General features: G+C 34.5%; 1 pseudogene; it reads right to left on the bottom strand.

Moving 5' to 3' along the window:
* Positions 1-24,998: 24,998 nt before the first annotated feature.
* LOC143622429 (dehydration-responsive element-binding protein 3 pseudogene) lies at positions 24,999-25,935 on the bottom strand (annotated as a pseudogene).
* Positions 25,936-72,089: the final 46,154 nt, after the last annotated feature.

Genomic DNA, 72,089 nt, shown 5'->3' with positions numbered 1-72,089 from the left:
ATAGGAGAACCAAAGCCCACCCACATGAGCATTCAATAAGCTGACCGATCTGTTAAATATCCTCGGGGCATTGTTGAAAGCATGCTTGTCAAAATTGACAGATTTGTTTTTCCAGTAGATTTTGTGATCTTAGACATGAAGAAAGACAAAAGTGTACCTCTAATTTTAGGAAGACCCTTTTTAGCCACCACAAAGGCTATTACTGATGTTTGCACCGACAAACTCACTCTCAGGTTCATTGACGAGGCAATCACTTTTGACATAGGAAAATCTATGCAATATTCGCAACATTACGATGACACATTATACTGTGTTGACATCATAGATTCCATCGTAAGTTGCTATATGCGAGATTCCTCCATTAATACACCGCTAGAAACACAAGTCTTAGACAAAACACTCAACATACCCATGTTAGAAAACGAAAATATCAATGATGATTATCAGGAAGCATCAGAAGTAGTATATGAGATCACTGAATGTAATAAAAATCAAAACCATCAATCGAAGAACCACCAGCCTTAGAGTTAAAAGAACTACCAAGCCATCTCGAATACGCCTTTCTAGAAAAAGACTCTCAACTCCCAGTAATTATTTCATCTCACATTTCTAGAGAAGAGAAATATGAACTTCTTAAGGTTCTCAAAAACCATAGGAAGGCTATCGCATGGAAGATCATGGATATCAAGGGCATCAGTCCCTCCTTTTGTACTCACAAAATTCTCATGGAGGAAGAATACAAACCCGTGGTCCAACATCAAAGACGTCTCAATCCCAACATACAAGATGTGGTGAAGAAGGAGGTAATCAAACTACTTGATGCCGGATTAATCTACCCAATCTCATATTCACCTTGGGTTAGTCCCGTTCAAGTAGTACCCAAGAAGGGAGGAATGACGGTCGTAATGAACGAGAAGGACGAGATGATACCAATGAGAACCATCACATGCTGGCGAGTTTACATTGACTACCGGAAGCTTAATGATGCCACAAGAAAAGATCATTTCCCACTTCCTTTTATCGACCAAATGCTTGAAAAATTATCTGGAAAAATGTTCTACTGTTTTCTTGATGGATTCTCCGGATATTTCCAAATTCCCATTGCTCCTGAAGATCAGGAGAAAACCACCTTTACATGTCCATACGAAACCTTCACCTACCGAAGAATGCCATTTGGATTATGTAATTCTCCAGCCACCTTCCAACGTTGCATGGTGGCCATCTTTCACGAAATGATCGAACACTCTATGGAAGTATTCATAGACGACTTGTCAGTCTTTGGAGATTCCTTCTATCATTGTTTTAAAAAACCTCGACAAAATGTTAACCAGATGTGAGGAAGTAAATCTAGTGCTCAACTGGGAAAAATGCCACTTTATGGTCAAGGAAGGCATTGTTCTCGGTCACAAGATATCCCAAGACAGACTAGAAGTTGATAGGGCCAAAATAGAAACTATCTCTAAACTTCCACCACTAACTTTAATCAGAGCCATTAGAAGTTTACTAGGTCACGCAGGCTTCTACCGTTGCTTCATAAAAGACTTCTCCAAAATGCTAGACCTATGACCAAACTTCTGGAGAAAGACGCACCATTCGTTATCTCTGAAGAATGTGTTGAATCATTCAACATATTAAAGGACAAACGTGTCAATGCACCAATCATGACTACACCTGATTGGACCCTTCCATTCGAAATCATGTTCGATGCAAGTGACTTTGCAGTTGGAGCCGTACTCGGACAACACAAGGAAAAACACTTTCACCCAATCTACTATGCCAGTAAAACTCTTCACGATGCACAAGAAAATTACACCACAACAGAAAAAGAGTTACTAGCAGTAGTTTTTGCCTTTGAAAAATTTAGATCATACCTCGTTCTTTCCAAAACCATAGTCTACACCGATCATGCTGCAATACGTTACCTGTTCAATAAGCAAGATGCCAAACCCAGACTTATCCGATGGATCCTACTACTCCAAGAATTCGGCATAGAAATCAATAACAAAAAGGGAGCAGAGAATGTCGCCGCAGACCACCTCTCACGTTTAGAATGCCCAGCTTCAGAAGAACTTCACAAGAAAATTATCAACGATAATTTCCCACATGAAATTCTCATGCGTATCCAAGCGCTAATAGAGGAGAAAGACGAAAGTCCTTGGTATTCCGACTTCGCAAACTACCTAGCTTGAAAAATCTTAAGAAAGGGGCTTACTCATCAACAGCGGAAGAAATTCTTCTCCGACCTTAAGTTCTACTTCTGGGAAGATCCATACTTGTTCAGGATAGGTGCCGATTAGGTTGTGCGTAGGTGTGTAGCAGGAAAGAAAACCCTATATATTTTCAAACACTGGCATGAAGGACCAACTGGTGGGCACCACGGTATCGCCATTACGGTCAGAAAAGTGTTTGATGCAGGATTCTTCTGGCCCACCATATACAAGGATACACATACTTTGATCCAAGCATGCGATGCTTGTCAAAGAGCCGGGAACATCTCATTAAAAAATGAGATGGCTCAAAAAGGCATTCAAATTTGTGAAATCTTTGATATATGGGGAATAGATTTCATGGGCCCATTTCCTAACTCGTTCGGAAATAAATACATCCTTGTAGCAGTCGACTACGTATCTAAATGGGTAGAAGCACAAGCTCTTCCCACTAACGATTCTCGAGTAGTTGTACGACGTCTGAAAAAGTTATTTTCACGATTCGGCACTCCAAAAGCTCTAATCAGCGACAGAGGTACCCACTTCTATAATGCTTTAATGGATAAAGTTTTAGCACGATATGGAGTTCACCACCGACTGGCAACACCATATCACCCTCAGACTAGTGGGCAGGTGGAGGTCTCGGATCGAGTAATTAAAAGAATTTTAGAAAGAACCATAGGGATGAATCACAAGAACTGGGCAGAAAAATTAGATGACGCTATGTGGACCCTCATGTCGACTTACAAAACCCCCATAGGAATGACACCCTTCAAGCTCGTTTTTGGGAAAGCATGTCATCTACCAGTAGAATTAAAACACAAAGCCTTCTAGGCTCTCAGAGCAGTAAACTTTGATTTAACGTCCGCCGGCATAAACCGGGAAGATCAAATTCACGAGCTCGAGGAACTAGCAATATTGGCCTATGAGAACTCCTGGTCTTACAAAGAAAAGACTAAACGCCTTCACGACGCTCATTTAAAGGTAAACAAAAAATTCTAAGTTGGCGATCGCGTACTGTTATACAACACACGTTCATGTCTTTTTCCAGGAAAATTGAAATCACGATGGACGGGCCATACATAGTTGAATCAGTCTTTGATTATGGGACAGTCGAGATTTCAAATTCAAATGGCCAAAAGTTCAAAGTAAATGGGCATCAGTTAAAACCACATATCGATGTACCATTTGAATAAATTTTGGAGGTAGTAACCCTCCAACTACATGAATAGGAAATTAAGGAAACAAGGTCGGGCCAAGACCTTCACAAAACTAGGCCTTGTAAATAGCTGTTTTGAAAAAAAAATAATATAAACAAAAAAAACACGGGGGCGTGCCTCCAAAAGCACGGTCCCGTGCCAAAAATTGCGGTCCGGAATCTTCGCTGCAGAAATCTCAGTCAGACTGGCTTGTAACAGAATTGTCAGAGCAAAAACACGGGCCGTGCTCCAAAAGGCATGGGGCCGTGTTTAGGAATCTGGTTGGCTATAAAAGGCACCTCTTGCCATTGCATTCCATGCACCAACCAAAAGCAAAACAATTCTCTCTGAAAATTCAACATGCCTACTGAAATGAGTCAAGCAATTCCCGTTCCTCGACCCCCGAGAAACGATGCCCGCCATGTTTCGAAAACAAAGCTTCTCTTGAAACTTCAAGAACTAGTTAAAGAACTCACCGAAATGAATCTCCTCGCTGAGATGCGCCTCGTTCAACTCACCGAATCAGTGGAAAACATGAAAATGGAACTTCGAAACGTCAATGAACAACTCCAGCTTCAAGTTCTCGGTTTCACGTCCTTTCCACCACCAGGACCATTCGGAGGAGGAGAACCTTTCGGGGACATCTAGGAAACTTAATTTTATGTTTTATGTATAAACAAGTGCATTACGCACAATGTGCTAGGAACTTCGGGCTTAACCCGGATATTTTCTTATTTCTAGGAAAGCCGGGCTTATCCCGTATTTGTTTTAGGACCTTTTAATTTTAATGAAAAGTAATTTTTAGGATGACTAAACTTCTAAAATAACATACTAAACATCATTCTAAGAAGTCCAGCTCTCGCATTTTGCTGAAAAATACAAGAAAATTATACATGACAAAAAGCACGGGCCGTGCTTCCAAAGGCACGAGGCCGTGGTCACCCTAGAATCTTCAGCATGATACGAGATGACTCCGTACAATTCTCTAACTCAGAAACATTTATCCCCCCTAGTAGCACGGGGCCGTGCTTCCAAAAGCACAAGGCCGTGTTCAACTTTCCAGTCTCTATATAATGCACGCATAAACTCACTATTCCATTCACACCAAACACAACATTACTGAAATGGAAAGCAAGAAGGTTGAAGGAGGCCAGTGAGGAAAGGCAAGCAACATGAATCTTCATCATACCTTAAGGAGGAGGTCATTAGACTATAATGCATCATGAGAGACCAAGTTGAAAGCAACATTCAAACCGAAGCTCGCGTAGTCGAGCTAATCAACAAAGTCGAACTACTTAGGTTCTAAAACTTCCATGTTGTGGATGGCCACCACAAAGATGTGGCTTCCAAGCTCAACTTTCTCAACCGAGAAATCGTTAAACTCGACAAAAAGCTTTTCGAGCTCTTGGAAGCCAAACGAGCACCACCACACATTCAAGACTTGTTCGGGAATGGTGGTCGTTGAAGTCCCGACTTTGTTTCACGTTAAAGTTGCTCCCGCTAGTGTTATGTGTTAGGATCTAGGATTGTTGTTGTACTTTTCATTTCTACTATGTTTAATTGTGCCTATATGTTTTAATGAAGTTTAGGACTTTTAATTACTATCTTAAACTAACCAGCAAAGAAAATCAGTTAAAAACGAACCAGCTCGACAAATAAACAAAAATCAATAGAAATATTGTCTGCATTATGCAGCACCGTACCGTGCTTTCAAAAGCACGGTGCCGTCCTCTTAGCCCTAGAACAGTTATCATTTTAAAATTATTAAAATAACTTTTCCCAACCATCAACCCTAACACCCACTTCTTTTTTGAACGATAAACCATCGACCAACCCCTATTACACTAATTTTTGCATCAAATCTTCAATTCCGAACCAAAGGTATGTTAATTTAACGATTATATTGTTCAAATTCATCATTCTAGGTTTAGTTTAACCCTAAAATCTCTCAAATCGACCAAATCGGGTCTAAACCCGAAAATGATATGGGTTATTCTATTAGTATAGGATGAATAGATTGTTGAATGTTTAATTGTTAAGGTTTAATTAAAAGGAACAATCCGGGTTTTGTATCTTGAGATGAATATCCAACAAATTAATAAACCCAATTGTTATAACCGGTTAGAAACGAAGGTTCGAATCTGAATAGGGTAGAATTTAGTATTAAAAACACGAGCCGTGCCATAAACAAAACGAATCGTGGTCAACCATTAGTCAACAAAAAGTCAAAATCAAAAGGAAATGAACAGCAGCAACAGCACGGTACTGTTCTTTTGAAAGAACGCCGCCGTGCTTTGCTCTCAGTTACAGCACAATAAAAATTTTTGATGAATTTTGACGAATTTGGGTATAAATTGCAGATGGCCGAATATGGAGACGATTTTCATGCATTTTTATTCTTTACCGGACGAAGGGCAAGGGACAGACAGGCTAATGCAAGACTAACCTACCTAAACAGACGTTTTCCAAAACCTAACTTCTACGCTTGCAGAGACACATTGCGCCAAGTTAATCAATGGGCCCGATACAAGACATTTGTGAAAGGGCCATGGAGAAGAGTCTTTGAGCAAATGGGAGAGGCAGTGACAGAATTGAAAAAGGAGTTCTTGGCCTCTTTCAACATAAAGAAGAAGAAATTTGACATGTGGGATGAAGATGCAATCGAGTTTAGATGTGGGGGTGAATGGCACACAACTTCTGTCACCCAACTGGGAATTGATCTGGGAATCTACACGACCGTGGAAACTAACTCAGACATTTGGTTTAATGCTAAAACAAACTTTGCAGATGAAGATGCTGATGATGAAGCCGAAGCAGGAAACACACGTTTAGAGGCTTGGGAACAACTGAGTTATGGTACTGAGGAATACAATGCAAGCGTCACGAAGAGCACAGCACTACGTGCCCCGCTCATGAGATACATTCACCGTCTGCTCAGTCACACTGCCACAGCTCGAGGTCAAAGTGAGGGGGTTGTTAACCTGAGGGATCTTTGGGCATTGTACTGCATGAAGAATGACATACATTGCAACATCACAATGTTATTCTGCAAGCTTTTCATGACAAATGCAGCTCCAAAAGGAAATACCCTGATTTTTGGTGGCCTTGGATCTATAACCTTTTTGGGGCCTATAATGTGGACAGAGAAGGGACCCGAAGCCAAGACCCGATAGCTCTCAGCCTTGTTTATTGCGAAAGCATGCAAATGGTTCAACAAATCGAACAGAACCCGGATGTGTGGAGATTTTGTGATAAGTATAACCAGGTTTGGGACCCAGAAGACCTTGCAGAGATGATGATTCATGACGTGCATGAGAGGAGAGGATCACCGCCCAGACAGTACCGACGCCGCACCTACCATCAGGAGGAGGCCCATCTTCATCAGGGGCCGGCCCCAGCTCGTCATACAACAACCGATACTCTTTAGAGGGTCTGTATGGACTCATTGATCAATTCTCAGCTAACACTACTACCACATTTGGCATGATCACAAGTCAGATCGCAGCCTCGGACGCACAGAGAGCAGCAAAGTATGAGGAGACGAGGAGAGAGATTGATCGGTTAGGCTATCGGATGGACAGGCAGTAGGGACCATTTGACCCGAACACGGGTAACTAATGACTGGCGGCACAGGTCGGGTACGGGTACGGTCATGGACATGGTTGGTAGTATCTCTATGACATTATCATTTATGTGTGTTTTTTTAAACAATTTATTTTCTGTCGTACTTGTTTATTTGTTGGTTTGGTTGGATACGTTTATGGCCGTAGGTGCCAAGACAATATGGTAGGTACTAATTTAGCCCGATAGGACAAGAGATGGATTGTTCCATACCCAATTTTCAGCAAATTATGCTTGGTTGTTTGTGGTTGTTTAAAGTTTTATATTATACAAATACAAAAACAGGAAAACGGACGATAAATAGAGGACGCTCTGTCGAAATTTCATTAACTCGAAGGGAAGTAACTCTCCATTCTAACCTACTATACTCAATTAGAATTTTTATCTTTTCATGAATCTGTTCACATTGAGGACAATGTGAGATTCAAGGGTGGGGAGGGGAATTACTTGACCAATTGTTTGCTCAAATAATTATAAAAATTCTCTAATCTACAAATATTTTTGCAGCAAACAAAGATTACTTTTATAAAACCTGAAGAGAAATCCAAGAAAAGTTTTTCGCAAATAACCAATTACTACTCCAATAACCATAGGAAAGTGAAAAAGTAAACAGAAGTTTTGTAATATTAAGAATAAATTTATGCAAAATATGGCGTTAATACCTAATTCCCCCGTTACTGTAAAATAAACCTCATGCCATATAAATAATTTTTCGGAAGCTTTGAGTGAGTCACATGTTTCGTGTGATTTAGAACTTGTCGCAAGTATTCAATTCAAGACCGCACGAAGCATTGTGTAAAGAAGAAGGTAATATTGTCACAATCCCATCAAACCATTCGCCAAATTACAAAACCCAAAAACCTTAACCAAAACCCTACCACTTTATCCATCTCACCGGTAAAATACAACACTGGTCTTTTACCGGCAGACCCTAAAGAACTGGAAATGCATTCTTTCGATTTCAATTTCCTTTGCTGCATACATTTCACAAAACCTAGGTTGCTTCCAGAACTTAGGGAGAGAATCTTTCTCTTTAGCAATGAGGTGAGGAAAAAGTGGCGCCAAGGCGAACAAAGGCCACCATTTTGTGGAATTTCCAAAAACGCAATGAAGAGAATAGCAAAAAGATACGAACGATGATTAGGTTGCGGAAACTGGTCCCACGAAGGAAGATGTAGAAAATGTCAAACTCTGTCTCAGCATGAATATACCGAACTAATGAGGGTGGGGGCTATTAGGCTCAATGCCGAACGATCCACTAGAGTTGGAAGTTATGTTCAGAACAGGATTGAGGAAGAACTAATCCACATCCTCGAAAAAACTGGTCTTGACGATCTGACCTTAAAAGAGTCATTAGGTATCTAATATATATATATATATATATATATATATAATTTTGGTGAAAGAGCTAACCATCGAAGACATCTCAAAATTTCCGACAATCAGAAAGAGTTGTATTTACCATCCTCAACCAAGAGCTCTTATCCACCACAATTCTAACTCACACAAAACCAACCCATATTACCTTCTAATTTATGCAACCCTTCACAAATGTGGAGATTTGAACTTGTTACAAGCTTATTTATCACAGGTTGCATTCTGACTAAGAGTGTTCACATACATACATCACAGGTATGATCAGATATAAAACCGAGTGTGAGTGAACATTGTGAGAACGTGACGTTTTGCATAAACGGAAGCTCATAAAAACAAAATTTCCTTTTTATTTATCACTAATATGAATTAATATTGGTTATTTTGTTTCCATTTTCTTGGAGCTCGCTTAAAGGATGGCTATAATCCAAGTTTGCTATTTTTAGAGAATATTTATAAAAAGATTGCTTGAGGACAAGCATTGTTCTAGTGCGGGGATGTTTGATGTACATAAAAATTTACATCTTTTCGGCATCAAATAACCTCTAAAAATGCAATTCCTATTAAATAACATAGCACAAAAGGCTACTTATCATAATATAATGTAATTTCAAGTGAAACCAAACCCCAAATAGAGAAATAAGTGAAAAGACGAAGAAAAACAGAAAAAAACACAAGAAAAGCAAAAAAACACGCCCCCATGCTTCTGAACACCAGAAAAGACAAAAATCTACAAAAAATGACAAAAACTGAGAACAAAAGCACGGGGATGTGCCTCTAAACCACGGGGCCGTGGTCGTCTACCAGAAAAGACAAAATTAATTCAGCACATGTCACTAAAAAGCACGGGGGCGTGCCTACGTAAGCACAGGGTTGTGCCTCTCACTCCAGATTGCCTATAAATAGTGGCTCATGTTGCACTCATTTGGTGTGCTTTGAAAAGAGTTTTATCTGGTTTTCTCTTATAAAATCACACACTAACACTCACATAGAAGACTTAGTGAAGAGTTTGAAGGCTTGGAGGTCATCACCATCAACCATCATCATCAACCATCATCATCATCATTAAGAAGGAAGATTCATGTACATTTGGTTAGATTGTTCTAGTTTAATCATATGTTTGTTATCATCATCCATCCTAATGTTAATCACCATGCTCATTATGAGCTAAACTCCATTTACCATCTAAAATCTATGAAGAAGCTTTGTTTTACTTGATGATTATTTAAAACATGTGGTGTAGTCTAGTAAAGTACATGATTATCTTACAATTATCTTTTGATGAGAAATGTTTCACTATCTTAAAATACTAATTCAAAGTTGGTGGTTGTCAATTATATTGGAAATCGTTCATGATCGATTAATGTTCTTGAAAGATAGAAATACTTTGATACATTATCGAAACATGGATCCTTATATTGTACTTAGAAATGATGAGATATAAGTTATGATGTATTTTTCTAAGTCTTGGTCATCCGAAAATAGCTTTGCTTAGGATAGCATGCTAGTTAAAGAAATCATATGTTAACAGAATGTGTAATCATAACCTACATAAATCAACCAAGGGGAGGTTGTGTGACTAAACTACAACCACCCGAAGTTTTTAGAATTGGTATTTGAGAAATCGAAGTCAATCCAAATCTTTCTACTTTACGAAACTACTTGCCAACTTAAATTAACATCATTGAGGTAGCATGACATTAGGAAAGGGTGGACTTTAAAATGCGCATGTTACCTCCTTAGTGCCAAAGATGCTCACTTAAGGCTTATGGAGCTATCTATCATATATTGCTACGACAAGTTTACCACATGTTTGAATATTAATTATCAATGCTAAAATGAAGTGGATTCTTGATCTTAGATGGTAACCTTCACATAATTGAACTACTAGTTTAGAATCTCTCGTCTTGGTCACCTATATATAATATATAAGTATTTATATTTTATAAAAAGTTCAAAAATTAACCCCAAAATGATTAAAACCTCCGATTAAAGTAAAACAACGATTTGTCATTAGAAACATTTGTGTCCACTGATCGATACTTGGTTCTTACCAATACTATTCTACATATACGATAGGTACACTTGCCTATTTTGTGTGTGTTTAGTCTTTGTAGAAATCACTTTTATAAATTTAAAACACGATCTTGTGCAAAAGCAAATTATCCCATCTATCATCCATCATATTTTATACAAGCCACTTGCACACCGCATCAGAAAGGTTAAGCAAACACAATAGGGATTGCTATGAGAAGAGCTTTGCTTGGAGAAATCGAAGGAACATGTATCACACGTGCAAATTATGAGAAAATCTCACACAAATATTCTACCATAATTGGTATCCAAGAATAAATACACGAAATTTTAATGAATTTGAAAGAAATTATATTGAGAAGTAATCTCTACGTGGCTACAACAGCCGAATTAGTATGTACTACCGGGATTCCCTAGCACCCGAACCATATTTGTAACGAGAGTTCAGGATCATGAAAGTTGGAAACGAACTAAACCATCTGTGGTGCGTGACCTGGTTGTTGTGTGTTCGGTGTAGAGTGTGACTTATCCGGTTTTTCGGTGTGTTGGTATATCAAAACTTCTCACTCGACCTTTCTATACATAGTGGGTTAGGTGATGAGTCACCATGACACGTGTTAGCTCGTGGAACACACTTCACCATGTGGTGACACCTAGCCGTTGACACATCACATGTAATGACATTTGGCACAAGATTCATGAGGACATGACATGTGTCTAGTGACTCACCCACACGCATGAGACTTGTCACAACACTAGCTACATAACAGAGACTTGTCATGGCGCTCTTTTGGTGATGACACATGTCGCGCCCAAGCCATGTTTGTGCGTGTGCGTGTTCTTCGCACCCTTGCTAATGCCACTAAGTGTGTCTACTCACATATTTTAGAGTAGCGATATCACATTCATATCTACTCTTCGGGCCCGCTAATACTTAGTTTATTAGTAACATATACTAATAGTTATTACTAGTCCAAAAATTTCCAACAATCCCCCACATGAATGGAGATCGATCTGTACACTCACGTGTCAAATAGAGTAACAGCGGTTGACCGTTGCAGGATAGGTAGAGTTAGCATCGAACCTTCCTTTGTGAAACATACTTAGTCTCCTAGTGGTTGGTAGCCACGTTGTTCTTGAAACAATCTTTTTTAACTTAGACGTTATTACATTTCAATCAACACTTTTCCTAGTATGATTATCCCTCATTGTCGTGTCCGTTCTTAGTCATGGAACACTAGCCTGGTTCTGCAAGAGCTCTAGGATTCCCCCCCCCCCTCCAATCCATCCTAAACGACCCAATTTCTTTCTCGCGTTGGTGATTTGATCCTCAAATCATTGTGGTTACCGTGATCCACATATCATTAACCATCACATAGTTGATTTGACCTTCAAATAATTAAAAGCATAATGGTTATCATTATCCCCATATCATTAACCATATGTTATGCTTAGCTTCCCCTTTGTCACTGACTGTCTTAGGAATGGACTAGGATGTTTATTTAAACACCCTTTGTAATTTAGGAGGATATATATTATATTATGTGTTAACTTGTACATAAGCTATGCCCCCTCACAGTGACCACCCTTAGTTCATCAGTTAGGTTGTCATATTGAACCTAGATCATGGGATCTCCAATCTCATAGGTTATATTTTCCTTTGAAATCACTTTCTTTATGGGCTTTAGTCTCATTCCACATCACCATCTTTCATCAAATCTCAGTTTGTTGGATCCAAATGATTATCTATGACTTTGTCAAGTCAATACTAGATAATTGCGCAATTAAGATAAGTTGTTATGACGTGTTTTTAACTTTCAAGTTTATATTCCTATTAATATATTCAAAGACCATAACCTCTAGATTCACCACAAATCTTGTTATAGTAGTTGTCTTTTGATGAACACATTTCTCATTTTTAGGTAAACAAATCTCCATTATGCAATATCAGTCATCTATCTAGATTCTGATTTCAACCAATTGGCATTCGAGTCTAATCACCAAATTAGCTGGTTATGACCATTGTGTACTTCACGAGGTCACATGTTTGCAATAATCCATATTGCCAAACATTCCAAGTTCAAATGCAAGACACCCTCACATTGAAGTGTTATTGGATAACATCATCTCACTGATGGTATAAAAAAAATATCTTTCTTTCAGTTATCATGGTAGGCTCTTTCTTTTCTTTTATCTAACTTACTAACGGGATAAAGAAAAAGCTTTCCATTCTACACAGGTTTTATATATCATGTCAATGGTATCTTCTAAATTACCATTATCATCTCACAAGTTTAAGATATCATCTCAATTACCATCCCCTACATTTCTTGCATTTTGGCATAGTTTGCTTAAATTTACTTATGACCATAAATCGACATTCATGATTTGAACTATACCACGCCATTGTATCAGTGAGTCCATCCATGTTACCAATAAAGCAACTCATGCATTATCATAAGTTTTGACCACTTTCTAGCGTCAAGGCTAATCCTTTTCATACGGCAGCTAACAAGCCATCACAAACTTAGTCACATCTAAGAGAAATTGGAAAATTGAGATCTTCTCAAGATATAGTTATATTATTTATAAAATAATTGTTTCTAACGCTCATGTTTGGGAATATGTCATTTAGTTTATAATATTTTATAACCAATTTCTTACCCGCATCTTATGAGATGAAATGTTTACAAAAACCGTATTGATTTTAAATTAAACCCGATCTAACGCACGTTAGCGTATTCACATTTGCATAAACGAATATACTAAATAATAGGGGTGTTCAAGAAATCCGAAATCCGAATAAAACCGAAATCCGAACTGAAACCGAAACCCAAATATACCGATCCGAATACTTATTCGGATTCGGATCAGATTCGGATATGGAATTTTAAAAAATTCGGATTGTTCGGATTATTCGGATATCCGTTTAATACGAATAAAAACATGTTTTTAGTAATATTTTCCGGTTTGGTATATTAATTAGACTATTATTTGAAGTTTAAACTTTAAATTTGTGTTAAGAGTAATTTTTTTTTCGGTTTGTATGTTTATTGTGATTTTAAACTATTAAATGTTATGAAAAAAAATAGGAAAACTTTTTGGACTTATTTCGGATTATTCAGATAATTTCGGATTTTTCGTATAGTATCCGAATCCGATCTGAATTGAATTCGGATAGATTCTGGTCGGATAGGAATATTCCTAATTCGGATCGGATCGGATTTCGGATAGGGTCCAAAAATTCTCAAAGCCATATAACCTGACCCGAATAATCCGTTATCCGATCCGATGAACACCCCTACTAAATACCACTTCAAATCGTTTTAAGATGTTCAATTTTTAATGAACTGTTTATATTCTATTTTAGACATAAACGATCACAAAATCGGTTTAACCATTAAACCCCACGACTTTAGAAAACCGGGTCTAAAACTATAGTTAGAGCACATATGGTTAAAAAAATCGTTTCAAATGGTTGAATCAAATTACTCATTTTGTATTACGGTATTCGGATTATATATCGTATTTCAATCACAAATCCTTACTCAATTGTACCACACAAAACTTTTTCCAAATCAAATATTTATAAAAATCCATTTAATCATTTTAAACTTTCCTGAACCCAATATCCTTTATAAGGGTTATAAGATTTGCGAAATTTTACAATTTGTTTTAAGATTGTAGGACATGAGTCAAAATTTTAATAAACAATATTAATAAAACATTTAAATAATCTCTTTATACAATTTGGAAAATTGTAGCACATATATCGTATACAAATCTAAATGAGAATAACAAATAAAACATATATATATATAGAGAGAGAGAGAGAGAGAGCAAGGTTATAATAAAAAGTAGATTTTCCCTAAAAAGTGTAGGATATGTGTTTCACCATTAGATTTAATAAAATACACCGCACAATAAACACACTTTTCATATCCACCATCTTATCAACATATCTAACCCACCAGATTACTTTTTACACTTCTTATTATAACCCCACCATATATATATATATATTGTTGGATTCATACCGAGGATATTAACTTGCTCTCCTATAGTGAATTCTTCAGCTGAGTTACACAAATAGCTGAGTCGCATTGGACTAGAACAGCGCTCACATCGTCTAGCTTGTGTTGACTGAGACTTGAGCATCACCTTTGAGCCATGTCTTTCTTCATTCGGTAAACCCGTCTTGATCGCATGAAGCCATTCGTACCTTCCTAGATGCAAGACTAAACAAACTGTGATTCCCGGTTGCCGCTAAAAATTGTTGTTAAACAGAGGTCCCTTAAAACAGATTTCAAGCCATCACCGCGAGTCCGTCTATTTCTTAGGATAAAACAGCCGAAGCATTATGTACTTCCGGGATGACCCTAGAACCCAAAACATATTTGTAACGAGAGTTCGGGATCATGAAAATTGGAACGTAATGAATCATCTGTGGTTCGTGACTTGGTTGTGTGTACGGTGTCAAGTGTGACTAATTGATCGGGTTTTTCAGTGTGTCTGTATATCAAAACTTCTCACCCAACCTTTCTATATATATAGTGAGTTAGGTGATGAGTCACCATGACACGTGTCAGCTCGTGGAACACACTTCACCAGGAAGTGACACCTAGCCGCTGACTCATCACATGTAATAATACTTGCGTAAGATTCATCAGGACATGCCATGTGTCAGGTGACTCGCCCACACGCATGACACTTTTCACAACACTAGCTACACAACCGACACTTGTCATGGGGCTCTTTTGGTGACGACACATGTCGCGCCCGAGCCGTGTACGTGCGTGTGTGTGTATTGGGTTCTCTGCACCCTTGCTAATGCCACTAAGTGTGTCTAGACACATATTTTAGAGTAGGGATATCACATTTATATCTACTCTTTGCGCCCGCTAATAATTGGTTTGTTAGTAACATATACTAATAATTATTATTAGTCCAAAAATATCCAACAATGCCAACCAACAACGATCAAAATATCATTGATCTATCACTACATACGATCCAAAATTATACGGAGGAATTATTCCAATTTCCATGCAAGCTTGAACAAGGTTCAAAGCATTAGAAACTAGGCAAGGGCCTCGTTTATGAAGGTAACATCTTCTCTTTGTAGCTTTCAACCAACAATACCTAAATGACATGTTTTAGTGTACTGCCATTTACATCAATCGGTTGTATGATTAATGGCATGGGTGTGATGGTAAAGACTTCGGATATTATTATATTGACATCTTAGGTTGAAAAACTAACTCAAGTGGGTTTTTTTAATTGGTGGGTCTCCTCTTTAATGATATTTTTTGATGAGTCAGGTCTGAAGCGTAAAAATCAGTATGAATGATTGATTGCGTCTCCGCATATGCATTTGTGGCTTCCAGGTCTCAGTCGTGGAAATTGCTGGACCACGTCCTGCGAAACGCTGGTGTTACGGGGGTAGATCCTGACTACTCTTTTGCACTTGGTAATATTGGAACAACTCTCCCGAACCTTGATATAGGCGGTTTTACCGATAAGAAGACCGCCCCCAAGAAACCTCAACAAACCTTGGCGAGTGCTCTTTATGGTAAACACGTACATGATATGGAGGAGTGATTCGATATGACCCAGAGACAAAAGGCAGTTTTAGCTTGTCTCAAGGGGGCTCATGCCCAGGATTTTTTGACTGTTGTGCCCATTGAAGGTCTTGGGCAACGGATGTCGGCAGTTGAATACAGAGCCATCTTTAAATACCGGCTTATGATTCACCTTTTCCCTCCAGATGAATTATGCCCCATTTGTAAAAAAGCTTGTTTGGATAGATTCGGTGAGCATGCCCTCCACTGTAAGGAATTGCCGGGATTCAAGTATCGTCATGACTGGGTTAGAGATGTGTTATGGGATGTGCTTAAACGTGCCGGGATCTCAGCCAAGAAAGAGGCACCTGTTAACTTTTTGACTGATCCGCGTAAGGGAAGATCTACCCTGCGTCCTGCGGATGTTCTTGTGTTTGGCTGGGCAGAGGGTAAGCATGCGTGTGTTGACCTCACTGGGTTTCCCCGTTGGTGGGGCTGAGAGACAGTGGCTTCTTACCGGGACAGGCGGTTTTGAGAGCGGAGTCTAGGAAGGTTGCTAAGCATGAGACATCGTGTTTGGAGAATCAGCAAGTGTTCATTCCATTTGCCTTCGACACTTTTGGATCCCTAGCTCCCGAGGCGGTTCCCTTCTTGGAGCGGGTGCAGAAGGTGGTCCACAGTGACTCGCAGAGCCCGAGGAACCAAGGATTTATATTTAGTAGAATAGGCTTTGCGATTCAAAAGGGGATAGCGGCGCAGCTTGTTGCTCGCTTACCCATTATCCAGATGTAGTTCGGTTTGTGTTATATATAAAAGAATCAATATTTTCTCTAAAAAAAAATTGCGTCTTATATAAACTCAAAAGTGCTAGAGGAAATTCCAAACGTTATGTTTCACCTGTTGTATCTATTCTAACAAAGAAATTTAAGAAAGTTCAGTGTTTCCAAGTACACTGTGGATATTATGATCTATCACCAGCCTTTGAACTTGATATAAATGTCTTGTTACATTAATTTTGACGTCGGGTAATGTCATTCTCGAATAATTAATGTTGTTTTGTCGTTAGGTAACTGAAGTTGATGGCAAACAAACACGTTTATTAAGTCTTGAAATTGCAATCAAAAAAGTATATTTTTATTACCTTCGCACTATCATCGTTCGAACAAGATCTTCGTAATGCTATTGTCTTGTGGCTTTCCTTGAGGTACTCCCTTAAAGGAACTCATGAAGTCATATCGTCATTACCACATTTCATACCGAGACTTTTGAACAGTTAAAATCTTTCCAACCACAATAACACATTAATTAATATTCTACACGCTAGTAGTAATATTTGGACTATTAATTCTGTTCTCAACAACACCAAGTTGTTTTCCCATCAGTAGTCTACCCAACATGTCACTTCTTGTATAAGCGACGAACCATTTATTTTTGCAAACGCATATTTTATTCCATTTAAAATAGTTTTTTTATGTTTGCAAAACTTTAAAAACGGTTTCACAATAAACTATTTTATTTCTAATACACATATTAGAAAACTAAAGGTTACGAAACGCTTTAGCAATTATGGTTTGAAACAAACCACATTTCTAACCTGCCATTTAGAATTAAGCATGTACCCAATTAAAGACAACACATGTCTAAGTTGCTCGGAAGAATAATATCGAATTCATATTACTTGGTTTATAAAATAACTCGTTTATAACACGATCGTTAGAAAGTCTACACATTTAGACACAAATGTTTATAACCTTTGGTTATATGTATAAACCATATCTATTAATATTAAACGTTCACAAAAGATTTCTTTATAGGTTTACAAATCCACATTTTCAAATGCGCTCATTAGAAAAATCAAATATCTAAAGCTTATTATTTATCAGAAAAATAATTCTAACATGGTCGTTAGAAAATTAGACAATTTCTAGCCATATTCTTATACACAATAGTAATTTATAACACCAGTGCTAGATGTTACATGGTTTCGAATAAACCCTTTTGAAACCTCTGGTTTATCCAACACACATGCTAGGTAAATTAACATTTGTGAAAACCTCTTTATATAAGAATCATTTTCGACCCGTGTGCTTGGAAACGAACCTTATTCTTTTACACAATACAGTTTCTCACATAGGCGTCATAAACCTTTGGTTATGTAATAAACCCCATCCAACACGCCGTTAGATGAATTAACATTTATAAAATAATTGTTTCTAACGCTCATGTTTGGGAATATGTCATTTAGTTTATAATATTTTATAACCAATTTCTTACCCGCATCTTATGAGATGAAATGTTTACAAAAACCGTATTGATTTTAAATTAAACCCGATCTAACGCACGTTAGCGTATTCACATTTTGCATAAACGAATATACTAAATACTAGGGGTGTTCAAGAAATCCGAAATCCGAATAAAACCGAAATCCGAACTGAAACCGAAACCCAAATATACCGATCCGAATACTTATTCGGATTCGGATCAGATTCGGATATGGAATTTTAAAAAATTCGGATTGTTCGGATTATTCGGATATCCGTTTAATACGAATAAAAACATGTTTCTAGTAATATTTTCCGGTTTGGTATATTAATTTGACTATTATTTGAAGTTTAAACTTTAAATTTGTGTTAAGAGTAATTTTTTTTTTCGGTTTGTATGTTTATTGTGATTTTAAACTATTAAATGTTATGAAAAAAAATAGGAAAACTTTTTGGACTTATTTCGGATTATTCAGATAATTTCGGATTTTTCGTATAGTATCCGAATCCGATCTGAATTGAATTCGGATAGATTCTGGTCGGATAGGAATATTCCTAATTCAGATCGGATCGGATTTCGGATAGGGTCCAAAAATTCTCAAAGCCATATAACCTGACCCGAATAATCCGTTATCCGATCCGATGAACACCCCTACTAAATACCACTTCAAATCGTTTTAAGATGTTCAATTTTTAATGAACTGTTTATATTCTATTTTAGACATAAACGATCACAAAATCGGTTTAACCATTAAACCCCACGACTTTAGAAAACCGGGTCTAAAACTATAGTTAGAGCACATATGGTTAAAAAAATCGTTTCAAATGGTTGAATCAAATTACTCATTTTGTATTACGGTATTCGGATTATATATTGTATTTCAATCACAAATCCTTACTCAATTGTACCACACAAAACTTTTTCCAAATCAAATATTTATAAAAATCCATTTAATCATTTTAAACTTTCCTGAACCCAATATCCTTTATAAGGGTTATAAGATTTGCGAAATTTTACAATTTGTTTTAAGATTGTAGGACATGAGTCAAAATTTTAATAAACAATATTAATAAAACATTTAAATAATCTCTTTATACAATTTGGAAAATTGTAGCACATATATCGTATACAAATCTAAATGAGAATAACAACAAATATAACATATATATATATATATAGAGAGAGAGAGAGCAAGGTTATAATAAAAAGTAGATTTTCCCTAAGAAGTGTAGGAAATGTGTTTCACCATTAGATTTAATAAAATACACCGCACAATAAACACACTTTTCATATCCACCATCTTATCAACATATCTAACCCACCAGATTACTTTTTACACTTCTTATTATAACCCCACCATATATATATATATATATATTGTTGGATTCATACCGAGGATATTAACTTGCTCTCCTATAGTGAATTCTTCAGCTGAGTTACACAAATAGCTGAGTCGCATTGGACTAGAACAGCGCTCACATCGTCTAGCTTGTGTTGACTGAGACTTGAGCATCACCTTTGAGCCATGTCTTTCTTCATTCGGTAAACCCGTCTTGATCGCATGAAGCCATTCGTACCTTCCTAGATGCAAGACTAAACAAACTGTGATTCCCGGTTGCCGCTAAAAATTGTTGTTAAACAGAGGTCCCTTAAAACAGATTTCAAGCCATCACCGTGAGTCCGTCTATTTCTTAGGATAAAACAGCCGAAGCATTATGTACTTCCGGGATGACCCTAGAACCCAAAACATATTTGTAACGAGAGTTCGGGATCATGAAAATTGGAACGTAATGAATCATCTGTGGTTCGTGACTTGGTTGTGTGTACGGTGTCAAGTGTGACTAATTGATCGGGTTTTTCAGTGTGTCTGTATATCAAAACTTCTCACCCGACCTTTCTATATATATAGTGAGTTAGGTGATGAGTCACCATGACACGTGTCAGCTCGTGGAACACACTTCACCAGGAAGTGACACCTAGCCGCTGACTCATCACATGTAATAATACTTGCGTAAGATTCATCAGGACATGCCATGTGTCAGGTGACTCGCCCACACGCATGACACTTTTCACAACACTAGCTACACAACCGACACTTGTCATAGGGCTCTTTTGGTGACGACACATGTCGCGCCCGAGCCGTGTACGTGCGTGTGTGTGTATTGGATTCTCTGCACCCTTGCTAATGCCACTAAGTGTGTCTAGACACATATTTTAGAGTAGGGATATCACATTTATATCTACTCTTTGCGCCCGCTAATAATTGGTTTGTTAGTAACATATACTAATAATTATTATTAGTCCAAAAATATCCAACAATGCCAACCAACAACGATCAAAATATCATTGATCTATCACTACATACGATCCAAAATTATACGGAGGAATTATTCCAATTTCCATGCAAGCTTGAACAAGGTTCAAAGCATTAGAAACTAGGCAGGGGCCTCGTTTATGAAGGTAACATCTTCTCTTTGTAGCTTTCAACCAACAATACCTAAATGACATGTTTTAGTGTACTGCCATTTACATCAATCGGTTGTATGATTAATGGCATGGGTGTGATGGTAAAGACTTCGGATATTATTATATTGACATCTTAGGTTGAAAAACTAACTCAAGTGGGTTTTTTTAAATGGTGGGTCTCCTCTTTAATGATATTTTTTGATGAGTCAGGTCTGAAGCGTAAAAATCAGTATGAATGATTGATTGCGTCTCCGCATATGCATTTGTGGCTTCCAGGTCTCAGTCGTGGAAATTGCAGGACCACGTCCTGCGAAACGCTGGTGTTACGGGGGTAGATCCTGACTACTCTTTTGCACTTGGTAATATTGGAACAACTCTCCCGAACCTTGATATAGGCGGTTTTACCGATAAGGAGACCGCCCCCAAGAAACCTCAACAAACCTTGGCGAGTGCTCTTTATGGTAAACACGTACATGATTTGGAGGAGTGATTCGATATGACCCCGAGACAAAAGGCAGTTTTAGATTGTCTCAAGGGGGCTCATGCACAGGATTTTTTGACTGTTATGCCCATTGAAGGTCTTGGGCAACGGATGTCGGCAGTTGAATACAGAGCCATCTTTAAATACCGGCTTATGATTCACCTTTTCCCTCCGGATGAATTATGCCCCATTTGTAAAAAAGCTTGTTTGGATAGATTCGGTGAGCATGCCCTCCACTATAAGGAATTGCCGGGATTCAAGTATCGTCATGACTGGGTTAGAGATGTGTTATGGGATGTGCTTAAACGTGCCGGGATCTCAGCCAAGAAAGAGGCACCTGTTAACTTTTTGACTGATCCGCGTAAGGGAAGATCTACCCTGCGTCCTGCGGATGTTCTTGTGTTTGGCTGGGCAGGGGGTAAGCATGCGTGTGTTGACCTCACTGGGTGTCCCCGTTAGTGGGGCTGAGAGACAGTGGCTTCTTACCGGGACAGGCGGTTTTGAGAGCGGAGTCTAGGAAGGTTGCTAAGCATGAGACATCGTGTTTGGAGAATCAGCACGTGTTTATTCCATTTGCCTTCGACACTTTTGGATCCCTAGCTCCCGAGGCGGTTCCCTTCTTGGAGCGGGTGCAGAAGGTGGTCCACAGTGACTCGCAGAGCCCGAGGAACCAAGGATTTATATTTAGTAGAATAGGCTTTGCGATTCAAAAGGGGATAGCGGCGCAGCTTGTTGCTCGCTTACCCATTATCTAGATGTAGTTCGGTTTGTGTTATATATAAAAGAATCAATATTTTCTCTAAAAAAAAATTGCGTCTTATATAAACTCAAAAGTGCTAGAGGAAATTCCAAACGTTATGTTTCACCTGTTGTATCTATTCTAACAAAGAAATTTAAGAAAGTTCAGTGTTTTCAAGTACACTGTGGATATTATGATCTATCACCAGCCTTTGAACTTGATATAAATGTCTTGTTACATTAATTTTGACTTCGGGTAATGTCATTCTCGAATAATTAATGTTGTTTTGTCGTTAGGTAACTGAAGTTGATGGCAAACAAACACGTTTATTAAGTCTTGAAATTGCAATCAAAAAAGTATATTTTTATTACCTTCGCACTATCATCGTTCGAACAAGATCTTCGTAATGCTATTGTCCTGTGGCTTTCCTTGAGGTACTCCCTTAAAGGAACTCATGAAGTCATATCGTCATTACCACATTTCATACCGAGACTTTTGAACAGTTAAAATCTTTCCAACAACAATAACACATTAATTAATATTCTACACGCTAGTAGTAATATTTGGACTAATAATTATGTTCTCAACAACACCAAGTTGTTTTCCCATCAGTAGTCTACCAAACATGTCACTTCTTGTATAAGCGACGAACCATTTATTTTTGCAAACGCATATTTTATTCCATTTAAAATAGTTTTTTTATGTTTGCAAAACTTTATAAACGGTTTCACAATAAACTATTTTATTTCTAATACACATATTAGAAAACTAAAGGTTACGAAACGCTTTAGCAATTATGGTTTGAAACAAACCACATTTCTAACCTGCCATTTAGAATTAAGCATGTACCCAATTAAAGACAACACATGTCTAAGTTGCTCGGAAGAATAATATCGAATTCATATTACTTGGTTTATAAAATAACTCGTTTATAACACGATCGTTAGAAAGTCTACACATTTAGACACAAATGTTTATAACCTTTGGTTATATGTATAAACCATATCTATTAATATTAAACGTTCACAAAAGATTTCTTTATAGGTTTACAAATCCACATTTTCAAATGCGCTCATTAGAAAAATCAAATATCTAAAGCTTATTATTTATCAGAAAAATAATTCTAACATGGTCGTTAGAAAATTAGACAATTTCTAGCCATATTCTTATACACAATAGTAATTTATAACACCAGTGCTAGAAGTTACATGTTTCGAATAAACCCTTTTGAAACCTTTGGTTTATCCAACACACATGCTAGGTAAATTAACATTTGTGAAAACCTCTTTATATAAGAATCATTTTCGACCCGTGTGCTTGGAAACGAACCTTATTCTTTTACACAATACAGTTTCTCACATAGGCATCATAAACCTTTGGTTATGTAATAAACCCCATCCAACACGCCGTTAGATGAATTAACATTTATAAAATAATTGTTTCTAACGCTCATGTTTGGGAATATGTCATTTAGTTTATAATATTTTATAACCAATTTCTTACCCGCATCTTATGAGATGAAATGTTTACAAAAACCGTATTGATTTTAAATTAAACCCGATCTAACGCACGTTAGCGTATTCACATTTGCATAAACGAATATACTAAATACTAGGGGTGTTCAAGAAATCCGAAATCCGAATAAAACCGAAATCCGAACTGAAACCGAAACCCAAATATACCGATCCGAATACTTATTCGGATTCGGATCAGATTCGGATATGGAATTTTAAAAAATTCGGATTGTTCGGACTTGGTTGTGTGTACGGTGTCAAGTGTGACTAATTGATCGAGTTTTTCAGTGTGTCTGTATATCAAAACTTCTCACCCGACCTTTCTATATATATAGTGAGTTAGGTGATGAGTCACCATGACACGTGTCAGCTCGTGGAACACACTTCACCAGGAAGTGACACCTAGCCGCTGACTCATCACATGTAATAATACTTGCGTAAGATTCATCAGAACATGCCATGTGTCAGGTGACTCGCCCAAGTGGGTTTTTTTAAATGGTGGGTCTCCTCTTTAATGATATTTTTTATGAGTCATGTCTGAAGCGTAAAATCAGCATGAATGATTGATTGCGTCTTATATAAACTCAAAAGTGCTAGAGGAAATTCAAAACGTTATGTTTCACCTGTTGTATCTATTCTAACAAAGAAATTTAAGAAAGTTCAGTGTTTCCAAGTACACTGTGGATATTATGATCTATCACCAGCCTTTGAACTTGATATAAATGTCTTGTTACATTAATTTTGACGTAGGGTAATGTCATTCTCGAATAATTAATGTTGTTTTGTCGTTAGGTAACTGAAGTTGATGGCAAAGAAACACGTTTATTAAGTCTTGAAATTGCAATCAAAAAAGTATATTTTTATTTACCGGATGGCTATTTAGAAAACTGACTAACCACAAATTTATCTTATTACGGAGTATTTTCATTTCATTATTAGTAAAAAACTCATTATATATGAGAAAACCTCATACTTTCTTCATTATAAGTGTAACTTAAACTCAAAACCTTTATTTTTTATTTACTGCACATGAAAAAGTATTTTGAACTTGTATTCTGGTTAAATAAATATTCGAAGACTAAAGAGTTTCAAATAATCAATTTTTAAATATCAAAGAAATATGAAATTATATAAAGTTATTGAATTAGCGGAACTAATATGTTTTCATAACCACAGTGGTTATTGAAACTGGTTACTTGTTACGCTGGATTCAACCCCTGAGAATAATCTTCAAACATTTTAATTTTTTTTTATTAATTTAAACTTCCAAATTAATTAGACACAATTATAGAAATTGTTCTTTATGTTTGCATCAAATTTCAGTGGTTGTTATTTATCTTTAAAATTAACATAATTTGTAGTACAAATTATGTTAATTTTAAAGATAAATAACAACCACTGAAATTTGATGCAAACATAAAGAATAATTTATGTAATTCTTTCGATTAATTATAATTAAATGAATTGCACAAAATGAACTTGAAATACATGCACGATTAAAACTACGACCGATTACATATATCATCTTCCTATAAATATATTAGCTCATTTTTATTGAAATAAAAAGTTTCCAATAATGCAAAAGGGCCACAAACCAATTTAAAAAAAAAATTAACTAAAAAAACTAAAAAAAATATTACAAAAAAAATACGCAGAAATTCACTTATGAGTGTCATTTAATAATGTTGCCATGAGTAGTCATCTGTAAAAAAACTGCCTGACTCTCCGGCGAAATACCCACCGTCGCAATCCGCCGCCCATTCCGCGGCCGACGAGTAATATTCCCAACCCGAGTCGACAAACACGTAATCATTTCTCGACTCGGCCGAGTCGTAACTCTCTCCTAGACTCGGTAACTCAAGTATCTCATCCAAGTCATCCACTGACGGTGTCTCAGTGGACACCTCATCCAACATGGATGCTGACGTGGACGCTACAGAATATGCTGATGAAGATGACGTGGAAGTTGTTGTACTTGTAGTGTCCAATGCGGTGAGGTTAATGTGGCACATGGCAGCAGCTTTAGTGGCTGCTGCTTGGATGTCACGTGGAGTGCACGTGTCGGGTCGGGGTAAAATATGGGCGAGTTCGGGGAAATTAAGGATCGCTGAGGATCCTTTTATAGTAAGTGCCGCCACATCGTGTGCACGTGCGGCCATTTCTGGGTCGGAAAATGTACCGAGCCATATTCGGGATTTTTTTTTGGGGTCTCGGATCTCGGATACCCATTTGCCCCATGCCCGCATCCGAACCCCTCTATAATCCGGGTGTTTACCGTTACTTTTGGTATCCGGTTTTCGGGTCCGTTGGCCCGTTTTCGAATTTGGGTCATTGGTGAACATGATGAGAAGTGAAGTTTAGGGGGGAGGAAGTAAATGAAGGAATGTGAGGTTTAGGTGAAAAGGAGAAATAGAGTGGTTGGCATATGTTGGAGACTAAATGCACCTACATATGTTGATGTGAGTCCATATATATACACACTTTTACATACATGTGCATAGCGAGAGAATATATAGAATGAGAAATAAAAGAACCTTTTATGTCCTACTAGGAAATGTGATTCCAATTTTCAGATAATATTATATTGTATGATTATCTATCATTTTAAATTTTTTTTATAAGCAAATATTTCAACCAATAATTACCAAGTATCTTATATGTTCTATAAAAAGAGCGATTTTGTTTTTTCTAACTAAAGATACAAATTCAATATTTTTTTTCATGAGAAGTTGTTTTAATGGTTAGAGGTATGTTCTTTTTAAGTGGAGATATATGTTCAATTTACACTTTATTCGAAGGACATCTGGTTGAAAGAACGAATTGGGACTTAATCTCAGATATAATCCTCACAGGGGGCGAGGGTTTACATATTCTATTCATTTCCCGCGCATCAGGGGATACGGCCGAGGAGTCGATCTTGAACATGACCGCTAAAGGGTAAGTTTACACGTGCGATTCTCTGTCATTCTTAAAAAAGGTTTAATATTTTTCATTATTATAAAAATCATTTATAAATATTCGTTTTTGAAATTAATAAACTAGAAAAACAAATATAAACTAGATTATAATATAATAACTGGTGTTGGCATCCTCGCGCTGCCGGCGGGGATGTAAAATTGCTTATTAGACTTCAATTCACTTGAATACATGAAGTCACCACCGCCACCATCGCTTTAGGTCACCACCTTTCTTCCACGACGAGTAACTTTCATATACAATAAAAAAAACCCTTGCGTTACAGCAAGGCGTACATCGTGCCAAGTAGCACCAATGTCAAATCACCGCCATCGACCACCAACACTGGAAAAGCTCATACAAAAAAGGATATAATAAACGGAGGAAAAAAAATATAACCGAACGAAAGGTAGACGTAAAAACGTTGAACAATACACATGAAACTTAAAACATAGAAAACATTAACTAAGTTAATTTAGGACCCCACACATTGCGGCATGGCCGTTAAACGGGAAAATATGCATAAAAACGCTAAACCACACAGGCCGAAAATTTAGACCAAACGAATAAACGCATACCGAAAATTTTGTAATAGATGAAAAGAATGTGGCCCCAAAGTTAAAAGTGAAAAACTATTAAAGTTATATTATAAAATATGCGAAAGTATGAGAGCTAAAAGTAAAAAAGAAAAAAATATGTAAGTCCAAAATCAGGATCTTGCAATGTGATATCAAAAAAACTCGTTGTTAGGCGAAAACTAACAACAAGGTGATTCAAGAGTAAAGAAGAACAAACACAAATCAACACACTATATGTTACAAAACACACGTTATATTAACGTCGGGTGCTTAAGCCCTTAATAAACGTTTACAATATGATTGGAATCCAAATCATGTAACCTACTAACCACAACCAGCTTCGTTAATCATTGACCCCCGCTAATGACCTAACACAATGTATATATATAGCCTAGCAAACTACGGCCCAAGCCCTAAACATAAGCTCACCGAAAACATAGTGTTTTCGGTGTTACATGCATATTAAGCCCAATAAGATCAAGTGTAAACCATCTAATAAGCCTAGCCCAACAAAAGCCGAAGAAACAAGTAATAAAGAAAACAACTAAAGAGTGCAACCCTTGAAGCCAAAATTACAACTACCTTTATAATATATATATATACATATATATATATAGGGGATGGATCTTGCGAGAAGTGATATTACAGCGAGAAGTGAGAGAAGTGAAGGTATAACTCCATTAATCCCTAATTTCACTCCCTTTCATATGATGTTACATACATATATGTAGGTTGATTGTATTTATGTCTTAATTACACATTCAAACCTACCTACAAATATATAGATGTACCTAGCCACATTCAAACATACGTACCTACACACATACAAACATACATACACATATACAAACATACGTACACATATACAAACATACGTACCTACACACATACATATGCACCTACACATAAGAAATGGCGTGAAATTAGGGATTAATGGAGTTACACCTTCACTTCTCGCACTTCTCGTTGTAAAAAAACTTCTGAAATGATCCAATACCTATATATATATATATATAAATTGTTTTTATAAGGTTAATCTAAAGTTAAAGATAGTTATGAATTGCAGAGTTAGAGATTGTGTTATGTAGGATGACAATCATTTCTTGGAACTGGAATTAGAATCGTAACCTGGCCTCGAAAGAGGAAATTCTTGATAGGTAAAATTGCTTCAAAACGATTATTGCGACGTCAGAATGGTCGCGTGGATTCTTGGAAGTGGTTGAGCTTGAACAGTTTGCAAGAAGGTTGTTTGGTGGAAATATGTCCGGTAAACTTGAGCTTGCGATTGCGGGGTTTGGTAGTGTTGGGTTAAGTATCGTTAACCTTGATTGATGGGAGGAGCTTGAGGGACATGAGGTTGATGGGTTTGAGCCTGGTGAGCATGGGTCAAGTAGTAGGGTGTAGTCGTAGTTTGGGCTTGATGAGCATGGATAAGCTGAGGGCACGTATTACGGAGATGATATGGGTTTCCACAATGGTAGCAAGCATGGGTACTAGGAACACCGGGTTGAGTGAATGGCATGGTACCGTCCCTAGGAACAGGCGTCTCAAAACGTTTTGGGGAAGTTGGTGCACTACGGACTCGGCGCAATATTTAGCAAAGTGGCCATAACGGTTACAATTGGTGCAAAGAAAACAATTGGAGTTGCTTGGGTGGTGACGGTTGCAAGTATTGCAGAAGGGGTGCGCTCCTTCGTAAGGTTTCTTTTTCGGACCAGTTGAAGAAGATTGCTACTGAGTAGGATTGGTTGTAGTCGGATTTTTACGTTTCTTGTGTTGAGGATTAGTAGATGAGTTGCAGTTACCAAGAGAGTGGTTAGTGGAAAAGGTTGGATCGGTTGCATGGATGTTCCGAATTTAGGTTGCTATCCTAGAGATCGCAGCAGTTAACTTTTTGGCTATAGAAGCAGCTATACGGTGGTGGTGAGAATCAGACTATTGATGTCGAGAATGACGGTGTTTTTTAGATGAGAAATTCTACGAGGACCAAAAATAAAGATTTATAAGTTGAAGGATAAGTTGAGGAAAACATTAGAATAATAAAATGTTTAATTATGTAGATAACTTATAATAACGTTGCATTAAAAAGTAAAGGATTTGCGTCATAAGTATTAAAAGTAAAAGATTATAAGATAGGGGGTACATTGTGTAAATAGTTATAAGATGATGTAGTAAACATGATTAATGTGTGATGACTACACGAGGATATAAGTCAGTTTAAAATTTTAGATTTTTATTTGATTAAGTTAACTTTACAATAAACTAACGAAATATAAATTGTGTGTTGGCCTCCCATGAGCTTTCCATGGCAGTTTTAATGGCCCAACGAAACTAACGAATAAAAGCAACTGAGTTGGACAACCCATGAGCGTTACATGTAATTTTGATTGTACCAATAAATTAATGAATTAACAATACAATAAATTTTGTCGGCCCGATAAGCGTTAGATGGCGTTTTAACTGACCAAACTAAATAACGAACTAACGAAATAAAATTTAAGTAGTTGGAGTACCTCGTGAATCAACACGTATGAGGAATCCAACAAAAACATAAAACAAAGTGAGAAATAGATAGTATGAGTGCCCATGGATTCCATGGATTTTCCACCCAACTAACCATTTAAATAACGAAACACAATAATCGGGAAACCGAATTTAGCAACGAACCACCGTGAAATCGGTTTAAAAACACAACCTAAGGTGTCAGTCGTATGACAGTTGTGTTCCCGCTTTGGCCTATAAACTTGAGTATTGTAACCATGTTATCCTCCAGGTAAATAATAGCGTCTTACCTTGGGTTCTCGGAACCGGTTTGCCAAGGCCCAACTTATAGTACTCTCCCCCTTCTAGTTACTACGACAACTTGTCACACTACCTAGCCTTAAGGTGTAGAGTAAAAACAAAAGTAGGAAATTCTTAAGGAATTCCCCAAAAATAAAAGTTAATCTAATTTACGAAAAGTTATCTTTGAATGTTGAGGAATAGCCTCGGAGTTGTGTATGTGTGTGCACGACAGTATAATAACAAATAATCATTAAATAATTGTCTAAGAAAGTTATAAAATATTAATTCGAACACATAAGGAAAACAGATAAGCATGTATAGGGCTCCTAAGCATGCTACTAAGGCACCACTAACGACCTATCTTAAACCTTCGGCTCTAATACCAATCTGTCACACCCCAAACTACGGCGGAAATGTCGGGGCGTGAACTGATTGCTCACAGCTCTCAAGGTACTATCATGCAATATTGGAAATTTCAATATCTACTTAATAAAATTCGATTAAGACAAATTATTCAATACAATATGCAAAAAGACAAATAGTTCACCAAACAAACATAAATCATAAAAACAAAAGTCTTGTTTAATTTCTCTATCTTTATTCTTAAGTGTTCTTCCAAAACTTGAACTAACTTCACATCACACGATAACCTGCATATGCGTTAAAAATAAAGTAAATTTGTCAACACTAGGTTGAGTGAGCAACACATCAGTTTTAATGTACATATAATATATAAAATAAGTATTGCAACAAGCCAAATGAGATAAGCAATTTAACCAATGAGAAAAGATAAATGAGATGTCAAAAAGCACGAAGCTATTACGACTGTCGTATGATCATACTATTTTGAGAATATGTTGGACCTCTCCAACATGTATTCAAGTAAAGCATATAAGCATGTAACACGTTAGGTATAAATCATTAAACACACAAGACTAACAGCTGCAAGTTGAGTATTAAATAATAGGTAAATAGATAAAGTACGCATATGTCCTCAAAAGATTTAAAATAAGTAAAAAAGGGGAGTGATTACTCACCTCAGTAGACGAGCAAAGGTGAATTAAGATATTAAGAATGACGATTCACGGAAATCACACGTTGGCGATATAGCCTATGAAGGAAAATAGAATATAGATACGCTAAGTTAATGAACTAGATCGATTATCAAAGCTCGCTAATTATAATTATTATTAAGTTAATATTATACCCCTTTTTAATCATAATTAATATAATTACATATAGAGATACTATATGTAAAATTACTAGTTTGTTAATTATATATAAAGTATATTATAATATTTTATTATATAAAAGTAAGATACATCTTTTAAAAATATTATTAGTTTATTAATTATATAAATATATTTATATATAAAGTTTAATTGATGTATACTAAATCATAAATATTAGTTTTCGTGGTATTATATATATACGTATATATGTCTACATATACGTACATACACGGACGAAAGGTGCGAGAAAACACAAGTTCATTAGTCGGTTTTTAATAAAATAATTTTATTTAATCATCATTATTATTATGCTTAATAAAATAATTTAAAAAGAAAAACTAAAAGTATCAGGGTGGCAGGGGTCAAACCCATGACCTGCCCCCCATAACCAAGTGATATACCCAGCTGGGCTACCAGCGACATGCAACATGAATCAGTAAGATCAATTATAAACAAACAAAATCCTGACATAATTTAATTATAAACGCTAACAATTCAATCGGCCAATGCGTTAATCGTTTGGTCGATTGAACATGGGGTGAAGAAAAACGAACTCAACAATGTAAAAATTACCCTTATCGATGATTATACGTGGGTTAATTGAGCATGAGCAGGGCCGGCTCGTCGCGATGAAGAACATGTTATCAACAACAACTAAAATCAAATTAAATAGAGGGTTAAGAACGGCGATGGATTAGTGATTGTGTATGCGTGATGAATTGAGTTTATATAATCGTTTGCTTGTATTTCAAATCCAAAATAGTATCGGCTGATGCAATATTATGAAACGAATCACGTTTGATCCGTTAACCATAATTAAGGTGTCGGTTTGGCCGCAAATGAAATGTATAATACGTTTGTATATTCAATTTTCGTATTAGATGTGAGAATTACATCCCCTACTGAAACCAGGTTTACAATAACGAAATTGGTTTGAGTTTGGGTCGGGTACTGGGTTTGGATCCAGGTTTGGTGGGTTAAGATAATATTATTATATATAATTTGCACAATAGCCCATAGAGTTTGAGTGTGAGTACACAATGAGGTTATAATTTTAGTTTCGGGTTAAAATTGCTATATTATGAAAGTTATAAACATATATTATATAAATATATAAACAATAATATTATAATAATAAATTACACTCGATAAACATGATAAAACTTCCCGAACATCGAAATGGGTCGGGTATTTAATAAATATATTGATTCGGAAAACCCGAGTTTTTACAAACGGCTAAAAATATAAGAAAACGAAAAGTCCGTAATGTTACATCTGTTTTGTGAAGGGGCTGCTGTGTGTTTTCAGTTTTAATATACATTATAGTTCGGAAAAATAAACATAAATAAATATATAATGACCATGTTTTACAATTCTATCATCTCTGTCTTTTACAAGCCTCTTATATGATCATATTATATTAATTAAGTTTATCTAATATTTAATTTTGTTATTATATTCTAATTGGGTTTACTTATTGTTTATCTTTTGTTATTTTATGTCTTAGTTTCCTGTATATTGTAATTTTTGTTTAAGAAAAAGAATAAGATAAATAATCAGAAAACCGTCCCAAATCGGTTACTCTTATTCTCTCTTGTTCTTTGAGCATGACCCACTCAACAAGTCTATATAGAGATTTACCATCTCGAATCGGTCTCTATGACTCGAACCAAAGCAAACACAAGAACCTTCCCAACCTTCTAGAGCACCGCATGGACAATTCCGGTGAACTCCGAATCATCACTCGAAGGTTAAGCTGGGGAAGGGATTGGCACTCATTATAGTTTCCTATCACAAATGAGTTGAATGCCACCGGAATACGTGAGTGTCGACCACCATAGCAGGCTGTTGTGACCATCATGGCGAAGTCAGTCCGTTCTTGAGGATAAGAACGTTTTGAAAAGATGGGGAATTGATATGATCCTATTATATAAATTAAGTTTATCTATTATTTAGTTTTCTTATGGTGCTCTAATTAGGTTTCCTTATTGTTTATCTTTTCCTACTTTTATGTCTTGGTTTTCCTATATATTGTAATCTTTGTTTAAGAAATATAATCAAAATTTTGCCCCAAATCGGTTTCTTTTCTTCCCTCTTGTACTTGGAGGTCCTCTTATTCCAGGAGCTTAACCCACTTTACGGGTCTATTGAGAGATTGGTCATCTCGAATCGTTCTCTATCAGCCTTTTAGGGTGTAGGGAGTGGTTCCCAGGGTTTATGAAAAACACCTTGATTCAGGGTCACTACATCGATTCGGGAAGGAAACAAAGAAGAAAAGGGACAAAAATGGGATCAAGTCGGGAAGAATGACATCAGGAACACTACCCGGTGGTGGTAGGTACCAAACGGAAGGAGGATGGCTGTGGGAAATCCAAAAACTGCTCCCACCTCCCTTAAACACCTAAAGGTCTTGAATTCAAGTACTTTAGAGTAAATAAATTGTCATTCAAAAAGTTAGCAAAGAGTGCTTAAGCAATAAAAAGTGATACAAAGAGTGAATTTTATGAGAAATATGTCTTTTGTGTCTACTTAAGGTTTATTAATTGTAAATTAGCTATCATTTTCATTTTAAATATTAAAAAGTATTATAGTCCACATATAATTATGAATTTACCGCTTTTAATTAGTTTTGTGTTTGCACGCTTATTTAACATTATATTTATTTTGAATGACAAATTTACGCTACTCCTACACTACATCGAATCACTATACATCATTTTTGTATTGAAACCCGAGACCTCTTATTGGAAAGGCAAGAGGCTCTATTAAGTGAGCCAGTCTCACATTGCTGTTGCTTTTATGTTACATGACATTTTTCAAAACCTTAAATAATGATGGCTATTAATATAAAATCAATAATGATAATAAATTATAATAACTAAGATGCTAGAATTTGTAAATTGTAACATATATGTATTTAGGTTTATTTAACTATATATATATATATATATATAATGACAAAGTAAATATTTGATATTTTGATGGCTGTTTAAAAAGAAAAAAAACAGTAAATCTTTGATGGTCAATTATATCAAGTCTCTCGTACAGCCTAGGGTAAGATGTCGGCCTAGTTCTCTAGGTCTTTTGATTAGTTGTTTTCATTCTAAATGTCGGCCTTTCAAGAAAACGATACGACAATGAGAGTTGTGATTATAGTGGGCCATAGATGAAAAGTGGTTGTGGTGATAGCGATGATGAAGTCGATGGTGCTGATGGTGGTGGTGGCAGTGGCTAAGTAGGTGGCTAAGTAGTTAAGTCATGAGTGTTGGAACCTCTGGATATTCAAAACGGGTACCGAGTTCCCGTGATGCTCGTACTTGTACCGGTACTTATACCAGATAGTATCCATACCTAAAATCAGTAAATCTGGGTACTCGTACATGTACCGAATAAATGGGTACGGGTACGAGTATTGATATTCGCGAAAAAAAAATCTCATCCTTAGGTGGCGGTTGGTTATGGTGTCGGTGATGAAGAAGGCGTGGTAGGTTGTTTTTAGTTTTTATTATTTTTTTATTTATGGTGATTTATGGAAAGCATAAGAAATTCGGTCAGGGTTGATTCAGTTTGGTTCAATTTACTACGGTGCTGTTACGCTAGTGGCACATGTTAAACGAAAGAGAAACCTCAAAACCAAAATCGTAAAATGACAAAAATAATATTTTCACGTGTTTCATTTTTATTTAAAACATTTTAGACATCTACTTATTTTCTGTTAGTTATCTTGAAAAGAATATTACATGGCATTCATCTTAAATGTTTTGGTTCATAAAGGTTTATAAATTTTGAAAATATTAATATTTTTATATCATCTCAATCTCATTATTTTCTAATAGTACATAAAAGGGTGTACTCTATAATATAATAACTAAGTTTTGAAATTATTCCAATTCCGTCACTTATAAAATCATTTATTCTAATTAGGTCACTAAATTTTTATTTTTGTTATAAATATATATATTTTACTTGGATAGCAGGTTTTATAGTTTTTTTTTATTTTAAATAATATTTTTTTTAAAGTGACACAATTAGTAAAAATTGAGAAAAAAAAATAATTGTGAAAAAATGCAAAAAAAAAAAATAAAAAAATAAGATTTGTTTTTAATTTTCCAAATTTTTTTGTTGCAATTTTCCAGATTATTATTTTTTGCAATTTTTCGGGAAAAAAACTGGAAAAATGCAAAAAGAAAAATAAGAATAAAACTTTTTATAAAGAATATTTTCCATTTTTTATGCATTTTTCCATATTTCTATTACTTTTTTTTGCAACTTTTCACAATTTAAAATTTATTTTTCTCAATTTTTAAAAAATGTTTTGCAGTGTCAAACTATTTAAAAATAAAAAAAACATACATTACATGTTATCCAAGTAAAATATATAGGATTAGAACAAAAAGAAAACTTTAATGACCTGATTTGAACAAAAGATTTTATGTGTGACTTGATTAGAACAATTTTAAAACTTGGTTATCTAACTATCTATATAATTGTCTACCATAAAATCGTAGATGTCTCTCTCAGGTTGTTCCCCTCATTCTCTAGAGCCACCAGATTGCTTGATTTATAAATGGAGACTTCTCATGCATTTGACTCAAATTCACGGGTATGGGTCTCACCAAACCCGGATAGTCTTTAAATAAGTTATAACATCTCATTTATTTGTAAAACTATTTCATAATCAAACAATAATTTTCACGGGTCATGGGTTGCACCAAATCCGGATAACCCTTAAAGGGTTATTACATCTCATTTATTTGTGAAATAACCCTTTAATTATCAAAAAATAATTTTCACGAGTTATGTGTCTTACCAAACTCTAATAGCCCTCAAATGGGTTTATAAGATCTCATTTATTGATAAACACTTTCATTATCAAACTCTAATTTAATTTATATGCTTTACATGTTCTTCGTTGCTGGTCTATCATCTCCATTGTCGGTTAACTTTCAATACTACCCACTATCGTCAGCTACATCAACGCCTCTTTTTTTCATTAGCCAAATATGTGTGTTCATGTTTGTACATTTAAAAAAATCAACATGCTCGTGTTCGTTTATGTTTGTTTGTTAAAAATCTAAAAAACATAAACATCTCAACAAATAAAACCCAATATAGTTCAATATAAATAAAATCTAAATAAGTAGAATCTAATTCATTTTTAATAGAGATATTGGTTTTTAATACTCCCAACTTTCACACGTTGGTTAATACCACTCCCATCTTTTGATTTGTTACCCACCACTCCCAACTTTCATCACATTTGTTGTTGTCACTCCCTCACTAACTGAAGACTAACGACGCTAGTTTTTATTACTGATGTGTCGTTTTTCAATGACGTGGCACGCCTATGTGGCAGGTTTTAAAAAACTTGTGGGCCCATCCACAATCTCATCTTCCTTTTTCACACATAACGAGCATCACCCACCGGCCATCTCTGCCACTACCATCATACAATAACCAGCTACCTACAACTAATCAATTTCAAATCAAATAACTATAACATAGAGTGGAATTCTCACTTGAAGTTGAATTAGTTCTTCAAATTCCAGCACCCATCACCATTAACATCAAACCTCTTATCAATGTCATACAGTCGTTCATGGTGGCCGATCCGTCGTTGATTTCACGGAATACATCACGAACGCCCCTCTAAATTCCTTCTCCTCACCTTGCTTCGTCATCTTCTCAAAATACCCAACCCTAACACTCCATCTTCGGCTGCATCCGATGGCCTCAAACAACCATCTCTCCATCATGAGGATCGCATGAAACCTACCACCAACCACCGCCACCATTTTCTCCGATTAAGGGTTTTTGCCGGAGAAGAAGCAGAACCAATTGTAAATCGTTAGAGCTTAGGGTGTCATAAATTGATAATGATTGTTATATGGTGAACAAGAATGAGAGGATTTATTGTTTGATTTGGGGGATTTGTGATGGGATTTAAGAGATTGTGTAATTTAGGGTTTACCCTCTGCAAATGTTGCTCAACTGATGTTTGATTAGGATAAAAACATAACCCTGCTAAAGTAAGTATCTTCCAAGTAAGCATGCCATGTCAATTAAAAAAAAAGCCACGTCAGCATCATCACTAACGTCGTTAGTCTTCAGTTAGTGAGGGAGTGACAAAAACAAATACGGTGAAAGTTCGGAGTGGTGAGTAACAAATCGAAAGTTGAGAGTGATATTAACCAACGGGTGAAAGTTGGGAGTATTAAAAACCAATATCCCTTTTTAATAAGCCTTTTGCTTAATAACGAAAGTCGAAGACAAGAGGAAAAAATGAAGAAAAACAAATCTCATTCATATCCTTTCAAATCCTTCCAGTAAAAAGATAAAAAAAACTACATTATATACTCACTTAGATAGATATTTATATCTATATAATAGTAATTCTCAAATTATAATAACTAAAATATACTTATATATAATAAGATATATTAAAATATATAATAACAAACTAATATATATGTATTATATTAAAACAAAATTACGCTAAAACTAAAATAATCATTATAAAATATCAAAAGAATTAAAAACAAAACTTTAATTAAACCCCAATAATACGGAAGAATCAAACTAGTTACTTTATAAGGTTGCCCCCTACATAAAAATATATAGATATCCACAAAGCAGCCTAGCTAAAATATCCATGAGGTGGCCAATTTCACGTAGAAAAAGTTTTTCATTTTAAAATAATATGCGCTTCTAATCATATAATGTGTTATTTCACAAAAGTGACAAACCCCATTTTAGTTGTCATATCATGCATTATAAATATACGATGAGGGCTTTCTCGAATGCCCTTTGAAACCATTATTGTTTAATTATATGGATTTTGGCCTTATTTTCTTATTCTTTTACTATTCATATATTAAATAAATAGATAAAAAAATAGAGAAAAATTAACGTACAAATGAAATTAGCATGTTAATGATGAAAATCAAGTTAAGTAATTATATATTAAAGTAGAGTAATTATGTAATTACATCATTGAGTAAATAATTACATAACAATTCTACTTGTATATATAATTACTTCACTTGATTTATACAATTAGCATGTTAATTTTATTTGTATTTGATCTAAACCAATAATTGTGTTATTAGTTTAAGGGAACGTATTTGTACACCATCAATGTTTCTATGTACCAGGAGTCATTTGTACAATCTTTTTCTTTTTATGCAATTCTTTAAAATCGTTAACCAGGTAATAATCCCCCGCTTCACAACGGGCAAGTAAGACCACCGTAGGAATTGGGTTCAATATTGTAATGAAGAAAACTGTGTCACTTCGGGTCTAAAGCAAAAGGTAATTAAAAAAAATAAGTAAATCACGATTAAGAACTTTTAATACAAATGTGAAATGTATAAATCGTTCAGGTCGATAATCCATTTCATCATATCAAAGCAGCTGTTTATCGTATTAGAGTTTTATAATTTGCTCCCCGAATTTTATTTGAATTCAAAGAATTCAAAATTAGTTTAAAATTTTCAAATTTGAGTAACTGGATTTGAACCCAAATAAACTAAATTGCATACGATTGAACACACGTAGGATTAACTATCAATTAAATTTGACTTAAAATTTTCGACTCTAAGAACAACAACCAACAAAGTTATTGGTAGGGTCTGACGATAGTGGGATGTAGAAAAACAATACATTTATCTTAGGGAATAAAGATGTTACTTTCGATGAGACTCTCAGCTTCAAAATCATGTGAAGACGAAAAAAGTAACACATAGATTGTAAGTGAGGGAAATTTAAACAGCCCCAAAATTATGTAAATGAAGCATAGTAAAATATTGTGCTGCCAATTAAAAAAAATGAAGAGTTTAATAGTCCACTTCCTCCCTTTCCTATTGTCGTTGGCTACATGTCGAGTTGTATACTCTTATGATGATTGGCTGCTAAGTCAAAGAAAGACCACGCAATCGAGTTGCACAAGATATGAAATTACATCTTGTAGAATTTAATCATAATGTTGAATGGTGTTTATGAACAAAGTATTAATTTATGTTCCATATATGCAACACATAACCATGCATGTCCGCACGAAACAAAATAATTGTTAATTAAGCATAACTACTAGGGGTTAAAATAAAAATTGAAGCTCTTCAAAATTGAGAAATCCAAACCAAATTCTTATTTGGTTCAATTTTAATCATTAGCCAATAAGTTATACAAACAATTTCACAAGTGTTTAAAATAGGATCCAAGTTTTTAATATGATACAGAAGCTTGCATCATCGCGGCTATGCATGGATCTTTTTTCTAAGACTACATATATGAAATAAATCGAACTGATACCAGCGAACAGAAAACGTGTACCATGTTGTTAACTGTCACTGCCATTGCATCGTGCGGGTACCTACGAGTATATACATGCATACATTCACAGGTATCCTCTCTTGTAAGTGCTTAACTTAATCAAGAAAGCTTAACTTAATCAAATGTCTTCTTGAACTCTTATCCGAACTCTTAACACTATGTATTTAAAAATACCTAAGTCTTGCAAATTTTGCAATAAAATTGATATTTAAAAGGTTATTAAAATATTGCGATAAAATTCCCTCTCCTTTTAAGCCCTCATCGCTGCAACCAATACCTGTACGAATCATCTTTCGGCCACCACACATTATCATGTCAATCCCTAAATGAATAGCTCACACACTCCGTGGATACCCTTGCATCACTAATGTGTATGAGTTGATATTTTATCTCATGTTACACTATTTTTTTTCTAACTGTAAAATTTCCATTAGAACACTACCAAAAACCCATCATATCAAGTAGATAGCATTGGCTGGTACTAAAAAACAAAACAAAACTTACACAAACAATGTTTTCCATCTATGATCTATCCCAATCTAAGTTCGAACTTTTAGTCATATTTTTAATTCACAAGTATCTAAGAACCTTTATATCTCCAAGAATGTTTTCAATATTCAAAGACTTGTTATCTAAAATCAAATTGTTACGAGCCCTCCACATGCACCAAATAGTCACCATAATGATCAATTGGATCATTTTACTTTTGAAACCGACTTCTAGAACCTATTTAAAAACTGAAAGGATCTCACTTGTCGACCCGGGGTTAAGGTGCTGGATATAGCACCATAAACTAACATGTTGTCACACCACAATTACAACATAGCAAGATGCAAAAATATGATCAACCAACTCCCTCGTTACCCTACAATTACTGCATATATCCGGACCATATATTATACTTATTTTTATCAAGTTATAACTTGTAGGAAAACTGTTCTGAAGGACCCTTCATAGAACCACATGCACCTTTAAATGGACCCAACAAATCCACTCCAAGATGCTTGATTGAATCGGTAGGTTGGCCTTATAAAGAAGTTTTTTCATAGCCGCAAATGAAAACTCATAAGATGTCTCTCATCCCCGTACCCATTTATTTTGACCCCGTTTGTACCGAAAATAGAAAAGAAGATCTAACAATTATATCAGCTTGTTAACAGCCTCACCATACACGAGCCGTGTTTTCCAGTTCCAAGACATTGAATAGACCCCATAATTGTTAATAGGGATTTTGATTTTTAATACTCTCAACTTTCACTCATTTTTAGATAACACCTCAAACTAATGATTTGTCTCTCACCCTCCCAACTTGTAACTTGTTTTCTTATGCCTCTCCCAAACTTAATAGACCCTAACTCCGTTAGTTTTTTTTTTTTTTTTTTTAACGTGGCATGTTTTTACTAATGTGGCATGTTATGTAGCAAATCACTCCCTTCTACTTTTATTCATCTTCAATGTGTTGAAACCCTTGGATTAACAAATCACGTGAACCGCCACCACACCATTGGCCACCACGACTAGCCACAACATCTGCTCCAGCCACCTCCATTGCCACCACCCACCCCCACTTCACATAACATAATCATCGATGCAGAAAAATCAATTCTCCCCACATCAAACAGCCTCAAGACGCCTCGCCACAACCGCTCCACTGTTCACGGCTCAATCATCGGCCAAAGGAACCCTCAAATATTGGCTCAAATACGGTGAAACACACTTCTTCGGTATACAAGAACACCACAAAAAATGGCAGATAAGGTTTTGAGGTTCTGATGGTGAATCAAAATCTCATATATGCAGCTGGTCTAACGGCGGTTGTGGTCAATTTAATAGAGGGAGAAAGAGCGATGAAGGTTGTTGTTTTTCTGGTTGTGGTTGGGGTTCAACTAGAAAAATGGTTGTGGTGGTTCAGACACAATTTTGTTTGGGTCCAAAAGTCATCGATTCGAACAAGGGTCTAGATGGCGACGAGTGTATGTTCTTGGTGCTGGAAGTAAGAGAAAACGACGGACAATAATCTTGATGGAGAAGACGACATGAGACGATGGTAGTAATGTGTTCATGGACCAATATTGCATATATGTTTAATAATTTCTTGAACTTTAGCCAGGGAATTAATCATGCCACATCAGTAAAACATGTCACGTCAGCAAAAAAAAGCTAACAAAGTTAGGGTTCATTAAGTTTGGGAGTGACAAGAAAACATGTTACAAGTTGGGAGTTGTGAGAGATAAATCGTTAGTTGAGACGTTATAATTACCAATGATTGAAAGTTGGAAACATTAAAAACCAATATCCCTTGTTAATACAATGATCCACAACTATGAAAGCTTTGTTCGCTTCTCGTTCAAACAACTTTGAAAATTGATTCCTTAAAAGACAATTTTCTAGCCAAACATCCAACCAAAATGGATTTTATCTCATGTTACATATGTAAAAACAAAGTCTTTGTTCTTTACTTTATTTTATTTAAATTCATTTTTAAACTTCATTTCTTTTTTAAACTTAACACATTGTATTATCCTTTGAAGTTTGATGACCAGGATCGATAAACACAATAACGAAGTTTAGATCATAAGCTCGATCTTTATAATTTTCATTAGCTCGAAAATTACAATACTCAAATCTCTTAATGATATAACCCACAAGCTCGGGTATATATACTAGTTTAAACATGAAAACCTAATTAGACTAGAATACAAACTCATTATCATACTCAAATACTAATTAGTAAAAACATATTTAAACAATAATTAATAAATAAGTTCCTTGTTGTCCAAGTCATTGGCTCGACTTGTTCACCAAGTAATTTATTCCATGTAAACCAAATCACGTGCTCAACTTGATAAACAAGACACAACCCATCATAAGCTCGATGAGTCGGCTCAACCCGCCTCATTGTCTCGAGGACGGGAATTAAGTCCAACATCCTTTATATGCAATTATGATGACTATTATTAAAGTTAGTTATCAAGTCGTTATAATACTTTATGATATCCACCTTTTGTCCTTTGAAATATGTGGTCAAAATTTTCCTAGGTGATAATTAAGTGAAATAATGTTGATTCTCCTTAAAACAAGATGTCATTCTCGATACGAATACGTTAAAGAATTTAACCCTAACAAAAATAAGAGTTTCCTTCATTCGCGTGTTATATAATTGAACAAAAAAGGTTTCCATTAAAACCCATCTAACATTGCATTTATAAGGATTTTAATATGTCATCTTCTATTTTGGTTGCCTCATATTTGAAAAAAGCAAACCCCACACTGCATAATAAGAGCATTCTCAACTAGTTCTCTATAATTATGTAAGGGAAGTTTACAAATTATAAGGTGTGGTTGTGAGTAATTGTGAGTGTAAATTATAGGGTGGAGAGAGAAATGTAGTGATATTTGTATATTTGGGGGAAACTTTGTTTTCCTATATTTATTTTTTAATATTTGTTGAATTCGTTGTAAGTAGAGAAAAGAAAAAACTGTAATGATAAATGTATAAAAAATATTATTTAATTATAAAGGAGAGGGATATGTAATGTTTTTTAGTGTAATTATAGAGATATGGATGGGAGACAGGCTAGGAATGCTCTAAGTAATAGGTAGACAAGTTACCAATTAAGATGAGAGGGGTCGGACACTAGTGTGGGTAAGGTTTATGGGTTGTTTACCACATATCAAACCCACACCTTACTATGTGAGTAGTTTGCCAAATTACAATTTGTGGCAAAGGTTTACCGTGTAAACATATGATCGTAGGAGACTTTTGAAAAATTAAAATACCCATTAATAATCAATTTATTACATATAAATATCGCTAACTATTCACCATTTTTATTCACTTAAACATTTCATCATTTTTATTCACTCAACTTTCACCATTTCTATTCACTCAAACCCCCAACGGCTAATTTTTATCCGGGATATTCATACCATCAAATGATTTAGATAGCTATATTTTTTCAAATGATAGGAGCATACACCTTTTTAGATATCTTATCGAGCAAGCCGAAGAGAAGACACGAAAACTTCATCGCACATTTCTAAAAAAATCGTTAGTCATCATCGCGAAAAAAGGTAAAGAAGTTCTTATGAATGAAAAAGAATTTAAGACATATACTAGGCCACACGATCATCTAGAGAACGAGGTGAAGAAAGTCGTTATAACCCGCAAACGAGAAACTGCGAAAATGTAACAACTCGTTTTTTTTTCTTTTTCAAACTTATACTTTTACCCGACTCAATTCGATGTTCGGGTTATTTCGTTTATCGAGTTTAAATCGACTAATTATTAGTTTATCACTATTAAATTTTTCTTTAATTGTTTATAATTATATCTTTCAAATTATGGCAAAATTAGCCCCAAACTAAACTTTTGTCCAACCTTGTTTCCATCTTAAACCTCCAAGGACTGAAATGCAAATTATATATAACCCATAACCAGCCCTGATCCAAATCCAATTACCCAGATACAACCCGTTTAACCCGACCCATTTCTTCAACCGTTGAACCATTTACGTTACTTGGACCTCAAATCTTGTAGCAAACTTGGAAACCAAATGAATATACGCGTATTTCTTACCATATGCGCAATCACCTATGTTCCAATTAAGTATGTTGACCAATTCTGATACGATTTAACCTAATTAGTGAACCGACTTCAACCCTTTCTTATTATACATGTATACGACGATGTTAATTCAATTAAACCTACAGCCACCATCCTTATGATATCGCCTATCGTTCCCCCATAATGAATAAAGTTAATGTGACCTGCAAAACCCTGATATGACCCCTTCCTCGTCGTCCCAAGCACGAGCAATACATCCATCGTTTAATCCCCGTTAAAGGTAATTCAATATATTGATGTAATCATCGTGATTCACTCGTCAATAACCCTAAGGTTAATTGCGTTTTAGTTTAACGTATTAATCAATTTGCGAATTAGGGTTCTTATCAAATTGGGATTCTTTTTGTATGCGTATTTAAATGTTTGTTCTTATTTCCCTAACAACTTGACTCACCAGCGCGGCTGGTCGGCTGGTCTGCTGGGTGCGTTTACATTCTATTGAACCAGCCACTGGCGCGGGTTCCGGTCCCGGCCAGGGCGTTTTAATTTCTGAAACATTTTTTTTTCTTTATAATTAAACACCAATTAACATTTTAAATATATATATATATATATATTAGTTATTAAAAACTGATAAAGGTTTTATAATTTCAAAAGAGTTTTAATCTCAGATATACCTCAAATATAAGCTCGTCGTGTGACGTATTAAAAGTATAGTATAAATATTATATAAAATTATTATTATTTATTAACTATTATTTACTATTAGTTTAGTAATATATAAACACATTAAACGTATTTGTATATTTAAACATTTAAAACAAATCTTTTTATTTAAAGTTTACAAATAATTGTTTAAGTATTTTATATAATTAAATCATATTATAAAACTTTGATAATAAAATTAATAATAAATTTATTAATACTTAACTTTCGTAAAAGTATATTCGGTTATCAAATTCATGAATCTCCTAGATTTAAGTACATTAATTAATATATTTTTCGCAACTATTGTTACTTAAGCTTTCTCGTCATAACTTCCGAAGAGCGTAACTCTTGTTTACTACCGTTCTTATCCCATTCGTTTGCCTCTCGCTTATTGCTAAGGTGAATACCACATTCCCCTATTTTACTTGTTTTCCATGTTTTGGGGACACATGCGTAAATATATTTCTCATATATACCTATACACAAAACTACAACTATTGTCTTATGTGTTAACAACTTATACCTTACTTGTTTATGTGCTTATTTGCTTTGTATGCTTCCGCATTCGGAGAGGTCCAACATAATCTCAGTCTAGTATGATCATACGCTAGTCGTTAGCCTTTGAGCTTCTCGACATCTCAGTTATACTTGCTCATTTGGTTAATTTTTTATACTCAAATAACTTGTTGCAAATACTTATTTTTATACTATACTATATGTACACTTAAACTGGTGTGCTGTTCACTCAACATGTTTTGTTGACAAAATTCTATTTTATACGCATATGCAGGTTATCGTAGAAATCTAATGCAGGTTGGTGAAGACTTAGTGAATAATTTAAGTTAAGAATGATACAATCAAGAATTAAATTTGTAATTGTTGTTTGTTTAATAAGTTGTATTTTGTACTTGATTTATATGAATTATTAAATCGAATCAAATAGATATTGTCATTTAAATAATGTTGCATGATAGTAACCTTTGAAAAGCTGTAAGAAATTAGTTCGCCCCGGCATTTCCGCCATAGGTTGGGGTGTGACATATTGGTATCAGAGCCGAAGGTTTAAGATAGGTCGTTAGAAATTGCCTTAGACACATGTTTAGGAACCCTATACGTGCCTATCTGTTTACCTTTATGTGTTCAAATTAAATTGTTTACAGCTTTCTTAGATAATTATTATTTATTATCTATTGCATTGTTATGCGCACACACACAAACTCCGGGGCTATGCCTCAACATTCAAAGAAAACTTTTCGAAATTAGATTGCTTTTATTTACGGGAAATTCCTTAAGAATTCCCACATGTTGTTTTCACTCGTACACCTTAAGGCTAGGTTATGTGGCATTTCCCTAAGATAAATGAAAGGGGAAGAGAAACTGTGAGTTGGGCACTGGCAAAGCGGTTCCAAGAACCAAAGGTAAGACGCTATTCCTTACCTGGGTGATAACCTGACCACAGTACTCAACCTTATGGACCTGAGTGAGACCCATGAATGCCATATGACCGACACCCTAGTTTAATTTTAACCAAATTCACGGTGATTCGTGGCTAAACTCGGTTTTCCCGATTATTGTGTTCCGTTATTTAAATGGTTAGTTGGGTGAAAAATCCATGAACCCATGGGCACTCCTACTATCCATTTCTTAATTTGTTTTCGTATTTTTGTTGGAGTAATCAAACGTGGTGATTTACAAGATACTCCAACTACCCATATTTATTTCGATAGTTTGTTATTTAGTTTGGTCGGTTAAAACGCCGTGTAACGCTCATTGGGCCGACAAACTTCATTGCATTGTTAATTCGTTAATTAGTTGGGACAATCAAATTGTCATGTAACGCTCATGGGCTGTCCAACTCAGTTGTTTTTTTTTTGTTAGTTCGTTGGGCCATTCAAATTGCCATGGAAAGCTCATGGGAGGTCAACATCCGCAATTTATATTTCGTTAGTTTATTGTAAACTTAATAATCTAAATTTTAAACTGATCGACTTAACTCCTCATGTAGTCATCACACATTAAACTTATTTACTACATCATTTAATAACTATTTACGCAATGTACCCCCTCATCTTATAAATTTTTACTTTTAATCCTCATAACGCAATTCCTCTTACTTCCTAAAGCAACGTTATTATAAGTTACCTATATAACTAAATATTTTATTATCCTAATGTTTTCCTCAACTTATCATTCATCTTATGAATCTTATTTTTGATCCTCGTAGAATGTCTCATCTAATAAATCATCGTCGTCCTCGAAATCAATCGTCTGGTTCTCAACACCACCGTAAAGCTGCTTGTATAGCCAAAGAGTTAGCTTCTATAATCCCTAGGATAGTGACCCAAATTCAAAACATCAGTGCAATCGATTCAATTTTTCTCACAAATTCCTCTGCTAGTGACTACAAACCAGCTACCTCCACTCATCCTAAAAACAAGAAACGTAAGAACCTTGCTGCAACAAATCCTACCCACTCACAAGTCTCCTCAAACAAGAAACCTTACCTCGGTCCTTACCCGTTATGCTCCATTTGCAACCATCATCACCCAGTTAAATCCCTGTGTCGTCGCTGCATCTAATGTAACCGTTATGGCCATCTTGCTAACACCTGTCGTGTCCCGGCTACTACACAAGCTGTCCCCAACAATCTACCCCTAATGCTCAACCTAATGTTCCTAATACCCGTGCTTGCTACCATTGTGGAAACCCAAATCACCTCCGTAATGCGTGCCCTTAACTTACCCAAGCACATCAAGCCCAATCTATGACTACACCATACTACTTACCCATGCTTACCAAGCTCAAACCTATCAACCTCATGTCCCTCAAGCTCCTCCCATTGATCAAGGTCAACCTTACTTAACCCAACCCTACCAAACCTTGCAACCACAAGCTTAAGTTTACCAGACATATTTCCACCAAACCACCTTCTTGCAAACTGTTCAAGCTCACGTTATTCAAGCTCCCCCAAATCAATCTACCTCGACTGCTCCAACTTCTATGAATGCAACTCCTCATGGTGCCTCATGTCACGCCAATTAAGCTGCTCAATGATCATGAAGACTTTTGTCGTTTTTCTTATCCTTCTTACCTTATTTTGTCTTTCTTAATTATGTATTGTAACGCCTCTTTATGACTTTGAATTATTTTCCCCATTTGAATTGTTTATATCTTATCTCTTGAATAAAGTCCCTTTTGTTTTAAATAAATTTTGTTTATTAAAGTCTGCCTAAATCTTATTTCCTTACCTTCATTAACCTTAACTATATATAAGCTACCCATTCTTACACTTTAAATACTTATATCTTTATGTTAAAAGTCGTCTTATAAAAAAAATTCCTTGCTATATTAAAATTTACTGCAACTTTTGAAATTATTAAAATTACTGCAACTTTTGAAATTATTTTATACATTAGTGACTTTCTAGTGTTCTAAATTAAAACTCTTTAAAAATCTTTGTTCCCTCAAAATCATGTTTTACTCAAATGTTTTGTATACCCACGCGATGAGACAAATCATGTGGACTTCCGACGATAACAATAATTATGGTCCGGAACATAATTATCGAAGTCCTTGCATGGAAATCATGAAGCGTAAAGTTGTGTGTCATAATATAGAATTGAAAGTGGTTGGAATAACGGTACATATAAAGATGATAAGGACATGGTGGATACGCCGCTGATACATCCTATATATAAGTGCCCTTATCGGATTTGCACTTAGAGCGTTATTTTGACTATTCAAAGTTCTGTGTTATGATAATTTATTTATTATTTATTTATTTTTTTAAAATATTCTTTTCCTCAAAATTTATGGTTTTGTTATGGTATTCTTTAAATTCGGGACGAAATTCCCTAAAGTAGGGGAGACTATAACAACTCGGTTTTTTTTTTCAAACTTATACTTTTACCCGACTCAATTCGATGTTCGGGTTATTTCGTTTATCGTGTTTAAATCGACTAATTATTTGTTTATCATTATTAAATTTTTCTTTAATTGTTTATAATTATATCTTTCAAATTATGGCAAAATTAGCCCCAAACTAAACTTTTGTCCAACCTTGTTTCCATCTTAAACCTCCAAGGACTAAAATGCAAATAATATATAACCCATAACCAGCCCTGATCCAAATCCAATTACCCAGATCCAACTCGTTTAACCCGACCCATTTTTTCAACCATTGAACCATTTACGTTACTTGGACCTCAAATCTCATAGCAAACTTGGAAACCAAATAAATATACGCGTAATTCTTACCATATGCGCATCACCTACGTTCCAATTAAGTATGTTGACCAATTCTGATACGATTTAACCTAATTAGCGAACCGACTTCAACCCTTTCTTATTATATATGTATACGACGATGTTAATTCAATTAAACCTACAACCACCAACCTTATGATATCGCCTATCGTTCCCCCATAATGAATTAAGTTAATGTGACCTGCAAAACCCTGATATGACCCTGTCCTCGCTGTCCCAAGCACGAGCAATACATCCATCGTTTAATCCCCTTTAAAGGTAATTCAATATATTGATGTAATCGTCGTGATTCACTCGTCAATAACCCTAAGGTTAATTGCGTTTTAGATTAATGTATTAATCAATTTGCGAATTAGGGTTCTTATCAATTTGGGATTCTTTTTGTATGCGTATTTAAATGTTTGTTCTTATTTCCCTAACAACTTGACTCACCAGCGCGGCTGGTCTGCTGGGTGCGTTTACATTCTGTTGAACCAGCCACTGGCGTGGGTTCCAGTCCCGGCCAGGGCGTTTTAATTTCTGAAACATTTTTTTTCTTTTCTTTATAATTAAACATCAATTAACATTTTAAATATATATATATATATATATATATATATATATATATAAACTTATAATTAATTTGTCTTTTTATTAAAACCGACACTTAAACTAGTCCGTTCTCTCAATTTTGGTTAAAACTATTTATATATATATATATATATATATATATATATATATATATATATATATATATAGGGAGAGGATCATGAGAAAACTCCATTTTATGGAGAGAATTAGAGAACTTATAATGAAGTATTTTTAAGTTAATTAAAAACATTATTTTTTAAATTTTTTTCTTTCATCCTTCTTATATGTTGTTATTTTTCACCACAAAAAAATATAAGAATAAAAAAATAAAAAAAAATTATCGAGTAATGCATATATGCAATACACCGATTTTTTTTATAATACATATGTGCAATAGTGTGCATTTTGATATTTGAAATAGTGTTAAATAGCATATATATAGTTTTTTGTATTGTTTATTTGCAATAGTGTTATATTATATACAAAAATTAAACTAATCGATATAGTGCATATGTGCATTAGTGTTGTATTACATATATGCGATAATGTGTTTTGCATACAATTATTAGTGTCGTATTTGCATATATTTAATAGTGTGTATTGGATAATGCAATTGTGTTGTATTATATGCAATAAAACACTATTGTATATATGAAATAGGCATTAGTGCACATATGCACTACAGTACTACACCGACAAGGTTTTTTTTTTAGTATCAATATCATCTTATTAGAAGGAGGAAAGAAAAAAAAATCACAAAATATTTTTTTAAAAATAGTTAAAAATAATTCTTTAATAGTTCTCTAGTTCTCTCTTTAAGAGGAATTCTCTCTAGATCTCACCCATATATATATATATATATATATATATATATATATATTATATATATTAGTTATTAAAAATTGATAAAGGATTTATGATTTCAAAAGAGTTTTAATCTCAGATATACCTCTAATATAAGCCTGTCGTGTAACGTATTAAAAGTATAGTATAAATATTTTATAAAAAAATATTATTATTTATTAACTATTATTTACTATTAGTTTAGTAATATATAAACACATTAAACGTATTTGTATATTTAAACATTTAAAACAAATCTTTTTATTTAAAGTTTTACAAATAATTGTTTAAGTATTTTAAGTATTTTATATAATTAAATCATATTATAAAACTTTGATAATAAAATCAATAATAAATTTATTAATACTTAACTTTCGTAAAAGTATATTCGGTTATCAAATTCACGAATCTCCTTCTAGATTTAAGTTCATTATTTAATATATTTTTTCTGCAACGATTGTTACTTAGGCTTTCTCGTCATAACTTTCGAAGAGCGTAACTCTTGTTTACTACCGTTCTTATCACATTTGTTTGCCTCTCGCTTATTGCTAAGGTGAGTACCACATTCCCCTATTTTACTTGTTTTCCACGTTTTGGGGACATATGCATAAATATATTTCTCATATATAGTTATACACGAAACTACAACTATTGTCTTATGTGTTAACAACTTATACCTTACTTGTTTATGTGCTTATTTGCTTTGTATGCTTCCGCATTCGGAGAGGTCCAACATAATCTCAGTCTAGTATGATCATACGCCAGTCGTTAGCCTTTGAGCTTCTCAACATCTCAATTATACTTGGTCATTTGGTTAATTTTTTATTCTCATATGGTTTGTTGCAAATACTTATTTTTATACTATACTATATGTACACTTAAACTGGTGTGTTGCTCACTCAACATGTAATGTTGACAAAATTCTATTTTATACGCATATGCAGGTTATCGTAGAAATCTAATGCAGGTTGGTGAAGACTTAGTGAATAATTTAAGTTAGGAATGATACAATCAAGAATTAAATTTGTAATTGTTGTTTGTTTAATAAGTTGTATTTTGTACTTGATTTATTTGAATTATTAAATCGACTTAAATAGATATTGTCATTTAAATAATGTTGCATGATAGTAACCTTTGAAAAGCTATGAACAATCAGTTCGCCCCGGTATTTCCGCCATAGGTTGGGGTGTGACAGAAAAAATATAATTGATCGAATGATCATCTAGTTTAGATGTTCGTGTTTTTTTTTGTTTTGATCGTCATATTTTATTTTTCCGGTTTTTAATTATGTAATATTTTTATATTGATGAAATTTTAATTTTAATTACATTTAATTGTTTTATTTATTTTTAAATTTTAACAAAAAAAAGGTTTTAAGGTACTTGTGGGTAGTTATTTTCTGGTTTGTGAGTACTTGTGGGTAAAAATGAAATAACGGTGTATGATTGACCGGTGCATTGGTAGTACCCATGAGTGCCTCTTCCCTTATCATAAAATCAAATTCCATCACTTTCGTAAAACAAATGTTTAACATGCATGCATTCTAATCTCATTTCTAAGTCTTCATCAATGATAATCATGAAATTCGAACTCTTAATCTTATGGGATGAGGCGTTATTTTACACACGTTCGTACCACTAAATTTATAAGTTTATATGATCATGTATTATTTTCTATTATTTGATTTTTCTGAATAGATATAAATATATTTAATATGGTATTTTTAAATAAATAACTAGTCATGGCATGTTAATATTTTAAATAAGAAACGTTTAAAAACATTAAAAAAAAATAATTCACTTTCAAACTGAGCTCGACGTTTTGACTTTACCATTACCATTCATAAGAGAGGCTCCAAAAATGATCATATTTTCAAATAATAGATGTTAATATATTTTTATTGTAGTTTTTTTTGGAGGCTTTGTAGGATTAATAATAACATGTTTTTAAAAAACAAAATTTTATAAAACAAGTGTGGTGCTAATCATTCGACTAACAAAATAGAGTGATTAATTCTGTTATCATGGTAATTTTGTCAGTATAGTAATTATTAATATGTGTGTAATTAGATGTTTTGATAGTGAAATTAAAAATTTACATAATTACTCTACTTGTGAATTAATTCTAGAGTCACAATGTATGGTTACATAACTACTTTAATTAGAAGGCTAATTACGTTACTTATAAAATAACTGTGATGCTAATCGCTAACTAACAAAATAAAGTAACTAACTTTGTTATCATGGTTGTTTTATAAGTAGAGTAATTATCGTGTATAAGTAGAGTAATATTTCACGTGTATGTGTGTAATTAGATGCTTTGACAATAAAATTAAAAATTACATAATTACTCTGTTTGTGAAATCTAGAGTCATAATGTATGGTTACATAATTACTCTAATTATTAAAACAATTGGTCTACTTATATAATTTTATTATTCTAGTTAAAATTTGGTTCTAGCTTGATTACATATTTAAAGTATTTACAAATAGACTATCTCGTCCGTCCCTCTTTGAATTAATCACATTTAGTATTGTAATTTTTCATACAAATCAATGATGATCTGCGATTGAAGAAATCATGAGTATGAATCAAATGAAAGTTCAATGTGTTTTTTCAATTGAAATTGAGCTTTGTTATAATTAATCAACGTATATTCTTTCACGTTATGTTTCTTGAAGATTGAATTTTATTTTAATTAAGTCGTACTTGATTTCATCGAACAACACAACGGGGAGCAGTTGGATGATATGAAGAAGACATGTGGGAGTGATGGAGCGATTAGATGAAAGGTCGATTAGTAATGGATTGCTAGTGAATTGAAGTATGAAAGAATCCTTTAGTTACAAAATTATCACCGTCAAATCATATAACTAGTATGATTAGTACTTAGTAGGCTCTTTTTTTGTTTGTACATATCTTTTGCCTAATAAAGTATTAATACAACCTTTTCAAACAAAAATTTAGCATGTTACATTAATAGCTTTATATAAAAAAACCTTTTACAATCAATAAAAGAAAATAATATATAAAATATTGTTAGAGCCGAACGTTTTATATTTACATCATCCACAAATGGATGCTCTAAATTAGCCACATGTATACTAGACATGATTATCCTCTTTACAACAACAAAAATATCCCAAAAACAAGTATTGTATATGATTTTAGGTTACAACACTAAATATAATGTCATTTTAACAGACAACATCATTACCGGAGTTGTGCTTAACATAGTGTCTTTTATTGTATCGGAACTATACTGACTACTGAGTATCGGTTCTTTAATGGACCAAACAATATAGTTAACGGTATAAGTATTCGATTTTTGGGGTTCCAGTCGATGTAAAACACGTATACACATTACGATATCGTTTTGCGAATATCACTACTTTTAGTTTTTAAGATACATGGGATAATTTTTGTGTAATTAAACTATTGTAAATATTTTTTTAATAAATTTTTTAATGCGCATAAACTTTTAACAAAACCTAATCAAAATGATATCGGCATAATAACCTCAGTTCCAGTACCAATATTATTTTCTTGGTTCTTTGTTCTTATATGAGCCGGTTAAGGTTATTTCTTTCACTACATGTATAGAAGCGGTACTACACCGCCACTTAACTTTGTAACTCGTAACTTTCTTTTTTATTAAGTTTATTTGATTAGGTTTAATACCCTTATAAACATTATATTATGTTATATCGAATTTCCTCAAATCGTGATGGAAAAAAAATCTTATTAGCTTAATACTGTCATACATAAATATGATTTAAGAATATTATTTATAAACCCTTGTTTTCTATAAACTAACATTAACAAATATAAGGTTTTTGAAAATTCTATAGTGGGTGCTCCTGTTAATGTCCTATTATCCCTGTCCTCCTTTTGAAAACCAGATAAGTACTAAATGACTTAAGTGACAACTTTAATGATGTTTTGTCTTTTACACTTTACTAAGTCAACTTTTTAAGGACAATTTCAAACAAAAACTTATTTTTTAAAATAAAACTGAAGATGAGTCACATTTCATTATTATTGACAGAAAATAAAATAAACTAACATATATATTTAGTGAAAATTCCCAATATAGCCCTCTTATAATGAGAGAAAGAAAATGGTAATGGTTACATAAATCCTCAAAATTCTTAATATGGATATATATATATATATGGGGACTGGAGTGACGCTTTGAGAAAAGTTCCGACGAGATTTTTACCCCAATTATATTTGACATGTGTAATAAAATCTAATAAGCTGGCTAAATTTTTTAAAATGTTGAGGAAACCGTCCGTATTTTCTCACTAAATCTTATTCTTAAAAGCAGTCTTCCCAGACGGTTTTTTAATGTTTCCTACCTGATCCGTACAAATGATCAAATTCTTGAAAATTGTTCCTTTTAAATTCCGTCTTGGCAGACGCATTTGAGACAAATTTCTTTCAAGGAGATGAGATTTATGTTTTTCCTTCATGGTCCGTCCAAATCCTATGTTTTTACAAGATGTATGCTGAATGTTCCTTCTCCAAGTTCTTTGATCTTCAATATTAATATAGTCATAAGCCTTTTGTTTTTCATCCAAAATCATGATGTTTAAGAGGGGAGATCGTGTGAAGGTTATTGATATAGGTCTCAAATTCATTGGTTCCTATTACGATTGCAACATAATCTCAACGTTAGGGAACGAGTACATTGTTCAGTTCCGTACCCTGCTCGAAAATGATGAGTCCGGGCCTCTTCGAGAGTTTGTGAAGGCCGAAAAAATGCAGCCAAAACTTGCATATATTGAGGTGGGTAGTTTTTGTTTGAGTGAGACGGTGGATGTTTATGCTAATGACAGTTGGTGGATGGAAGGATTATAGCAAATTCGGTGAGAGTGAGTCTATTCATTTTGATAGCGCCAACCAAGACATCACCTACCCTTTTTCCAACATCCGGGTTCATCTAGAGTGGGATGCAGCAAACTGTGTTTGGGTTTATACCTGTAATTGACAAATTGGGTTGTATTTTAAGTTTGTAAAATCGGTGTTGTTTAGTTGTTTGATGTATCTTCTTGGGTGATGAATGTTTGGTTTTTAGGGTTTGATGTTATCGTTGTTGATTCTGATTCGGTTGTATTATGTTTGTGTGATGTATTTGTTTTATGTTATGTGTTTCTACATTAAGTGTTCTACTATTAACTGTTTTATGTAGTTATGTGTTTGTTCTTGTATTTTCATAGTTAATCAAGGGCAAAATATATAGAAAACTCTAGAAAACAGAAAGAGCCAAAGTTCATTATACAAGGTAAACAACAATTTACAACACTGAAATTAAAATTCTATTAGTCGATTTCCATATAATTGCCACTTTCTTCTTCTTTTGAAGGGTTTTCATGTCGGTGTGGACATGAAAAACAAGGAAAATTATTTAATCAAAAATATTAATATTAAATATGTCGGTGTGGACGAAATCTACTTAATTATTATCGGTGTGGACAGATTAAAAATAAATCATGTTGGTGTTGACGGGATTTCAACTTATAAGAACAAAAACATAAATCTCGTCTCCTTGGAAAAAAATTGTCTCAAATGCGTCTGCCAAGACGAAATTTAAAAGGAATAATTTTCAAGAATTTGATAATTTGTACGGATCATGTAGGAAACATTAAAAACCGTCTGGAAAGACTAATTTTGAGAATAAGATTTAGTGAGAAAATATGGATGGTTCCCTCAACATTATAAAAAATTTGGCCGGGTTGTTAGAGTCTTTTACACATGTCAAAATATAATTGGTGTAGAAATCTCGTCGGAACTTTTCTCAAAACGTCACTCCAGTACATATTTTTTTTGTCCATTTTGAGAAATTTGAGGATTTATGGCCAATTACCATTTTCTTTATCTTTAAAAGAGGGTTATATTGGGAATTTTTTAATATATTAAACTATTCATCAATGTACAAATTAGTGAGCATTATGTATAAGTTGTTAGAATGTTATAATAATGACACATATATCCTTACGTGGCAGTTTTAAGGGCCTTCTTCTTGTTTACTTTATAGTGGTGCTACTGTTAATTTGAAAGATGGACACAAGTAAGTAACCATCATTGCTTGATGTGTTAATTTTGAAAGATGGACATATGTGACTATCATTACTTGATGTAACACGAATTTGATGATGAATGAATGAGCTGGTTAAGACATTTATGTACACACAAAATGCGAATACGATGATTAATGAAGGTCATGGTCAACTTATATACTTAGTTGACTTGAGCTGAGCAAAGTGTATAAAGGTAATTTTTGGATTGCAATTTTCTTGAATAAAATGGAACACTATTAGTTGCATAACTTAAAAGCATTCATACATGTTTGAAGATGAAAAAATGTTCTTCCAGAAGATTCAGAAATTAAAAGTTGGTCGGAATTTATGCAATTCTTGATAATACTACACGATGGTTGTCTGGTTGAGTCTCAAGACAGAAGTCACATGATAGATTACTTATAAATAACTGTTACACCAGAGTACAATTAGTGATATGTTGATTATGTAAAAAATGATTGCATATTAATGAATTAGTGATAAAGCTTTGTTATACTAAATGTTACATTGTGACACTTCTAAGAGTGTTAGAAGATTTAGTGACCACAAATCAAGTTTTCTGTTTTTTTGTGATCGTGGTGTGTTCTACGATCAGTCTATAGCATCATCAACCCATTTGTATTTCTTGTGTTCTAAAACAATCTTTGTTTACATAGGTAGATGCGGTCACACCATACATCTATCGTACAATGCACTCCTATGACAAACAGGTATGTATGTATCGTAAGTAACACAAGAGACATGATAAATTAACATACCATAAAGCAAGGCGAGTCCACCTTGCACATGCAAGTGACCAAGGCCGGCCCACAGAAGGGGCAAGTTGGCGACCACCTAGGGCGCACTTTTTCAAGGGATCCAAAACTTTTAATTTTCGATATATAAATGTTATATGTTAACTTTCTTTTAAAACAAAGTATATAACTAAATATAAAAGTTAAAACCCAACCTATTAACTTATCATATTTAGTTTATGCTCATATAAACAAATAAACCCAATTCTTGTTTAACCCAACTAAACCCAAAAATGACTTAAAGATATATATTATGTTTATAGTTTATGGACACATTTTGTATATGAATTATTGAGTTTATATATTGGGAGGATATTTTTTACTCACCTAGGACCCTCAGAATTCCCAAGGATTCTCATGAACGGCCCTTTGTCCACCCCCCTGGCCCGAAGACGGAAACGCTGGGGCGTGCTTTGATTGAAATCATGCACATGGTATTAAATGTAAAAACTCTCAATGAAATAAATTATCACATTGTTTAAACCAAACATAATTCAAATAACAAGCAAGACATAATACCTGATTTTAAACTTCTAGGTCTGATACATCCCCTAAGTGACACTTCATGAATCTTCATAACCTAATTTCCATCACCTGAAAAACATGCGAGAGTGTAACATCCCAAAATTTCTAAGAATAATATTATATATATTATTTATTTATGAAGGGGAACGTTTACTTGAATTAGTAGAGAAATAGTAAAATAACAAAGATGGTTCAAGTGGGCTAATTAGATGGAATTAAATATGGACCAAGAAGGAAAGATGGGTCTTAGGTCCATGGGCTTAAGGGAGTATAAATACCCCTTAAACCCTAATCATTTCCATTTTTATCTCTACACCATAGCCTACACCTTAGGAAACACACACAACACCATCTTATAACCCGAACCAAGATCCGAAGGCGAGAACCCGAGCTTGTTGGCGCTGGAACGTCGTGACGGATCAAAACAACATCAAGGCTTAACCGTGTTCGTAGTTCGACTCATTTAAGGTACGTTTATAGCTAGAAATCGTTCATTAGGGTTAGGATCTGTTTGGGTAATCTCAGACCTGTATGAGAATGATAAAAACGAATATAATGAAACAAACCTTGCTGGAATTGATTAGCATTTGATAGGTTAATTGTTAACCTAAAATAACCCGTAACCTAGATGCACAAATCGCACCCCTTGAACATGAATGTTTGGCTGATTTGAGGGTTAGGGATTGTAGGCGCTTGGATTCCGAATCCAATGATACCTAAATCGTAATATTTGGTTAAGAAACGAGGGTTTAATTGCAGATTTATGAGATGTTGACTATTGATGTTCTTGACGATTTTGACTTTGACCCATGGGTCAAAGTCTGGATAAGATCTTTGCAATTCGTTAAGATAAGGTAATTCGTTAAGTAAAGGTAACCAATTAATTAGCCCAATTCGTTCTGGAAAGATAACGAATTAGTTCACCAATTCGTTGTGTCCAAATAACGAATCAACTTCCCTAGTTCGTTATGATCAGATAACGAATCAGGTGATTCGTTATTCACCCAATTCGTTACATTTAGATAACGAATCAGGTCACGAATTAGGCTAACAAACTGAGATAACAAATCAGACGAATCAAGTGATTCGTTACTTGCCCAATTCGCTATGTTCAGTTAACGAATCAGAATGACGAAACAGAGTAGCGAAGCCGATAACGAATTAGACTGTGGTCTGATAACGAATTAGGCTTAATTCGTTACAAGGAAAGGAGATGGCGAATTAGATAATGATTTGAAATCCTAATGGAAAATGTGTTAAGAGAGTTAATGTAAATAAAATCTTTCCAAGCTGACCTGGCAGCTCGACCCCAGCCAGGGCTTTGCCCCTTGGACCCTGCTAGGGGCTGCCGCCCCTAGAACCATGATGTCAGGAGCGCTGCCCCCGAACCCCCGTTCGTTGAGGGTTATAATTAGACCAGGAACGCGTTATGGGTAGTGATAGTTAATTGATACGTATAATTGTTATACAGATAGTCGCACACAGCTTAAGAGAAGGACAACCATTAATGGTAAACTTAACCGAGTTCAGGTGAGTTTCTAGCCCCATTTATTTGTTATGTTTTCGGGGCTGTGTGCATACTCGATGTGATTAGTTAATACACTTACCTTAAGTGGTAAGTGTATGCTATATATGGTATGTGATAGATATGAATGGTTGTTTGTCGGTACGTGAACGATCTTCGGATATTGCGCGTACTGTCAGGTTATAAATAAAGATATGAATGTTATATGTAATGTATAGATGATGTATGACCGTGATAAATGAATTCTTGTCGGGGCGTGAACGATCTTTGGATATTGCACGTATCGACAAGGAGTATGATTGTTAAATGAATGATGTGTAGAACGCCTAAAGTGTTCTTATGCTACGATGTGATTATTGTATATGCAAATAAGTGTATGCAGGTACAGGAATGGCAAATGAGTTCTATATCTGACATAGCAAGTTAGGATGGAAAATCCCTCTAACTTACGTTGGACATAGACTTGGCATATGATGGCGTAGTTAAGGACGGCGGGCCTTATACGAGTTATATACGATAGATGAGAACGTAGTTAAGGACTGTGGACCTTATACGTGTTTATGAAATAGGATTCGGCATAGGAAAGGACTGCGGACCTTATACTTTCTGTAATTGTGTTGCGATAGCATAGGGGAGGACTGCAGACCTCTTACGTGCTAATAAATAGGTTGTAACACAGGGAAGGACTGCGGACCTTGCACGTGTTGTTAATACACTACGTGAATATCGCCTTTTAGCCACACATGTGGTCTGGGCGATTTGCCACACTTCGGCTTAAATGTGTGGCTAAAAGGTATTTGACCATGTTTGAAAACCTTCCAGAATGTTTTGGCCACACATGTTATTCTTCATGTGACCATTCTATACCTACTCAGGTACTTTTCACCACACTTTGAAAAAAACCGTGACAAAAGCTAGCCACATTATAAAAACGTGTGGCGAAATTTGACCTACAGTCATAGTTTGTTTGATCTTTGATACATGTGACCAAAAACACATGCATTAGCCACAAACTGTGACATTTAACTAGCCACATGTTTTAGTAGTGTGGCCAAATGTGACGAACGGCTACTGTATTGATAAGATGTGTGTCTAAAAGGTAAAAGATATAGCCACTTATATTACGTTGTGTGGCCTAATGTCAAATTTTGTTAGCCACAGTTTTAATAATGTGGCGAAATATGACGAACAACCATTGTATTTATTAGTAATGTGGCTAAAACGCTTAAAATATATGGCCACTTATACGAGGTTGTGTGACCAAAGAGTAGTTTAGTTTTATATGGATAAAACGCTTTATTTTTTCTAAGTATCATCACCTTCACCTCCTCCCAATTACAAACCTAATCCATAAACATCGATTGAAGCTCATTAATCTTCTTCATCACTTTGATTCTTGCTCCAAACTTCATCAACCATCCTGCGATCAAATCTAACGGGAGTTTTCAACATGATTAATTAGAACCCTAGAGATGTCAAAAAATGTTAGGGTTTGAGTTTTGTTGAGATCAGTTGGTTGACAGATTCGTTCTCGTTTATTGATTGGTCTGTAACTCGATGTTAAACAAAAATTATGTAACATCCCAAATTTCAAGATTTTTATAAATATGGATTTTAAACCAAAGAGGGGTCAAAGAGGAAATAAAACAAAAGGGTAGGTGATGTATATTTTTGGATGTTCTAGATGTGTGTATGGACAGAAGAAGAAAATAAGCAAGAAGAAGAGAACGAGCAAGAAGGAGAACAGATGATTTCACTTCTCAACTCGAGCATTAGAAAATACATAATCATCGTCTAGTAGATCGATTATTGGGTAAGTGTTTCTAACCCTAAAGTTGGGGCTTTGTTATCTACACTTCATGCAAGATGATCTAGTACGTGTTTTATGTGATTATTGATGAACAGATAGTGATAATATTGATTATGTGATCTATTACTAGTTATAATTGTTGATTCTATCATAGTAGTGTCAAACTGTGTTCGAGAGTATACCATATTTGATGAACACAGTTGATAAATTAGAGATCTTTTATGGATGTGGTTATATGATTATAATCTGTACACATAAGTTGATTGTTGTAATGCATCAAACATAAGAGGTCATTGTTAAAATGTGTGAGCAAATAGACATTTCAGATCGTGCGTAGAGATTTAAAGTAATGATTTCAAATGAATGCACACAAGGTGTTTGTGAAAATGTCTCAGCCAACAAGGAATTAAAAGAGTTGTTAAGATGTGAAATTCATATTACTGCTGCCAATAAAATTCGTATAAAATCGTAGAAAAATCGGGTGAATGTGTATTATACATGCTTGAGAACCTCTTTTTATGTACTAGGTTTCATCTTTGAACACGATAAGCTAATTCAGACTTAAAACGGATCAAAACAGTAGATTAAAATGATGACAACATGATGTTTGAAGTTAAATTATGTTGTTGTCCTGTTCTTTGAATAATCATATAAAATAGTATAAAAATCCGAGAAAGATAAGCTAATTCAGACTTAAAACGGATCAAAACAGTAGATTAAAATGATGACAACATGCTGTTTGAAGTTAAATTATGTTGTTGTCCTGTTCTTTGAATAATCATATAAAATAGTATAAAAATCCGAGAAAGATGTATTTTATATTCTTGAAAAGCTCCTTGAGTCTACTACGTTTTATATGTGAACATGAAAAGCTGTTTCGGATGAAATATTGTTCAAAGCAGTTAGTTTCTAGAGCAATACAGCAGATTCAGCATACTGTTTTGACAGAAAATAGGTTGCTGACCTGTTTTGCTAAAAATCACATATAATAAACCGTAGCTCCGATAAAGGTGAACTTTATATGCTTGGAAACCTCTGTGAGTTTACTACATTTTACTTTTGAGCATATTAAGTTAGTTCTGACTTTTAACTGGTCAAAAGTTGAGGTGAATAGGTGCTGCACAAAAGGTGCAGCACTGAAAATAGTTTTTTTCATAATAATAAATGGTACGCGCACTTGTTTAGAAGAGATTATGACATAACTGCTCTAATGTAAATTAATGCCATAATGTATGAAGTTGCTAAGTAGAGCCTAGTCGTATATGTACTGAGTTAACCGTTAAAACGGGGGAAGTGGATAATTGACTTGAAAATGTTTAACTGATAACTTGATGATCACATTGATGATTCTTGGCTTGTTAATTATTCAGTATGAATGAGAGTGGTATGAAAATATAAAGAATACTAATGCCGAGTGTCCACGTTATGTATTCTAACTTGTTGAAAGTTGACTTTAACAAGCTAGGTATGTTGAAGCTTGGAAGCCAACGAGTCAAATGGACGAAGTGTAATCAAGCTCCTACGAACAAAGGTAAGTTTATCTTACATCTATTTTAAGAAGTTACAAGTCTTATTAGTATGTTTTTGATTTATTATGAATATCAAATGGATACGGGCCGCCTTGACCCATTAATTGAAAGTTGATTCTTTTGACTATACTTAGTGCATACTGGTTGTTTTAACTCGTTACAGTTTGAAGTTTACCCTACCAAATGTCTAAGTGGGAATTACTCGTGTCTAGAATATAAATAGTACTAGCATTGTGTAGTACGGTTTGATTTGGGATTCGGACCAGCTTGTCGATTATAATAATAATATAGTAACTAGATGAAGATTTGACTCGTTGGTGAATATTAAATTAGTAACATGATTTAATTAGAGAAATGATTCGTTAAGTTGTTTAGACGGGTTGTAAATAATATGTTGAAAAGTTGTAACCGTTTCTAAAGTTGAATTTTAGTTGAGACGTGAAATAGCATTAAGATTAATTTAAATGGTTTGTAATTATGTTGATGGGTTCTAATCATGCTGATTAGAAACATGTACGTGAAGCTTATGATCAATCGGGCGAGTTAAGATACATGATAAATTGAATCTTTGGAGTTGCATAACGGTAGCCGGCATAGACTACGTTGGACCTGGTTTGGCTTAATATTTTGACTAATGTTACTCCGGGTTTAATATCTTATTTATATATAATATTTAAATATTGGAAATAACTAATATTTGGCATTGGATTGCTTTAGGCGAAGCCCACAAATGGAAGTGAAAAGCCGAAGATCAAGTGCTCGGATTTGGACACCAATACACATCAAAGTGCAAGTTTCTAATATTGATAATGAATTATGAATAAGTTTTAAAATATGTACTATCTTTGATTAAAAGACAAGTTCCTACGGATATTATACGTGATGTTAGGATATTATACGTGATGTGTGGATACATGTTAGGACTTTTGGTACTGTTGACATTACTTATTACCACCAACGATTTTTTTTTAATTGAGTCGTTCCGACCCTGACCTGTTTCGACCCTGACCCGTTCCGACCTATAACCCATTTCGACCCGACCCAACCCAACCCATTTCGACCCAACCCAACCCAACCCATTTGCCACCCCCATGTTTAATGTATATTGACGGGTTAGGCGAGTTGTACATCTTAAGACACAATTTAAAAAAAATATTCAAAAATAATAATAAAAAAATCATAAGTCAAATTATAAATATTCAAAACGGAATGACCCTGACCCATTCCGACCCGAACCATAACAATCCCTTTTTTAATTGACCCGTTTGGACCTGACCCGTTTCGACCCATAACCCGTTCCGACCCATAACTCGTTTCAACCCAACCCAACCCATTTTCCACCCCTATGTTTAATGTATATTGACGGGTTATGCGAGTTGTACCTCTTAAGACACAATTTAAAATTATATGCATAATGTGCCATTAGAGATTTCAAGGCCCAATATGATCCATTAGGACATGTATGAGTTGTTTTTGTCTATTATGGTCTAATATGACTCCCTATAACACGATATAACTCTTAAATATCTAATGTTACATATCACATGCCATAATAGACCACTAAGAGATTTCAAGCCCTAATATGACCCATTAGAGCGACTATGACATGAAAAAGGCTATAATGGGCCACTAACACCAACAAGGCCCAATAAGACCTATGATGAAAGTATAACATGTTATCGGCCATTAACATCTAACTATGACTAATGACATTCCTATACAACCTTCTTAGAGTAACTATGATGTGATAAATGCTATAATGGGCCACAAACACCAGTTAAGTTCCAATAAGGCCCATTGATGAAAGTAAGACATTTTGTTGGGCGTTAACCAAACTATGACTCACTAAACTCATATTCAACCCTTTTAGAGCAACTATGATATGATAGAGACTACAATGGGTCACTAACAACAATCAAGGCCCAAGACGGCCCAATAATGCAAAGTATGACGACCAACTATGCCTATGGCTCACTACACTCATATACAACCTTCTTGTAGCAACGGGGACATGATAGATGCTATAATGGCCACTAGTACCATTCAAGGCCCATTGATGAATGTATGACATGTTTTGGGCGTTAACATCTAAGTATGACTAATGATAGTCATATACAAACTTCTTAAAGCAACTATGACGTAACCAAGGGACACTAACATCTAACTATGAGTCTATGACTAATGATAGCCAAATAAGGCTTATTGACGAAAGTATGGTGTGTTTCGGGCGTTAACACCTAACCATGACTAATGACACTCCTATACAACTCTTTTAGAGCAACTGTGACATGATAGATGCTATAATGAGACACTAACACCGATCAAGAAGTAGTATGACCCACTAATAAGCGTATGATTTATTATTGGGCGTTAACACTGATTACTACACTCTTATACAACTCTTTTAGAGCAACTATAAATATCACTTGTATTTATTTTATATGTTTTTATATTTAAAATACAATTTGTTATATTATTTAAGGTTTAATTAGTTGTTATATATATATACACACACACACTAACAACTCTTTATTTTAATTAAAAATAAAAATATTTATTTCCTATTAATTTTACTTCTCTCACAATTTCACATTAAATTCACCCTCTTTTCTTCAAAAAATTTTGACTTACCCTCTCATTCTTAAATTTAATTTCATATTAACCTACATTTTTTTCTTTCTCTTCATTACTTCTTATTCTTCTTCTTCTTCATCTCTCTACACCCACCATCTTTCATCTTTAATTCTCTAACACACTCAATTTTTAACCAAATCCTTTGATTCCGGGCTCTAATCTTATTATTTTTGCGAGAGGAATTCACGTATGGTGTCGGTTTCCATCAATTCTATCTCGTTTTTTGCCGTATTCGTGTTGAGTGTGAAGAACCCTAAGAACCAAGTTTGGAGATTTTCAATTTTATGTGTTATTTCTTGTAATTGAAGCTTAGTACATATTCTTTCATCGCTAAAAAGGTATGTATTTCACTTGTAATTGAAGCGTAGTACATCTTCTTTCATTGCTGACGGATTCGTTTTTGTTTATTTATTGGTATGTAACTTGATGTTAAACGATGATTATTGAACGATTGTTGATTCTAGGATATAGTACCATGAGTCTAGTTTCCAGAAAGGTAAAGTTTGTAATTTTCGGACGAGTTTTGAATAGTTTTTATAATTTTACAAAAACACTGGTCAAAGCTGATTTGGGCAGTTATATTCTAGTCTGTCTTTCCGACAACGTAACTCCCTAATGACAAAACCAAACGCGTTGGTTTCAGTTCTGAAAATTAGTATTATGAGCTTTGAAGACAACTCAATTGGTCTTGCACAATTTGGATTAATGAGTTGATAGAACCATTAAACAAGTGTTTGTTGTGCAATCTGCTGAATTGTTGGTATATATCTTTAATGCTTGAATTATTGTGAGTTTTGTATGCATGAGAAAAATATAATAAAAATTGTTTGAGAAACCTAATTCAAATATTCTACTGTGGTAAATTTTGTAGAATTTATACTTCATCTTTTCATAGTGAATAAAATAAGTTTGTACATGTTATAATTTGTCACGTGAACTAAGTGATCATAAGTTAAGTTGTATGATGAATGTTTGGTTGATTTGCCATGATACGATGTGTGAATACATGTTAGGACTTTTTAGTACAGTTGTCTAATGTGATTGTGCGTGAAGGTCGTTGTGCTATGCGTCGATTCAAGTTTTTATTTTTATATTTTTTACCCTATATATGTATCATATATTTTTCTCTCTTTATAGGGTTGGAACACAGAAAAATGGCTAAAGAAGTCCACGAGCGGGAGAGACAACCGCCCGAAAGAGGGTAATGTTGGCAGTATATCTCAGCATACAGGCGGTTCAATAGGGTTTGATGAGCATCGTATCCGCTTGGTAAGCTAGTTTTATTTGTAAATTCAATCCTAAAAAATTAGGTCAAAAATTATAATTGTTTGTGCTTTAACATTTATTACATTACTTCTTATTAGGAAAAAAAACATGGTCGAAAAGTTAAGTGGATTGAAGTATTCTTAAATACCCACCTCAGCAAAGAAAGCAAGAAAAAGTATTGGGTGGGCGAGCTCAACATTAATAGCCTTGTTGGATTTGATTTTTGTACGGAAAAGTCAGAACACGCATTTGTAAGTTATCTTTATCATTTTTCGTTTTGTTATATACTTAGGTATAACATATCAACCAGAGGCGAGCAAATGAAACAGACCGTTTCATATTTCATATACATGTGGTAACATAAAAACTGCTAACACTATAATTTAATATACATGTGGTATACTCATAAACGGGTTGGTTCGGTTTATAACTAAAAATTTAAATGAAAATTACATACTGATTTTGTGGGTGTAATATATAAACGGGTTGGTTCGAGTTCAGGTCCATGAAACCAAACCGGAACCAAACCGTTAGTAACGGTTTGGTTTGGTTCGGTTTAAAAGTTATACGGTTTGGTTTTGGTTTACATAAATTAAAAACCGTTACCAACGGTTTGGTTTATAGTTTGACAAAAAATCGCGAAAACCGGACCGTGAACACCCCTACTTGGCTTTGAGGTTTTGCCTTACATTAACCCTTTATTAGTTATGATGCTAATATTTTTAACAATTTTAGGTTCAAAAAGTTAGAGCCGAAATGGAAAAAGAACTACAAAATGAAAGGAGTCAAGAAACGAGTTGGAAGAACGAGCAACGAATGGAACAAATGGAAAAAGAATGTAAGGAAAATGAAGAAAGGAGGCAAAAACAATCTGATGAGCTTATGAGAAAGTTTGAGGTCGGTAGTAATTAGTAGTAGTTTCAAATATTTTGAATTTATAACTTATTAGTGAAGGTTTGGTAATGTAAACCTGTTTTGAATTTATGTTGTTGGGTTTGTTAAACTTATGAAAAAACATGTTTTGAATTTATGCTAATGTGTTTAGTTACATTTTTAGCAACATTAACAATAACCTCCAGTGTCTATATGATATTATTGGCCATACAATACATCACTATGTGTGACGAAAAGTTTGACATTAGCCACACTTTAAATTAGGAAAAACATTATGTGTGACAAACGGTAAGACAATAGCCACACCACAAACTACAAAAGAGTGTTTGACTGGCAAGTTCACATTTTTTGCCACATTGACAATAACCTCCAGTGTCTATAAGATATGATTAGCCACACAGTATCTCACTATGTGTGACGAAAAGTTTGACAATAGCCACACTTTAAAGTACGAATAGCATTATGTGTGACAAAAGGTAAGACAATGGCCACACCACAAACTACAAAAGAGTTTTTGACTAGTAAGTTCACATTTTTAGCCACATTGACAATAACCTCCAGTGTCTATATGATATGATTAGCCACACAGTATCTCACTATGTGTGACGAAAAGTTTGACAATAGCCACACTTTAAATTAAGAAAAGCATTATGTGTGACAAACGGTAAGACAATAGCCACACTATAATCTACAAAGGAGTGTTTGAGTGGCAAGTAAACATATTTAGCTACTTATAATGTAATATCCAGTGTCTATATAATATAATTAGCCACACTATTATTAAATTTAAGTGGCCATTGCTTTGCTATATCCACACGGTATAGGTCACAATGCACGCTTAACACAACCCTATTGGCCACATTATTATAAAATTCATGTGGCTGAAACATTAATTCATGTGGCTCTATACGTGCAATGGTCACTCATAGTAAATAGTCATGTGGCCATTTTCTACCGTTTAGCCACACTTATTGGAGAGGCTTCTTGATGGCCAGCAACTAATGCCTGTACCCTTTAGCCACACTTATTACCACATAAGGCCACTAAAAACTGTGTGTGGCCATATCATACCCACGGTGTGGCGACCTTTGGCCACATATGACCTGAACCAAATGTGTGTGGCTAAAGGCCTATGGCTACACTTTTTTCGTGTGGCAGAAGGTCAATATTCACGTAGTGATATAGGATGGTACAGGGAAGACTACGGACTTTGTACATACCATAAATGGTGAACATAGGTAAGGACGACGGACCTTTTTCATGTTCACGACCCTGAGTATAGGTATAGACGGCGGACTATGAACATACTCTCAGTGGATTGAGGTAGGTAGTAGTAAGTATGTATGTAGAATAGAAGGTTAACTGGTTAAGTATGAATATGTATCTTCGGATACATAAGTATGTATGATATGTGTATGTATTGTATGTTACCTGATTAACTAGAACTCACTCAGCGTAGCTGACTTTTAGTATGCACGCATGTATATAATGTTTATCAAGATGGCATGAGGATGGCGCATGACATGGATTGAACGGTTGGCATCTGAAGATAGAAGAAATGATGTTTTAAATATGAGGCTTTATGTTATGGTTTTAAAGGAAGAATTAAATGTTTTGTAACGAATGGTTGATATTATGTATTCCGCGAAAGTTTTAATAAACTCTGATTTGTAGAACTGTGTTTATGTGTAAATCCAACACCAAAGTAAGGCTACCGGTAACGGGGCCTTACAGAGAGTGTCAACTAAAAATAGTTTGTGAGAACGTCATAGGTTTTAAATATAAAATAATAGAAATAAGTTTTGTATTGAAACATTGCATATGTGTTAGGTTACTTGTATACTTTTGTGATTACAACCAAACCTTTGACACGTTTAGCGAGTCGTCTAATCCACGATTAGATTAATATGCTTAATGTTTAATGATCGTCGGATTCTGAGCACACAGGCCTCTACCCGAGGCCTGAGTGGACGGGTCGGGCCAATAGATCTATCATCATACTACCCTGGGCTTAACAAGTTAATGGTTGTACATGCAATTAAGCATATACTTGTAATGATCACACACAATGAATATTATGAATATAGATTGAATCAAATAACATTTAGAAAACATAGAATAAATAAGTTGCATGTTTCCGCCCAAAGTATAAAACGTTTAAAGCATGTAAAAGGTGCTATGAACTCACCTTGTCTGATGATGAACACGAACACGAGCAAGAGTTTGTTGAACCGGTCACGTGATGCCCTAGATTGAGTTTTGGTTTTTAAATTAGTTAGAGTGTCGCATAATAGAATGTTCTAAACCAAGAGCGTGACCTCCAGCAAGTTGATTCCCATGTAAGAGTCACGGGTCCAACGGGATTATTTACGCCACTCTTTCCTTCAACATAACCGTTTGCTTTTCAGATACATGCACACATACTTGGTTTATACTCTATTTGTATACGAACTCAAAATATTTTAGAATGGTTTTGATAAATAAGAAATTACGACGTTAAAAGGGTAATATCTTATGGTTTTGGGTGTTTATTGATATTTAGGAAAGTATAGTGTTCAAAGTGTAAATATTATAGTTTAGGATGTTTATTGACATTTATGAAAGTATAGGGTTTATTGTGTAAATATTATAGTTTTTAGTTATGATAACATTATGATTTTTTTAAGATCATAGAATATTTATAGTTGTTTATGAAAAAACTATACTTTGATCCAGGATCTTGAGAAAATTATTGTAATGATCATTGTAATCTTTCAAAGCAAAAAAGTAAGGGTTTTATTAACAATTTATGATGATAATGGTGTGAGTATATGAACAACTATGGAGATTCAAAAGAAAACTTAAGAACATAAGAACAAACTAATTAAAATAAATTCATAAGAACAAGATCAGAATCAAAGAAACATGAAGAACAACAAAGTAAACATGTAAAACTTACTTGATTATGCTAGAGAGAATGCGATTTAATGTAAAAAATAATGAGAATGAGAAACTCTATTTATATGCCAAAAGTTAGGATTTGAATACGATTGAGATTGAGATTGAGATAAAGTTTGTTTAAAATTTAATGATAACCATAACACTAATAATACCAATAATGATAATGAAAAATAAATAATAATAACAATAGAAGGAAATTCAAACCCCCCCCCCCCTTTATATGTTTTGTTAATATTTCATTTTTTGACTTAAAATTAAAAGAATTAGATAAACTAAACTTGTTGAACAAGGCCAAGTTAGAATATTCTTTAAAATTACAAGATTAATTAAAATACTTAAGATAAAATTAAAAATAAGAAATTTTTTGTTACATGTTATAAAATATTAAACTAGGCATTCCGGTTAAACGTGTCATATAAATGACTAAACATGTATATAATGAAATGAACATAGAGTATTATAATTGCGCATATAATTCAATACTAATAAAGGTAGACAATGAAAGTACGAAAAACTAGCGTCTTCGGGCCAGAAAAATTCATAGATGTTACAGTCCTCCTCTCTTAAGAGAATTTCGTCCCCAAAATTCAACTAGTAGAGACTTTGGTAGAATGAGTTATGATGTATGTTGACTTGGGCTAGTTCTCAGTATAATGAACCATCGGTGTTTATATATAGGGTGTACCGCAGCTAACCCACCACACCTTTGATACCTCGGAAAGGTGCAAGTCACCTACCATAACTACGTTAACATCGTATGACAAAGTTTATAGTTTCGAAGTGTTGTTTTAGGAGGGTATGTCCACAACGGGATTCTATCTCACACCAATGTAACTATAGATTCACGATTACATTCTGGACCGCAATCGTCAATTTATCTTACATTGGGTGCTATGTCAATCCATTGTGCATTTATAAAACGGTGATAATAGAGTAAACAAAAGCTATGAACGTTATGGGAGAGTAGTGGAACAAGGGAATTTTAAGATTCACGTGTCATGATTAAATAGATATCCTAAGCTTGCATATTCGATTTTTGTTAACATATAACATGTAAAGTGTGGCATTCACGTATGGCAATTCACAAAATGAAACTCGTACAACTGCTCAAATATGACGTTCGAAACATAAAGGTAGATGATGAAATAAATACGAGTACAAAAGACTAGCGTCTTCGGGCAAGAAAAATTTCATAGATGTTGCATCCTGCAAGTGAATGCTAGCTGGCTTGAAGAGGGAAAAAACCAAAACCACAATCTGAGCCAACCTCACTCTTGAAGCTGGATTGAATCCCGTGGTATAGTGAATGAGTAGTGTTAAATGGTCAAGAATATAGAGTGACCCACACTTATAATTGTAAAATGTTTCTATCAATCACGTGCAAATAATAGAGAGTGAACACGTACAAATAAGTTAAATAATTGTAAAATGCTTCCATCAATCACATAAAATTAATATAGAGAGTGAACACAAATAAGTTAAATTAAAAAAATATATATTGAAAAATTCCCATCAATCATAAAATATGACATTAGAGAGTATCTAAGAATTATAAAATATGGATGATATACAAGAATAACAGATATAAAGCATTTCTCTTTAGTTTGTGACCCATCACAAAGTTACTAATTCTAAAAAAAGAAACCTACGTTCGAAAACTCATAACAAATAACCCATATTTTAGATGGAGGCCATACAAAACTGATGGCCTAAAGCCTTCACCTAATTTAGCTTACTCACAAGACGGCCTTGCACTTCCACATTCACTCTGAATAACACGCATGAACAAGTTATGTG

Source organism: Bidens hawaiensis, unplaced genomic scaffold (assembly GCF_021521415.1).
Source record: "Bidens hawaiensis isolate Kalapana, Puna unplaced genomic scaffold, B.hawaiensis_p1.1 tig00003141_1, whole genome shotgun sequence".
Taxonomy (NCBI): Eukaryota; Viridiplantae; Streptophyta; class Magnoliopsida; order Asterales; family Asteraceae; genus Bidens; species Bidens hawaiensis.
Note: the sequence above shows the minus strand (reverse complement) of the source record. Positions and strands in the feature narration are given on the sequence as shown.